Source organism: Apteryx mantelli, unplaced genomic scaffold (assembly GCF_036417845.1).
Source record: "Apteryx mantelli isolate bAptMan1 unplaced genomic scaffold, bAptMan1.hap1 HAP1_SCAFFOLD_50, whole genome shotgun sequence".
NCBI classification, from domain to species: domain Eukaryota; kingdom Metazoa; phylum Chordata; class Aves; order Apterygiformes; family Apterygidae; genus Apteryx; species Apteryx mantelli.
The window spans coordinates 1,299,767-1,370,210 of record NW_027118785.1 but is presented as its reverse complement, the minus strand read 5'-3'; positions in this window follow the sequence as shown (position 1 = coordinate 1,370,210).

Below are 70,444 nucleotides of genomic sequence, written 5' to 3'. Positions count from 1 at the left end.
CTTCGCTCTGTTGCGAGCAAGCAAGCTGCTGCATGTGTTCGCTGCCTCGCCAACTAACTAAGCGGTGCGTCTCTTCGCTGCCTCGCAGAAGAACTAACCTCTGTGCAGGTTCCCTGTCTCACAGACAAGCAGACTGCTGCGTCTGTTCACTGCCTCGCCAGCTAGCAAAGTGCCTCCTCGGTTCTCTTCCAGGCGAAAAGCCATCCGCCATGCCACTACGCCACCTGGTGCACAAGCAAAGTGCTGCATCTCTTCGCTGCCTCACAGAATGAGCAACCAGGGAGGATGTTCGCTGTCTCACAAACAAGCAGGCTGCTGAATCTCTTTGCTGCCTCGCCAACAAGAAAACCGCTGCACCTCTTCGCTGCCTCGCCAACAAGCAAACCGCTGTATCTGTTCGCTGCCTGGCGAACAAGCACACCGCTGCGCCTCTTCACTGCCTGGCGAAAAAAGTACATCGTCACGTCTCTTCGCCACACGGCCAACTAACTACGCGCTGCTTTTCTTCGACGCCTCGCAAACAAGCACACCGCTGCATCTCTTGGATGCCTCTCAAAATAACTCACGCCTTGTCTCTTTGCTCCCTCGCCATGAAGCAAACCGCTGCGTCTCTTCGCTGCCTGGCGAACAAGCACACCGCTGCGCCTCTTCACTGCCTGGCGAACAAGCACACCTTCGCGTCTCTTCGCCACACGGCCAACTAACTACGCGCTGCTTTTCTTCGACGCCTCGCAAACAAGCACAGCGCTGCATCTCTTGGATGCCTCGCAGACTAAGCAACCGCCTTGTCCCTTTGCTGCCTCGCCATGAAGCAAACCGCGATAGCTCTTCAGTGCCTCGCAAACTAGACGCTGCGTCTGTTCACTTCCTCGCAAAAAAGCAGACCGCTGCGTCTCTTCGCTGCCTCGCAGAAAGCAAACCACGGCAGCTGTTCCCTGCCTGCCGAAGAAGCAAAGCGCCATAGCTGTTGGCCGCCTCGCAAACGAGCAAACCAGTGCATCTCTTCGCTGCCTTGCAAACTAACCAACGCCTGCGTCTCTTCACTGCCTCGCCAACAAGCACACCGCTCTATGTGTTTGCCGCCTGGCAAAAAAGCAAAGCACGGCCACTCTTCGCTGCCCGGCGAACACGCAGACCGCTGCGTCTCTTCGCTACCTCGCAAAGAAGCAAAGCGCTGCGTCACTTCGCTGTGTTGCGAGCAAGCAAGCTGCTGCATGTGTTCGCTGCCTCGCCAACTAACTAAGCGGTGCGTCTCTTCGCTGCCTCGCAGAAGAACTAACCTCTGTGCAGGTTCCCTGTCTCACAGACAAGCAGACTGCTGCGTCTGTTCACTGCCTCGCCAGCTAGCAAAGTGCCTCCTCGGTTCTCTTCCAGGCGAAAAGCCATCCGCGATGCCACTACGCCACCTGGTGCACAAGCAAAGTGCTGCATCTCTTCGCTGCCTCACAGAATGAGCAACCAGGGAGGATGTTCGCTGTCTCACAAACAAGCAGGCTGCTGAATCTCTTTGCTGCCTCGCCAACAAGCAAACCGGTGGACCTCTTCGCTGCCTCACGAACAAGCAAACCGCTGTATCTGTTCGCTGCCTGGCGAACAAGCACACCGCTGCGCCTCTTCACTGCCTGGCGAACAAGCACACCGTCGCGTCTGTTCGCCAAACGGCCAACTAACTACGCGCTGCTTTTCTTCGACGCCTCGCAAACAAGCACACCGCTGCATCTCTTGGATGCCTCTCAAAATAACTCACGCCTTGTCTCTTTGCTCCCTCGCCATGAAGCAAACCGCTGCGTCTCTTCGCTGCCTGGCGAACAAGCACACCGCTGCGCCTCTTCACTGCATCGCGAACAAGCACACCGTCGCGTCTCTTCGCCACACGGCCAACTAACTACGCGCTGCTTTTCTTCGACGCCTCGCAAACAAGCACACCGCTGCATCTCTTGGATGCCTCGCAAACTAACTCACGCCTTGTCTCTTTGCTCCCTCGCCATGAAGCAAACCGCTGCGTCTCTTCACTGCCTCGCCAACAAGCACACCGCTCTATGTGTTCGCCGCCTGGCAAACAAGCAAACCGCTGCGTCTCTTCGCTGCCTTGTGAACAAGCAAACCAAAGCGTCTCTTCGCTCCCTCGCCAACATACAAGCCGCTGCGTCTCTTCACTGCCTGGCGAACAAGAACACCGCTGCGTCTGTTTGCTGCCTCACGAACAAGCAAGCCGCTGCATCTGTTCGCCGCCTCGCCAACATACAAACCGCTGCGTCTCTTCGCTGCCTGGCGAACAAGCACACCGCTGCGCCTCTTCACTGCCTGGCGAACAAGCACACCTTCGCGTCTCTTCGCCACACGGCCAACTAACTACGCGCTGCTTTTCTTCGACGCCTCGCAAACAAGCACAGCGCTGCATCTCTTGGATGCCTCGCAGACTAAGCAACCGCCTTGTCCCTTTGCTGCCTCGCCATGAAGCAAACCGCGATAGCTCTTCAGTGCCTCGCAAACTAGACGCTGCGTCTGTTCACTTCCTCGCAAAAAAGCAGACCGCTGCGTCTCTTCGCTGCCTCGCAGAAAGCAAACCACGGCAGCTGTTCCCTGCCTGCCGAAGAAGCAAAGCGCCATAGCTGTTGGCCGCCTCGCAAACGAGCAAACCAGTGCATCTCTTCGCTGCCTTGCAAACTAACCAACGCCTGCGTCTCTTCACTGCCTCGCCAACAAGCACACCGCTCTATGTGTTTGCCGCCTGGCAAAAAAGCAAAGCACGGCCACTCTTCGCTGCCCGGCGAACACGCAGACCGCTGCGTCTCTTCGCTACCTCGCAAACAAGAAGACCGCTTCGTCTGTTCGCTCCCTCGCAAAGAAGCAAAGCGCTGCGTCACTTCGCTGTGTTGCGAGCAAGCAAGCTGCTGCATGTGTTCGCTGCCTCGCCAACTAACTAAGCGGTGCGTCTCTTCGCTGCCTCGCAGAAGAACTAACCTCTGTGCAGGTTCCCTGTCTCACAGACAAGCAGACTGCTGCGTCTGTTCACTGCCTCGCCAGCTAGCAAAGTGCCTCCTCGGTTCTCTTCCAGGCGAAAAGCCATCCGCGATGCCACTACGCCACCTGGTGCACAAGCAAAGTGCTGCATCTCTTCGCTGCCTCACAGAATGAGCAACCAGGGAGGATGTTCGCTGTCTCACAAACAAGCAGGCTGCTGAATCTCTTTGCTGCCTCGCCAACAAGCAAACCGCTGTATCTGTTCGCCGCCTCGCCAACATACAAACCGCTGCGTCTCTTCGCTGCCTGGCGAACAAGCACACCGCTGCGCCTCTTCACTGCATCGCGAAAAAAGTACATCGTCGCGTCTCTTCGCCACACGGCCAACTAACTACGCGCTGCTTTTCTTCGACGCCTCGCAAACAAGCACACCGCTGCATCTCTTGGATGCCTCTCAAAATAACTCACGCCTTGTCTCTTTGCTCCCTCGCCATGAAGCAAACCGCTGCGTCTCTTCGCTGCCTGGCGAACAAGCACACCGCTGCGCCTCTTCACTGCATCGCGAACAAGCACACCGTCGCGTCTCTTCGCCACACGGCCAACTAACTACGCGCTGCTTTTCTTCGACGCCTCGCAAACAAGCACACCGCTGCATCTCTTGGATGCCTCGCAAAATAACTCACGCCTTGTCTCTTTGCTCCCTCGCCATGAAGCAAACCGCTGCGTCTCTTCACTGCCTCGCCAACAAGCACACCGCTCTATGTGTTCGCCGCCTGGCAAACAAGCAAACCGCTGTGTCTCTTCGCTGCCTTGTGAACAAGCAAACCAAAGCGTCTCTTCGCTCCCTCGCCAACATACAAGCCGCTGCGTCTCTTCACTGCCTGGCGAACAAGAACACCGCTGCGTCTGTTTGCTGCCTCACGAACAAGCAAGCCGCTGCATCTGTTCGCCGCCTCGCCAACATACAAACCGCTGCGCCTCTTCACTGCCTGGCGAACAAGCACACCTTCGCGTCTCTTCGCCACACGGCCAACTAACTACGCGCTGCTTTTCTTCGACGCCTCGCAAACAAGCACAGCGCTGCATCTCTTGGATGCCTCGCAGACTAAGCAACCGCCTTGTCCCTTTGCTGCCTCGCCATGAAGCAAACCGCGATAGCTCTTCAGTGCCTCGCAAACTAGACGCTGCGTCTGTTCACTTCCTCGCAAAAAAGCAGACCGCTGCGTCTCTTCGCTGCCTCGCAGAAAGCAAACCACGGCAGCTGTTCCCTGCCTGCCGAAGAAGCAAAGCGCCATAGCTGTTGGCCGCCTCGCAAACGAGCAAACCAGTGCATCTCTTCGCTGCCTTGCAAACTAACCAACGCCTGCGTCTCTTCACTGCCTCGCCAACAAGCACACCGCTCTATGTGTTTGCCGCCTGGCAAAAAAGCAAAGCACGGCCACTCTTCGCTGCCCGGCGAACACGCAGACCGCTTCGTCTGTTCGCTCCCTCGCAAAGAAGCAAAGCGCTGCGTCACTTCGCTCTGTTGCGAGCAAGCAAGCTGCTGCATGTGTTCGCTGCCTCGCCAACTAACTAAGCGGTGCGTCTCTTCGCTGCCTCGCAGAAGAACTAACCTCTGTGCAGGTTCCCTGTCTCACAGACAAGCAGACTGCTGCGTCTGTTCACTGCCTCGCCAGCTAGCAAAGTGCCTCCTCGGTTCTCTTCCAGGCGAAAAGCCATCCGCGATGCCACTACGCCACCTGGTGCACAAGCAAAGTGCTGCATCTCTTCGCTGCCTCACAGAATGAGCAACCAGGGAGGATGTTCGCTGTCTCACAAACAAGCAGGCTGCTGAATCTCTTTGCTGCCTCGCCAACAAGCAAACCGCTGTATCTGTTCGCCGCCTCGCCAACATACAAACCGCTGCGTCTCTTCGCTGCCTGGCGAACAAGCACACCGCTGCGCCTCTTCACTGCCTGGCGAAAAAAGTACATCGTCGCGTCTCTTCGCCACACGGCCAACTAACTACGCGCTGCTTTTCTTCGACGCCTCGCAAACAAGCACACCGCTGCATCTCTTGGATGCCTCTCAAAATAACTCACGCCTTGTCTCTTTGCTCCCTCGCCATGAAGCAAACCGCTGCGTCTCTTCGCTGCCTGGCGAACAAGCACACCGCTGCGCCTCTTCACTGCATCGCGAACAAGCACACCGTCGCGTCTCTTCGCCACACGGCCAACTAACTACGCGCTGCTTTTCTTCGACGCCTCGCAAACAAGCACACCGCTGCATCTCTTGGATGCCTCGCAAACTAACTCACGCCTTGTCTCTTTGCTCCCTCGCCATGAAGCAAACCGCTGCGTCTCTTCACTGCCTCGCCAACAAGCACACCGCTCTATGTGTTCGCCGCCTGGCAAACAAGCAAACCGCTGCGTCTCTTCGCTGCCTTGTGAACAAGCAAACCAAAGCGTCTCTTCGCTCCCTCGCCAACATACAAGCCGCTGCGTCTCTTCACTGCCTGGCGAACAAGAACACCGCTGCGTCTGTTTGCTGCCTCACGAACAAGCAAGCCGCTGCATCTGTTCGCCGCCTCGCCAACATACAAACCGCTGCGTCTCTTCGCTGCCTGGCGAACAAGCACACCTTCGCGTCTCTTCGCCACACGGCCAACTAACTACGCGCTGCTTTTCTTCGACGCCTCGCAAACAAGCACAGCGCTGCATCTCTTGGATGCCTCGCAGACTAAGCAACCGCCTTGTCCCTTTGCTGCCTCGCCATGAAGCAAACCGCGATAGCTCTTCAGTGCCTCGCAAACTAGACGCTGCGTCTGTTCACTTCCTCGCAAAAAAGCAGACCGCTGCGTCTCTTCGCTGCCTCGCAGAAAGCAAACCACGGCAGCTGTTCCCTGCCTGCCGAAGAAGCAAAGCGCCATAGCTGTTGGCCGCCTCGCAAACGAGCAAACCAGTGCATCTCTTCGCTGCCTTGCAAACTAACCAACGCCTGCGTCTCTTCACTGCCTCGCCAACAAGCACACCGCTCTATGTGTTTGCCGCCTGGCAAAAAAGCAAAGCACGGCCACTCTTCGCTGCCCGGCGAACACGCAGACCGCTGCGTCTCTTCGCTACCTCGCAAACAAGAAGACCGCTTCGTCTGTTCGCTCCCTCGCAAAGAAGCAAAGCGCTGCGTCACTTCGCTCTGTTGCGAGCAAGCAAGCTGCTGCATGTGTTCGCTGCCTCGCCAACTAACTAAGCGGTGCGTCTCTTCGCTGCCTCGCAGAAGAACTAACCTCTGTGCAGGTTCCCTGTCTCACAGACAAGCAGACTGCTGCGTCTGTTCACTGCCTCGCCAGCTAGCAAAGTGCCTCCTCGGTTCTCTTCCAGGCGAAAAGCCATCCGCGATGCCACTACGCCACCTGGTGCACAAGCAAAGTGCTGCATCTCTTCGCTGCCTCACAGAATGAGCAACCAGGGAGGATGTTCGCTGTCTCACAAACAAGCAGGCTGCTGAATCTCTTTGCTGCCTCGCCAACAAGCAAACCGCTGTATCTGTTCGCCGCCTCGCCAACATACAAACCTCTGCGTCTCTTCGCTGCCTGGCGAACAAGCACACCGCTGCGCCTCTTCACTGCATCGCGAACAAGCACACCGTCGCGTCTGTTCGCCACACGGCCAACTAACTACGCGCTGCTTTTCTTCGACGCCTCGCAAACAAGCACACCGCTGCATCTCTTGGATGCCTCTCAAAATAACTCACGCCTTGTCTCTTTGCTCCCTCGCCATGAAGCAAACCGCTGCGTCTCTTCACTGCCTCGCCAACAAGCACACCGCTCTATGTGTTCGCCGCCTGGCAAACAAGCAAACCGCTGCGTCTCTTCGCTGCCTTGTGAACAAGCAAACCAAAGCGTCTCTTCGCTCCCTCGCCAACATACAAGCCGCTGCGTCTCTTCACTGCCTGGCGAACAAGAACACCGCTGCGTCTGTTTGCTGCCTCACGAACAAGCAAGCCGCTGCATCTGTTCGCCGCCTCGCCAACATACAAACCGCTGCGTCTCTTCGCTGCCTGGCGAACAAGCACACCGCTGCGCCTCTTCACTGCCTGGCGAACAAGCACACCTTCGCGTCTCTTCGCCACACGGCCAACTAACTACGCGCTGCTTTTCTTCGACGCCTCGCAAACAAGCACAGCGCTGCATCTCTTGGATGCCTCGCAGACTAAGCAACCGCCTTGTCCCTTTGCTGCCTCGCCATGAAGCAAACCGCGATAGCTCTTCAGTGCCTCGCAAACTAGACGCTGCGTCTGTTCACTTCCTCGCAAAAAAGCAGACCGCTGCGTCTCTTCGCTGCCTCGCAGAAAGCAAACCACGGCAGCTGTTCCCTGCCTGCCGAAGAAGCAAAGCGCCATAGCTGTTGGCCGCCTCGCAAACGAGCAAACCAGTGCATCTCTTCGCTGCCTTGCAAACTAACCAACGCCTGCGTCTCTTCACTGCCTCGCCAACAAGCACACCGCTCTATGTGTTTGCCGCCTGGCAAAAAAGCAAAGCACGGCCACTCTTCGCTGCCCGGCGAACACGCAGACCGCTGCGTCTCTTCGCTACCTCGCAAACAAGAAGACCGCTTCGTCTGTTCGCTCCCTCGCAAAGAAGCAAAGCGCTGCGTCACTTCGCTCTGTTGCGAGCAAGCAAGCTGCTGCATGTGTTCGCTGCCTCGCCAACTAACTAAGCGGTGCGTCTCTTCGCTGCCTCGCAGAAGAACTAACCTCTGTGCAGGTTCCCTGTCTCACAGACAAGCAGACTGCTGCGTCTGTTCACTGCCTCGCCAGCTAGCAAAGTGCCTCCTCGGTTCTCTTCCAGGCGAAAAGCCATCCGCGATGCCACTACGCCACCTGGTGCACAAGCAAAGTGCTGCATCTCTTCGCTGCCTCACAGAATGAGCAACCAGGGAGGATGTTCGCTGTCTCACAAACAAGCAGGCTGCTGAATCTCTTTGCTGCCTCGCCAACAAGCAAACCGCTGTATCTGTTCGCCGCCTCGCCAACATACAAACCTCTGCGTCTCTTCGCTGCCTGGCGAACAAGCACACCGCTGCGCCTCTTCACTGCATCGCGAAAAAAGTACATCGTCGCGTCTCTTCGCCACACGGCCAACTAACTACGCGCTGCTTTTCTTCGACGCCTCGCAAACAAGCACACCGCTGCATCTCTTGGATGCCTCTCAAAATAACTCACGCCTTGTCTCTTTGCTCCCTCGCCATGAAGCAAACCGCTGCGTCTCTTCGCTGCCTGGCGAACAAGCACACCGCTGCGCCTCTTCACTGCATCGCGAACAAGCACACCGTCGCGTCTCTTCGCCACACGGCCAACTAACTACGCGCTGCTTTTCTTCGACGCCTCGCAAACAAGCACACCGCTGCATCTCTTGGATGCCTCGCAAACTAACTCACGCCTTGTCTCTTTGCTCCCTCGCCATGAAGCAAACCGCTGCGTCTCTTCACTGCCTCGCCAACAAGCACACCGCTCTATGTGTTCGCAGCCTGGCAAACAAGCAAACCGCTGCGTCTCTTCGCTGCCTTGTGAACAAGCAAACCAAAGCGTCTCTTCGCTCCCTCGCCAACATACAAGCCGCTGCGTCTCTTCACTGCCTGGCGAACAAGAACACCGCTGCGTCTGTTTGCTGCCTCACGAACAAGCAAGCCGCTGCATCTGTTCGCCGCCTCGCCAACATACAAACCGCTGCGTCTCTTCGCTGCCTGGCGAACAAGCACACCGCTGCGCCTCTTCACTGCATCGCGAACAAGCACACCTTCGCGTCTCTTCGCCACACGGCCAACTAACTACGCGCTGCTTTTCTTCGACGCCTCGCAAACAAGCACAGCGCTGCATCTCTTGGATGCCTCGCAGACTAAGCAACCGCCTTGTCCCTTTGCTGCCTCGCCATGAAGCAAACCGCGATAGCTCTTCAGTGCCTCGCAAACTAGACGCTGCGTCTGTTCACTTCCTCGCAAAAAAGCAGACCGCTGCGTCTCTTCGCTGCCTCGCAGAAAGCAAACCACGGCAGCTGTTCCCTGCCTGCCGAAGAAGCAAAGCGCCATAGCTGTTGGCCGCCTCGCAAACGAGCAAACCAATGCATCTCTTCGCTGCCTTGCAAACTAACCAACGCCTGCGTCTCTTCACTGCCTCGCCAACAAGCACACCGCTCTATGTGTTTGCCGCCTGGCAAAAAAGCAAACCGCTGCGTCTCTTCGCTGCCTTGTGAACAAGCAAACCAAAGCGTCTCTTCGCTCCCTCGCCAACATACAAGCCGCTGCGTCTCTTCACTGCCTGGCGAACAAGCACCTCGCTGCACCTCTTCACTGCCTGGCGAAAAAAGTACATCGTCGCGTCTCTTCGCCACACGGCCAACTAACTACGCGCTGCTTTTCTTCGACGCCTCGCAAACAAGCACACCGCTGCATCTCTTGGATGCCTCTCAAAATAACTCACGCCTTGTCTCTTTGCTCCCTCGCCATGAAGCAAACCGCTGCGTCTCTTCGCTGCCTGGCGAACAAGCACACCGCTGCGCCTCTTCACTGCCTGGCGAACAAGCACACCGTCGCGTCTCTTCGCCACACGGCCAACTAACTACGCGCTGCTTTTCTTCGACGCCTCGCAAACAAGCACAGCGCTGCATCTCTTGGATGCCTCGCAGACTAAGCAACCGCCTTGTCCCTTTGCTGCCTCGCCATGAAGCAAACCGCGATAGCTCTTCAGTGCCTCGCAAACTAGACGCTGCGTCTGTTCACTTCCTCGCAAAAAAGCAGACCGCTGCGTCTCTTCGCTGCCTCGCAGAAAGCAAACCACGGCAGCTGTTCCCTGCCTGCCGAAGAAGCAAAGCGCCATAGCTGTTGGCCGCCTCGCAAACGAGCAAACCAGTGCATCTCTTCGCTGCCTTGCAAACTAACCAACGCCTGCGTCTCTTCACTGCCTCGCCAACAAGCACACCGCTCTATGTGTTTGCCGCCTGGCAAAAAAGCAAAGCACGGCCACTCTTCGCTGCCCGGCGAACACGCAGACCGCTGCGTCTCTTCGCTACCTCGCAAACAAGAAGACCGCTTCGTCTGTTCGCTCCCTCGCAAAGAAGCAAAGCGCTGCGTCACTTTGCTCTGTTGCGAGCAAGCAAGCTGCTGCATGTGTTCGCTGCCTCGCCAACTAACTAAGCGGTGCGTCTCTTCGCTGCCTCGCAGAAGAACTAACCTCTGTGCAGGTTCCCTGTCTCACAGACAAGCAGACTGCTGCGTCTGTTCACTGCCTCGCCAGCTAGCAAAGTGCCTCCTCGGTTCTCTTCCAGGCGAAAAGCCATCCGCGATGCCACTACGCCACCTGGTGCACAAGCAAAGTGCTGCATCTCTTCGCTGCCTCACAGAATGAGCAACCAGGGAGGATGTTCGCTGTCTCACAAACAAGCAGGCTGCTGAATCTCTTTGCTGCCTCGCCAACAAGCAAACCGCTGTATCTGTTCGCCGCCTCGCCAACATACAAACCGCTGCGTCTCTTCGCTGCCTGGCGAACAAGCACACCGCTGCGCCTCTTCACTGCCTGGCGAAAAAAGTACATCGTCGCGTCTCTTCGCCACACGGCCAACTAACTACGCGCTGCTTTTCTTCGACGCCTCGCAAACAAGCACACCGCTGCATCTCTTGGATGCCTCTCAAAATAACTCACGCCTTGTCTCTTTGCTCCCTCGCCATGAAGCAAACCGCTGCGTCTCTTCGCTGCCTGGCGAACAAGCACACCGCTGCGCCTCTTCACTGCATCGCGAACAAGCACACCGTCGCGTCTCTTCGCCACACGGCCAACTAACTACGCGCTGCTTTTCTTCGACGCCTCGCAAACAAGCACACCGCTGCATCTCTTGGATGCCTCGCAAACTAACTCACGCCTTGTCTCTTTGCTCCCTCGCCATGAAGCAAACCGCTGCGTCTCTTCACTGCCTCGCCAACAAGCACACCGCTCTATGTGTTCGCCGCCTGGCAAACAAGCAAACCGCTGCGTCTCTTCGCTGCCTTGTGAACAAGCAAACCAAAGCGTCTCTTCGCTCCCTCGCCAACATACAAGCCGCTGCGTCTCTTCACTGCCTGGCGAACAAGAACACCGCTGCGTCTGTTTGCTGCCTCACGAACAAGCAAGCCGCTGCATCTGTTCGCCGCCTCGCCAACATACAAACCGCTGCGTCTCTTCGCTGCCTGGCGAACAAGCACACCGCTGCGCCTCTTCACTGCCTCGCGAACAAGCACACCTTCGCGTCTCTTCGCCACACGGCCAACTAACTACGCGCTGCTTTTCTTCGACGCCTCGCAAACAAGCACAGCGCTGCATCTCTTGGATGCCTCGCAGACTAAGCAACCGCCTTGTCCCTTTGCTGCCTCGCCATGAAGCAAACCGCGATAGCTCTTCAGTGCCTCGCAAACTAGACGCTGCGTCTGTTCACTTCCTCGCAAAAAAGCAGACCGCTGCGTCTCTTCGCTGCCTCGCAGAAAGCAAACCACGGCAGCTGTTCCCTGCCTGCCGAAGAAGCAAAGCGCCATAGCTGTTGGCCGCCTCGCAAACGAGCAAACCAGTGCATCTCTTCGCTGCCTTGCAAACTAACCAACGCCTGCGTCTCTTCACTGCCTCGCCAACAAGCACACCGCTCTATGTGTTTGCCGCCTGGCAAAAAAGCAAACCGCTGCGTCTCTTCGCTGCCTTGTGAACAAGCAAACCAAAGCGTCTCTTCGCTCCCTCGCCAACATACAAACCGCTGCGTCTCTTCACTGCCTGGCGAACAAGCACCTCGCTGCACCTCTTCACTGCATCGCGAACAAGCACACCTTCGCGTCTCTTCGCCACACGGCCAACTGACTACGCGCTGCTTTTCTTCGACGCCTCGCAAACAAGCACAGCGCTGCATCTCTTGGATGCCTCGCAGACTAAGCAACCGCCTTGTCCCTTTGCTGCCTCGCCATGAAGCAAACCGCGATAGCTCTTCAGTGCCTCGCAAACTAGACGCTGCGTCTGTTCACTTCCTCGCAAAAAAGCAGACCGCTGCGTCTCTTCGCTGCCTCGCAGAAAGCAAACCAGGGCAGCTGTTCCCTGCCTGCCGAAGAAGCAAAGCGCCATAGCTGTTGGCCGCCTCGCAAACAAGCAAACCAGTGCATCTCTTCGCTGCCTTGCAAACTAACCAACGCCTGCGTCTCTTCACTGCCTCGCCAACAAGCACACCGCTCTATGTGTTTGCCGCCTGGCAAAAAAGCAAAGCACGGCCACTCTTCGCTGCCCGGCGAACACGCAGACCGCTGCGTCTCTTCGCTACCTCGCAAACAAGAAGACCGCTTCGTCTGTTCGCTCCCTCGCAAAGAAGCAAAGCGCTGCGTCACTTCGCTCTGTTGCGAGCAAGCAAGCTGCTGCATGTGTTCGCTGCCTCGCCAACTAACTAAGCGGTGCGTCTCTTCGCTGCCTCGCAGAAGAACTAACCTCTGTGCAGGTTCCCTGTCTCACAGACAAGCAGACTGCTGCGTCTGTTCACTGCCTCGCCAGCTAGCAAAGTGCCTCCTCGGTTCTCTTCCAGGCGAAAAGCCATCCGCGATGCCACTACGCCACCTGGTGCACAAGCAAAGTGCTGCATCTCTTCGCTGCCTCACAGAATGAGCAACCAGGGAGGATGTTCGCTGTCTCACAAACAAGCAGGCTGCTGAATCTCTTTGCTGCCTCGCCAACAAGCAAACCGCTGTATCTGTTCGCCGCCTCGCCAACATACAAACCGCTGCGTCTCTTCGCTGCCTGGCGAACAAGCACACCGCTGCGCCTCTTCACTGCCTGGCGAAAAAAGTACATCGTCGCGTCTCTTCGCCACACGGCCAACTAACTACGCGCTGCTTTTCTTCGACGCCTCGCAAACAAGCACACCGCTGCATCTCTTGGATGCCTCTCAAAATAACTCACGCCTTGTCTCTTTGCTCCCTCGCCATGAAGCAAACCGCTGCGTCTCTTCGCTGCCTGGCGAACAAGCACACCGCTGCGCCTCTTCACTGCATCGCGAACAAGCACACCGTCGCGTCTCTTCGCCACACGGCCAACTAACTACGCGCTGCTTTTCTTCGACGCCTCGCAAACAAGCACAGCGCTGCATCTCTTGGATGCCTCGCAGACTAAGCAACCGCCTTGTCCCTTTGCTGCCTCGCCATGAAGCAAACCGCGATAGCTCTTCAGTGCCTCGCAAACTAGACGCTGCGTCTGTTCACTTCCTCGCAAAAAAGCAGACCGCTGCGTCTCTTCGCTGCCTCGCAGAAAGCAAACCACGGCAGCTGTTCCCTGCCTGCCGAAGAAGCAAAGCGCCATAGCTGTTGGCCGCCTCGCAAACGAGCAAACCAGTGCATCTCTTCGCTGCCTTGCAAACTAACCAACGCCTGCGTCTCTTCACTGCCTCGCCAACAAGCACACCGCTCTATGTGTTTGCCGCCTGGCAAAAAAGCAAAGCACGGCCACTCTTCGCTGCCCGGCGAACACGCAGACCGCTGCGTCTCTTCGCTACCTCGCAAACAAGAAGACCGCTTCGTCTGTTCGCTCCCTCGCAAAGAAGCAAAGCGCTGCGTCACTTCGCTCTGTTGCGAGCAAGCAAGCTGCTGCATGTGTTCGCTGCCTCGCCAACTAACTAAGCGGTGCGTCTCTTCGCTGCCTCGCAGAAGAACTAACCTCTGTGCAGGTTCCCTGTCTCACAGACAAGCAGACTGCTGCGTCTGTTCACTGCCTCGCCAGCTAGCAAAGTGCCTCCTCGGTTCTCTTCCAGGCGAAAAGCCATCCGCGATGCCACTACGCCACCTGGTGCACAAGCAAAGTGCTGCATCTCTTCGCTGCCTCACAGAATGAGCAACCAGGGAGGATGTTCGCTGTCTCACAAACAAGCAGGCTGCTGAATCTCTTTGCTGCCTCGCCAACAAGCAAACCGGTGGACCTCTTCGCTGCCTCACGAACAAGCAAACCGCTGTATCTGTTCGCTGCCTGGCGAACAAGCACACCGCTGCGCCTCTTCACTGCCTGGCGAACAAGCACACCTTCGCGTCTCTTCGCCACACGGCCAACTAACTACGCGCTGCTTTTCTTCGACGCCTCGCAAACAAGCACAGCGCTGCATCTCTTGGATGCCTCGCAGACTAAGCAACCGCCTTGTCCCTTTGCTGCCTCGCCATGAAGCAAACCGCGATAGCTCTTCAGTGCCTCGCAAACTAGACGCTGCGTCTGTTCACTTCCTCGCAAAAAAGCAGACCGCTGCGTCTCTTCGCTGCCTCGCAGAAAGCAAACCACGGCAGCTGTTCCCTGCCTGCCGAAGAAGCAAAGCGCCATAGCTGTTGGCCGCCTCGCAAACGAGCAAACCAGTGCATCTCTTCGCTGCCTTGCAAACTAACCAACGCCTGCGTCTCTTCACTGCCTCGCCAACAAGCACACCGCTCTATGTGTTTGCCGCCTGGCAAAAAAGCAAAGCACGGCCACTCTTCGCTGCCCGGCGAACACGCAGACCGCTGCGTCTCTTCGCTACCTTGCCAAGAAGCAAAGCGCTGCATCACTTTGCTCTGTTGCGAGCAAGCAAGCTGCTGCATGTGTTCGCTGCCTCGCCAACTAACTAAGCGGTGCGTCTCTTCGCTGCCTCGCAGAAGAACTAACCTCTGTGCAGGTTCCCTGTCTCACAGACAAGCAGACTGCTGCGTCTGTTCACTGCCTCGCCAGCTAGCAAAGTGCCTCCTCGGTTCTCTTCCAGGCGAAAAGCCATCCACGATGCCACTACGCCACCTGGTGCACAAGCAAAGTGCTGCATCTCTTCGCTGCCTCACAGAATGAGCAACCAGGGAGGATGTTCGCTGTCTCACAAACAAGCAGGCTGCTGAATCTCTTTGCTGCCTCGCCAACAAGAAAACCGCTGCACCTCTTCGCTGCCTCACGAACAAGCAAACCGCTGTATCTGTTCGCTGCCTGGCGAACAAGCACACCGCTGCGCCTCTTCACTGCCTGGCGAACAAGCACACCTTCGCGTCTCTTCGCCACACGGCCAACTAACTACGCGCTGCTTTTCTTCGACGCCTCGCAAACAAGCACAGCGCTGCATCTCTTGGATGCCTCGCAGACTAAGCAACCGCCTTGTCCCTTTGCTGCCTCGCCATGAAGCAAACCGCGATAGCTCTTCAGTGCCTCGCAAACTAGACGCTGCGTCTGTTCACTTCCTCGCAAAAAAGCAGACCGCTGCGTCTCTTCGCTGCCTCGCAGAAAGCAAACCACGGCAGCTGTTCCCTGCCTGCCGAAGAAGCAAAGCGCCATAGCTGTTGGCCGCCTCGCAAACGAGCAAACCAGTGCATCTCTTCGCTGCCTTGCAAACTAACCAACGCCTGCGTCTCTTCACTGCCTCGCCAACAAGCACACCGCTCTATGTGTTTGCCGCCTGGCAAAAAAGCAAAGCACGGCCACTCTTCGCTGCCCGGCGAACACGCAGACCGCTGCGTCTCTTCGCTACCTCGCAAACAAGAAGACCGCTTCGTCTGTTCGCTCCCTCGCAAAGAAGCAAAGCGCTGCGTCACTTCGCTCTGTTGCGAGCAAGCAAGCTGCTGCATGTGTTCGCTGCCTCGCCAACTAACTAAGCGGTGCGTCTCTTCGCTGCCTCGCAGAAGAACTAACCTCTGTGCAGGTTCCCTGTCTCACAGACAAGCAGACTGCTGCGTCTGTTCACTGCCTCGCCAGCTAGCAAAGTGCCTCCTCGGTTCTCTTCCAGGCGAAAAGCCATCCGCGATGCCACTACGCCACCTGGTGCACAAGCAAAGTGCTGCATCTCTTCGCTGCCTCACAGAATGAGCAACCAGGGAGGATGTTCGCTGTCTCACAAACAAGCAGGCTGCTGAATCTCTTTGCTGCCTCGCCAACAAGCAAACCGCTGTATCTGTTCGCCGCCTCGCCAACATACAAACCGCTGCGTCTCTTCGCTGCCTGGCGAACAAGCACACCGCTGCGCCTCTTCACTGCCTGGCGAAAAAAGTACATCGTCGCGTCTCTTCGCCACACGGCCAACTAACTACGCGCTGCTTTTCTTCGACGCCTCGCAAACAAGCACACCGCTGCATCTCTTGGATGCCTCTCAAAATAACTCACGCCTTGTCTCTTTGCTCCCTCGCCATGAAGCAAACCGCTGCGTCTCTTCGCTGCCTGGCGAACAAGCACACCGCTGCGCCTCTTCACTGCATCGCGAACAAGCACACCGTCGCGTCTCTTCGCCACACGGCCAACTAACTACGCGCTGCTTTTCTTCGACGCCTCGCAAACAAGCACAGCGCTGCATCTCTTGGATGCCTCGCAGACTAAGCAACCGCCTTGTCCCTTTGCTGCCTCGCCATGAAGCAAACCGCGATAGCTCTTCAGTGCCTCGCAAACTAGACGCTGCGTCTGTTCACTTCCTCGCAAAAAAGCAGACCGCTGCGTCTCTTCGCTGCCTCGCAGAAAGCAAACCACGGCAGCTGTTCCCTGCCTGCCGAAGAAGCAAAGCGCCATAGCTGTTGGCCGCCTCGCAAACGAGCAAACCAGTGCATCTCTTCGCTGCCTTGCAAACTAACCAACGCCTGCGTCTCTTCACTGCCTCGCCAACAAGCACACCGCTCTATGTGTTTGCCGCCTGGCAAAAAAGCAAAGCACGGCCACTCTTCGCTGCCCGGCGAACACGCAGACCGCTGCGTCTCTTCGCTACCTTGCAAAGAAGCAAAGCGCTGCATCACTTTGCTCTGTTGCGAGCAAGCAAGCTGCTGCATGTGTTCGCTGCCTCGCCAACTAACTAAGCGGTGCGTCTCTTCGCTGCCTCGCAGAAGAACTAACCTCTGTGCAGGTTCCCTGTCTCACAGACAAGCAGACTGCTGCGTCTGTTCACTGCCTCGCCAGCTAGCAAAGTGCCTCCTCGGTTCTCTTCCAGGCGAAAAGCCATCCGCGATGCCACTACGCCACCTGGTGCACAAGCAAAGTGCTGCATCTCTTCGCTGCCTCACAGAATGAGCAACCAGGGAGGATGTTCGCTGTCTCACAAACAAGCAGGCTGCTGAATCTCTTTGCTGCCTCGCCAACAAGCAAACCGCTGTATCTGTTCGCCGCCTCGCCAAAATACAAACCGCTGCGTCTCTTCGCTGCCTGGCGAACAAGCACACCGCTGCGCCTCTTCACTGCATCGCGAACAAGCACACCGTCGCGTCTCTTCGCCACACGGCCAACTAACTACGCGCTGCTTTTCTTCGACGCCTCGCAAACAAGCACACCGCTGCATCTCTTGGATGCCTCGCAAACTAACTCACGCCTTGTCTCTTTGCTCCCTCGCCATGAAGCAAACCGCTGCGTCTCTTCACTGCCTCGCCAACAAGCACACCGCTCTATGTGTTCGCCGCCTGGCAAACAAGCAAACCGCTGCGTCTCTTCGCTGCCTTGTGAACAAGCAAACCAAAGCGTCTCTTCGCTCCCTCGCCAACATACAAGCCGCTGCGTCTCTTCACTGCCTGGCGAACAAGAACACCGCTGCGTCTGTTTGCTGCCTCACGAACAAGCAAGCCGCTGCATCTGTTCGCCGCCTCGCCAACATACAAACCGCTGCGTCTCTTCGCTGCCTGGCGAACAAGCACACCGCTGCGCCTCTTCACTGCCTCGCGAACAAGCACACCTTCGCGTCTCTTCGCCACACGGCCAACTAACTACGCGCTGCTTTTCTTCGACGCCTCGCAAACAAGCACAGCGCTGCATCTCTTGGATGCCTCGCAGACTAAGCAACCGCCTTGTCCCTTTGCTGCCTCGCCATGAAGCAAACCGCGATAGCTCTTCAGTGCCTCGCAAACTAGACGCTGCGTCTGTTCACTTCCTCGCAAAAAAGCAGACCGCTGCGTCTCTTCGCTGCCTCGCAGAAAGCAAACCACGGCAGCTGTTCCCTGCCTGCCGAAGAAGCAAAGCGCCATAGCTGTTGGCCGCCTCGCAAACGAGCAAACCAGTGCATCTCTTCGCTGCCTTGCAAACTAACCAACGCCTGCGTCTCTTCACTGCCTCGCCAACAAGCACACCGCTCTATGTGTTTGCCGCCTGGCAAAAAAGCAAACCGCTGCGTCTCTTCGCTGCCTTGTGAACAAGCAAACCAAAGCGTCTCTTCGCTCCCTCGCCAACATACAAACCGCTGCGTCTCTTCACTGCCTGGCGAACAAGCACCTCGCTGCACCTCTTCACTGCCTGGCGAACAAGCACACCTTCGCGTCTCTTCGCCACACGGCCAACTGACTACGCGCTGCTTTTCTTCGACGCCTCGCAAACAAGCACAGCGCTGCATCTCTTGGATGCCTCGCAGACTAAGCAACCGCCTTGTCCCTTTGCTGCCTCGCCATGAAGCAAACCGCGATAGCTCTTCAGTGCCTCGCAAACTAGACGCTGCGTCTGTTCACTTCCTCGCAAAAAAGCAGACCGCTGCGTCTCTTCGCTGCCTCGCAGAAAGCAAACCAGGGCAGCTGTTCCCTGCCTGCCGAAGAAGCAAAGCGCCATAGCTGTTGGCCGCCTCGCAAACAAGCAAACCAGTGCATCTCTTCGCTGCCTTGCAAACTAACCAACGCCTGCGTCTCTTCACTGCCTCGCCAACAAGCACACCGCTCTATGTGTTTGCCGCCTGGCAAAAAAGCAAAGCACGGCCACTCTTCGCTGCCCGGCGAACACGCAGACCGCTGCGTCTCTTCGCTACCTCGCAAACAAGAAGACCGCTTCGTCTGTTCGCTCCCTCGCAAAGAAGCAAAGCGCTGCGTCACTTCGCTGTGTTGCGAGCAAGCAAGCTGCTGCATGTGTTCGCTGCCTCGCCAACTAACTAAGCGGTGCGTCTCTTCGCTGCCTCGCAGAAGAACTAACCTCTGTGCAGGTTCCCTGTCTCACAGACAAGCAGACTGCTGCGTCTGTTCACTGCCTCGCCAGCTAGCAAAGTGCCTCCTCGGTTCTCTTCCAGGCGAAAAGCCATCCGCGATGCCACTACGCCACCTGGTGCACAAGCAAAGTGCTGCATCTCTTCGCTGCCTCACAGAATGAGCAACCAGGGAGGATGTTCGCTGTCTCACAAACAAGCAGGCTGCTGAATCTCTTTGCTGCCTCGCCAACAAGCAAACCGCTGTATCTGTTCGCCGCCTCGCCAACATACAAACCGCTGCGTCTCTTCGCTGCCTGGCGAACAAGCACACCGCTGCGCCTCTTCACTGCCTGGCGAAAAAAGTACATCGTCGCGTCTCTTCGCCACACGGCCAACTAACTACGCGCTGCTTTTCTTCGACGCCTCGCAAACAAGCACACCGCTGCATCTCTTGGATGCCTCTCAAAATAACTCACGCCTTGTCTCTTTGCTCCCTCGCCATGAAGCAAACCGCTGCGTCTCTTCGCTGCCTGGCGAACAAGCACACCGCTGCGCCTCTTCACTGCATCGCGAACAAGCACACCGTCGCGTCTCTTCGCCACACGGCCAACTAACTACGCGCTGCTTTTCTTCGACGCCTCGCAAACAAGCACAGCGCTGCATCTCTTGGATGCCTCGCAGACTAAGCAACCGCCTTGTCCCTTTGCTGCCTCGCCATGAAGCAAACCGCGATAGCTCTTCAGTGCCTCGCAAACTAGACGCTGCGTCTGTTCACTTCCTCGCAAAAAAGCAGACCGCTGCGTCTCTTCGCTGCCTCGCAGAAAGCAAACCACGGCAGCTGTTCCCTGCCTGCCGAAGAAGCAAAGCGCCATAGCTGTTGGCCGCCTCGCAAACGAGCAAACCAGTGCATCTCTTCGCTGCCTTGCAAACTAACCAACGCCTGCGTCTCTTCACTGCCTCGCCAACAAGCACACCGCTCTATGTGTTTGCCGCCTGGCAAAAAAGCAAAGCACGGCCACTCTTCGCTGCCCGGCGAACACGCAGACCGCTGCGTCTCTTCGCTACCTCGCAAACAAGAAGACTGCTTCGTCTGTTCGCTCCCTCGCAAAGAAGCAAAGCGCTGCGTCACTTCGCTCTGTTGCGAGCAAGCAAGCTGCTGCATGTGTTCGCTGCCTCGCCAACTAACTAAGCGGTGCGTCTCTTCGCTGCCTCGCAGAAGAACTAACCTCTGTGCAGGTTCCCTGTCTCACAGACAAGCAGACTGCTGCGTCTGTTCACTGCCTCGCCAGCTAGCAAAGTGCCTCCTCGGTTCTCTTCCAGGCGAAAAGCCATCCGCGATGCCACTACGCCACCTGGTGCACAAGCAAAGTGCTGCATCTCTTCGCTGCCTCACAGAATGAGCAACCAGGGAGGATGTTCGCTGTCTCACAAACAAGCAGGCTGCTGAATCTCTTTGCTGCCTCGCCAACAAGCAAACCGGTGGACCTCTTCGCTGCCTCACGAACAAGCAAACCGCTGTATCTGTTCGCTGCCTGGCGAACAAGCACACCGCTGCGCCTCTTCACTGCCTGGCGAACAAGCACACCTTCGCGTCTCTTCGCCACACGGCCAACTAACTACGCGCTGCTTTTCTTCGACGCCTCGCAAACAAGCACAGCGCTGCATCTCTTGGATGCCTCGCAGACTAAGCAACCGCCTTGTCCCTTTGCTGCCTCGCCATGAAGCAAACCGCGATAGCTCTTCAGTGCCTCGCAAACTAGACGCTGCGTCTGTTCACTTCCTCGCAAAAAAGCAGACCGCTGCGTCTCTTCGCTGCCTCGCAGAAAGCAAACCACGGCAGCTGTTCCCTGCCTGCCGAAGAAGCAAAGCGCCATAGCTGTTGGCCGCCTCGCAAACGAGCAAACCAGTGCATCTCTTCGCTGCCTTGCAAACTAACCAACGCCTGCGTCTCTTCACTGCCTCGCCAACAAGCACACCGCTCTATGTGTTTGCCGCCTGGCAAAAAAGCAAAGCACGGCCACTCTTCGCTGCCCGGCGAACACGCAGACCGCTGCGTCTCTTCGCTACCTTGCAAAGAAGCAAAGCGCTGCATCACTTTGCTCTGTTGCGAGCAAGCAAGCTGCTGCATGTGTTCGCTGCCTCGCCAACTAACTAAGCGGTGCGTCTCTTCGCTGCCTCGCAGAAGAACTAACCTCTGTGCAGGTTCCCTGTCTCACAGACAAGCAGACTGCTGCGTCTGTTCACTGCCTCGCCAGCTAGCAAAGTGCCTCCTCGGTTCTCTTCCAGGCGAAAAGCCATCCACGATGCCACTACGCCACCTGGTGCACAAGCAAAGTGCTGCATCTCTTCGCTGCCTCACAGAATGAGCAACCAGGGAGGATGTTCGCTGTCTCACAAACAAGCAGGCTGCTGAATCTCTTTGCTGCCTCGCCAACAAGAAAACCGCTGCACCTCTTCGCTGCCTCACGAACAAGCAAACCGCTGTATCTGTTCGCTGCCTGGCGAACAAGCACACCGCTGCGCCTCTTCACTGCCTGGCGAACAAGCACACCTTCGCGTCTCTTCGCCACACGGCCAACTAACTACGCGCTGCTTTTCTTCGACGCCTCGCAAACAAGCACAGCGCTGCATCTCTTGGATGCCTCGCAGACTAAGCAACCGCCTTGTCCCTTTGCTGCCTCGCCATGAAGCAAACCGCGATAGCTCTTCAGTGCCTCGCAAACTAGACGCTGCGTCTGTTCACTTCCTCGCAAAAAAGCAGACCGCTGCGTCTCTTCGCTGCCTCGCAGAAAGCAAACCACGGCAGCTGTTCCCTGCCTGCCGAAGAAGCAAAGCGCCATAGCTGTTGGCCGCCTCGCAAACGAGCAAACCAGTGCATCTCTTCGCTGCCTTGCAAACTAACCAACGCCTGCGTCTCTTCACTGCCTCGCCAACAAGCACACCGCTCTATGTGTTTGCCGCCTGGCAAAAAAGCAAAGCACGGCCACTCTTCGCTGCCCGGCGAACACGCAGACCGCTGCGTCTCTTCGCTACCTCGCAAACAAGAAGACCGCTTCGTCTGTTCGCTCCCTCGCAAAGAAGCAAAGCGCTGCGTCACTTCGCTCTGTTGCGAGCAAGCAAGCTGCTGCATGTGTTCGCTGCCTCGCCAACTAACTAAGCGGTGCGTCTCTTCGCTGCCTCGCAGAAGAACTAACCTCTGTGCAGGTTCCCTGTCTCACAGACAAGCAGACTGCTGCGTCTGTTCACTGCCTCGCCAGCTAGCAAAGTGCCTCCTCGGTTCTCTTCCAGGCGAAAAGCCATCCGCGATGCCACTACGCCACCTGGTGCACAAGCAAAGTGCTGCATCTCTTCGCTGCCTCACAGAATGAGCAACCAGGGAGGATGTTCGCTGTCTCACAAACAAGCAGGCTGCTGAATCTCTTTGCTGCCTCGCCAACAAGCAAACCGCTGTATCTGTTCGCCGCCTCGCCAACATACAAACCGCTGCGTCTCTTCGCTGCCTGGCGAACAAGCACACCGCTGCGCCTCTTCACTGCCTGGCGAAAAAAGTACATCGTCGCGTCTCTTCGCCACACGGCCAACTAACTACGCGCTGCTTTTCTTCGACGCCTCGCAAACAAGCACACCGCTGCATCTCTTGGATGCCTCTCAAAATAACTCACGCCTTGTCTCTTTGCTCCCTCGCCATGAAGCAAACCGCTGCGTCTCTTCGCTGCCTGGCGAACAAGCACACCGCTGCGCCTCTTCACTGCATCGCGAACAAGCACACCGTCGCGTCTCTTCGCCACACGGCCAACTAACTACGCGCTGCTTTTCTTCGACGCCTCGCAAACAAGCACAGCGCTGCATCTCTTGGATGCCTCGCAGACTAAGCAACCGCCTTGTCCCTTTGCTGCCTCGCCATGAAGCAAACCGCGATAGCTCTTCAGTGCCTCGCAAACTAGACGCTGCGTCTGTTCACTTCCTCGCAAAAAAGCAGACCGCTGCGTCTCTTCGCTGCCTCGCAGAAAGCAAACCACGGCAGCTGTTCCCTGCCTGCCGAAGAAGCAAAGCGCCATAGCTGTTGGCCGCCTCGCAAACGAGCAAACCAGTGCATCTCTTCGCTGCCTTGCAAACTAACCAACGCCTGCGTCTCTTCACTGCCTCGCCAACAAGCACACCGCTCTATGTGTTTGCCGCCTGGCAAAAAAGCAAAGCACGGCCACTCTTCGCTGCCCGGCGAACACGCAGACCGCTGCGTCTCTTCGCTACCTCGCAAACAAGAAGACCGCTTCGTCTGTTCGCTCCCTCGCAAAGAAGCAAAGCGCTGCGTCACTTCGCTCTGTTGCGAGCAAGCAAGCTGCTGCATGTGTTCGCTGCCTCGCCAACTAACTAAGCGGTGCGTCTCTTCGCTGCCTCGCAGAAGAACTAACCTCTGTGCAGGTTCCCTGTCTCACAGACAAGCAGACTGCTGCGTCTGTTCACTGCCTCGCCAGCTAGCAAAGTGCCTCCTCGGTTCTCTTCCAGGCGAAAAGCCATCCGCGATGCCACTACGCCACCTGGTGCACAAGCAAAGTGCTGCATCTCTTCGCTGCCTCACAGAATGAGCAACCAGGGAGGATGTTCGCTGTCTCACAAACAAGCAGGCTGCTGAATCTCTTTGCTGCCTCGCCAACAAGCAAACCGGTGGACCTCTTCGCTGCCTCACGAACAAGCAAACCGCTGTATCTGTTCGCTGCCTGGCGAACAAGCACACCGCTGCGCCTCTTCACTGCATCGCGAACAAGCACACCGTCGCGTCTCTTCGCCACACGGCCAACTAACTACGCGCTGCTTTTCTTCGACGCCTCGCAAACAAGCACACTGCTGCATCTCTTGGATGCCTCGCAAACTAACTCACGCCTTGTCTCTTTGCTCCCTCGCCATGAAGCAAACCGCTGCGTCTCTTCACTGCCTCGCCAACAAGCACACCGCTCTATGTGTTCGCAGCCTGGCAAACAAGCAAACCGCTGCGTCTCTTCGCTGCCTTGTGAACAAGCAAACCAAAGCGTCTCTTCGCTCCCTCGCCAACATACAAGCCGCTGCGCCTCTTCACTGCCTGGCGAACAAGCACACCTTCGCGTCTCTTCGCCACACGGCCAACTAACTACGCGCTGCTTTTCTTCGACGCCTCGCAAACAAGCACAGCGCTGCATCTCTTGGATGCCTCGCAGACTAAGCAACCGCCTTGTCCCTTTGCTGCCTCGCCATGAAGCAAACCGCGATAGCTCTTCAGTGCCTCGCAAACTAGACGCTGCGTCTGTTCACTTCCTCGCAAAAAAGCAGACCGCTGCGTCTCTTCGCTGCCTCGCAGAAAGCAAACCACGGCAGCTGTTCCCTGCCTGCCGAAGAAGCAAAGCGCCATAGCTGTTGGCCGCCTCGCAAACGAGCAAACCAGTGCATCTCTTCGCTGCCTTGCAAACTAACCAACGCCTGCGTCTCTTCACTGCCTCGCCAACAAGCACACCGCTCTATGTGTTTGCCGCCTGGCAAAAAAGCAAACCGCTGCGTCTCTTCGCTGCCTTGTGAACAAGCAAACCAAAGCGTCTCTTCGCTCCCTCGCCAACATACAAACCGCTGCGTCTCTTCACTGCCTGGCGAACAAGCACCTCGCTGCACCTCTTCACTGCCTGGCGAACAAGCACACCTTCGCGTCTCTTCGCCACACGGCCAACTGACTACGCGCTGCTTTTCTTCGACGCCTCGCAAACAAGCACAGCGCTGCATCTCTTGGATGCCTCGCAGACTAAGCAACCGCCTTGTCCCTTTGCTGCCTCGCCATGAAGCAAACCGCGATAGCTCTTCAGTGCCTCGCAAACTAGACGCTGCGTCTGTTCACTTCCTCGCAAAAAAGCAGACCGCTGCGTCTCTTCGCTGCCTCGCAGAAAGCAAACCACGGCAGCTGTTCCCTGCCTGCCGAAGAAGCAAAGCGCCATAGCTGTTGGCCGCCTCGCAAACGAGCAAACCAGTGCATCTCTTCGCTGCCTTGCAAACTAACCAACGCCTGCGTCTCTTCACTGCCTCGCCAACAAGCACACCGCTCTATGTGTTTGCCGCCTGGCAAAAAAGCAAAGCACGGCCACTCTTCGCTGCCCGGCGAACACGCAGACCGCTGCGTCTCTTCGCTACCTTGCAAAGAAGCAAAGCGCTGCATCACTTTGCTCTGTTGCGAGCAAGCAAGCTGCTGCATGTGTTCGCTGCCTCGCCAACTAACTAAGCGGTGCGTCTCTTCGCTGCCTCGCAGAAGAACTAACCTCTGTGCAGGTTCCCTGTCTCACAGACAAGCAGACTGCTGCGTCTGTTCACTGCCTCGCCAGCTAGCAAAGTGCCTCCTCGGTTCTCTTCCAGGCGAAAAGCCATCCACGATGCCACTACGCCACCTGGTGCACAAGCAAAGTGCTGCATCTCTTCGCTGCCTCACAGAATGAGCAACCAGGGAGGATGTTCGCTGTCTCACAAACAAGCAGGCTGCTGAATCTCTTTGCTGCCTCGCCAACAAGAAAACCGCTGCACCTCTTCGCTGCCTCACGAACAAGCAAACCGCTGTATCTGTTCGCTGCCTGGCGAACAAGCACACCGCTGCGCCTCTTCACTGCCTGGCGAACAAGCACACCTTCGCGTCTCTTCGCCACACGGCCAACTAACTACGCGCTGCTTTTCTTCGACGCCTCGCAAACAAGCACAGCGCTGCATCTCTTGGATGCCTCGCAGACTAAGCAACCGCCTTGTCCCTTTGCTGCCTCGCCATGAAGCAAACCGCGATAGCTCTTCAGTGCCTCGCAAACTAGACGCTGCGTCTGTTCACTTCCTCGCAAAAAAGCAGACCGCTGCGTCTCTTCGCTGCCTCGCAGAAAGCAAACCACGGCAGCTGTTCCCTGCCTGCCGAAGAAGCAAAGCGCCATAGCTGTTGGCCGCCTCGCAAACGAGCAAACCAGTGCATCTCTTCGCTGCCTTGCAAACTAACCAACGCCTGCGTCTCTTCACTGCCTCGCCAACAAGCACACCGCTCTATGTGTTTGCCGCCTGGCAAAAAAGCAAAGCACGGCCACTCTTCGCTGCCCGGCGAACACGCAGACCGCTGCGTCTCTTCGCTACCTCGCAAACAAGAAGACCGCTTCGTCTGTTCGCTCCCTCGCAAAGAAGCAAAGCGCTGCGTCACTTCGCTCTGTTGCGAGCAAGCAAGCTGCTGCATGTGTTCGCTGCCTCGCCAACTAACTAAGCGGTGCGTCTCTTCGCTGCCTCGCAGAAGAACTAACCTCTGTGCAGGTTCCCTGTCTCACAGACAAGCAGACTGCTGCGTCTGTTCACTGCCTCGCCAGCTAGCAAAGTGCCTCCTCGGTTCTCTTCCAGGCGAAAAGCCATCCGCGATGCCACTACGCCACCTGGTGCACAAGCAAAGTGCTGCATCTCTTCGCTGCCTCACAGAATGAGCAACCAGGGAGGATGTTCGCTGTCTCACAAACAAGCAGGCTGCTGAATCTCTTTGCTGCCTCGCCAACAAGCAAACCGCTGTATCTGTTCGCCGCCTCGCCAACATACAAACCGCTGCGTCTCTTCGCTGCCTGGCGAACAAGCACACCGCTGCGCCTCTTCACTGCCTGGCGAAAAAAGTACATCGTCGCGTCTCTTCGCCACACGGCCAACTAACTACGCGCTGCTTTTCTTCGACGCCTCGCAAACAAGCACACCGCTGCATCTCTTGGATGCCTCTCAAAATAACTCACGCCTTGTCTCTTTGCTCCCTCGCCATGAAGCAAACCGCTGCGTCTCTTCGCTGCCTGGCGAACAAGCACACCGCTGCGCCTCTTCACTGCATCGCGAACAAGCACACCGTCGCGTCTCTTCGCCACACGGCCAACTAACTACGCGCTGCTTTTCTTCGACGCCTCGCAAACAAGCACAGCGCTGCATCTCTTGGATGCCTCGCAGACTAAGCAACCGCCTTGTCCCTTTGCTGCCTCGCCATGAAGCAAACCGCGATAGCTCTTCAGTGCCTCGCAAACTAGACGCTGCGTCTGTTCACTTCCTCGCAAAAAAGCAGACCGCTGCGTCTCTTCGCTGCCTCGCAGAAAGCAAACCACGGCAGCTGTTCCCTGCCTGCCGAAGAAGCAAAGCGCCATAGCTGTTGGCCGCCTCGCAAACGAGCAAACCAGTGCATCTCTTCGCTGCCTTGCAAACTAACCAACGCCTGCGTCTCTTCACTGCCTCGCCAACAAGCACACCGCTCTATGTGTTTGCCGCCTGGCAAAAAAGCAAAGCACGGCCACTCTTCGCTGCCCGGCGAACACGCAGACCGCTGCGTCTCTTCGCTACCTTGCAAAGAAGCAAAGCGCTGCATCACTTTGCTCTGTTGCGAGCAAGCAAGCTGCTGCATGTGTTCGCTGCCTCGCCAACTAACTAAGCGGTGCGTCTCTTCGCTGCCTCGCAGAAGAACTAACCTCTGTGCAGGTTCCCTGTCTCACAGACAAGCAGACTGCTGCGTCTGTTCACTGCCTCGCCAGCTAGCAAAGTGCCTCCTCGGTTCTCTTCCAGGCGAAAAGCCATCCACGATGCCACTACGCCACCTGGTGCACAAGCAAAGTGCTGCATCTCTTCGCTGCCTCACAGAATGAGCAACCAGGGAGGATGTTCGCTGTCTCACAAACAAGCAGGCTGCTGAATCTCTTTGCTGCCTCGCCAACAAGCAAACCGCTGTATCTGTTCGCCGCCTCGCCAACATACAAACCGCTGCGTCTCTTCGCTGCCTGGCGAACAAGCACACCGCTGCGCCTCTTCACTGCCTGGCGAAAAAAGTACATCGTCGCGTCTCTTCGCCACACGGCCAACTAACTACGCGCTGCTTTTCTTCGACGCCTCGCAAACAAGCACACCGCTGCATCTCTTGGATGCCTCTCAAAATAACTCACGCCTTGTCTCTTTGCTCCCTCGCCATGAAGCAAACCGCTGCGTCTCTTCGCTGCCTGGCGAACAAGCACACCGCTGCGCCTCTTCACTGCATCGCGAACAAGCACACCGTCGGGTCTCTTCGCCACACGGCCAACTAACTACGCGCTGCTTTTCTTCGACGCCTCGCAAACAAGCACACCGCTGCATCTCTTGGATGCCTCGCAAACTAACTCACGCCTTGTCTCTTTGCTCCCTCGCCATGAAGCAAACCGCTGCGTCTCTTCACTGCCTCGCCAACAAGCACACCGCTCTATGTGTTCGCCGCCTGGCAAACAAGCAAACCGCTGCGTCTCTTCGCTGCCTTGTGAACAAGCAAACCAAAGCGTCTCTTCGCTCCCTCGCCAACATACAAGCCGCTGCGTCTCTTCACTGCCTGGCGAACAAGAACACCGCTGCGTCTGTTTGCTGCCTCACGAACAAGCAAGCCGCTGCATCTGTTCGCCGCCTCGCCAACATACAAACCGCTGCGTCTCTTCGCTGCCTGGCGAACAAGCACACCTTCGCGTCTCTTCGCCACACGGCCAACTAACTACGCGCTGCTTTTCTTCGACGCCTCGCAAACAAGCACAGCGCTGCATCTCTTGGATGCCTCGCAGACTAAGCAACCGCCTTGTCCCTTTGCTGCCTCGCCATGAAGCAAACCGCGATAGCTCTTCAGTGCCTCGCAAACTAGACGCTGCGTCTGTTCACTTCCTCGCAAAAAAGCAGACCGCTGCGTCTCTTCGCTGCCTCGCAGAAAGCAAACCACGGCAGCTGTTCCCTGCCTGCCGAAGAAGCAAAGCGCCATAGCTGTTGGCCGCCTCGCAAACGAGCAAACCAGTGCATCTCTTCGCTGCCTTGCAAACTAACCAACGCCTGCGTCTCTTCACTGCCTCGCCAACAAGCACACCGCTCTATGTGTTTGCCGCCTGGCAAAAAAGCAAAGCACGGCCACTCTTCGCTGCCCGGCGAACACGCAGACCGCTGCGTCTCTTCGCTACCTCGCAAACAAGAAGACCGCTTCGTCTGTTCGCTCCCTCGCAAAGAAGCAAAGCGCTGCGTCACTTCGCTCTGTTGCGAGCAAGCAAGCTGCTGCATGTGTTCGCTGCCTCGCCAACTAACTAAGCGGTGCGTCTCTTCGCTGCCTCGCAGAAGAACTAACCTCTGTGCAGGTTCCCTGTCTCACAGACAAGCAGACTGCTGCGTCTGTTCACTGCCTCGCCAGCTAGCAAAGTGCCTCCTCGGTTCTCTTCCAGGCGAAAAGCCATCCGCGATGCCACTACGCCACCTGGTGCACAAGCAAAGTGCTGCATCTCTTCGCTGCCTCACAGAATGAGCAACCAGGGAGGATGTTCGCTGTCTCACAAACAAGCAGGCTGCTGAATCTCTTTGCTGCCTCGCCAACAAGCAAACCGCTGTATCTGTTCGCCGCCTCGCCAACATACAAACCTCTGCGTCTCTTCGCTGCCTGGCGAACAAGCACACCGCTGCGCCTCTTCACTGCATCGCGAACAAGCACACCGTCGCGTCTGTTCGCCACACGGCCAACTAACTACGCGCTGCTTTTCTTCGACGCCTCGCAAACAAGCACACCGCTGCATCTCTTGGATGCCTCTCAAAATAACTCACGCCTTGTCTCTTTGCTCCCTCGCCATGAAGCAAACCGCTGCGTCTCTTCACTGCCTCGCCAACAAGCACACCGCTCTATGTGTTCGCCGCCTGGCAAACAAGCAAACCGCTGCGTCTCTTCGCTGCCTTGTGAACAAGCAAACCAAAGCGTCTCTTCGCTCCCTCGCCAACATACAAGCCGCTGCGTCTCTTCACTGCCTGGCGAACAAGAACACCGCTGCGTCTGTTTGCTGCCTCACGAACAAGCAAGCCGCTGCATCTGTTCGCCGCCTCGCCAACATACAAACCGCTGCGTCTCTTCGCTGCCTGGCGAACAAGCACACCGCTGCGCCTCTTCACTGCCTGGCGAACAAGCACACCTTCGCGTCTCTTCGCCACACGGCCAACTAACTACGCGCTGCTTTTCTTCGACGCCTCGCAAACAAGCACAGCGCTGCATCTCTTGGATGCCTCGCAGACTAAGCAACCGCCTTGTCCCTTTGCTGCCTCGCCATGAAGCAAACCGCGATAGCTCTTCAGTGCCTCGCAAACTAGACGCTGCGTCTGTTCACTTCCTCGCAAAAAAGCAGACCGCTGCGTCTCTTCGCTGCCTCGCAGAAAGCAAACCACGGCAGCTGTTCCCTGCCTGCCGAAGAAGCAAAGCGCCATAGCTGTTGGCCGCCTCGCAAACGAGCAAACCAGTGCATCTCTTCGCTGCCTTGCAAACTAACCAACGCCTGCGTCTCTTCACTGCCTCGCCAACAAGCACACCGCTCTATGTGTTTGCCGCCTGGCAAAAAAGCAAAGCACGGCCACTCTTCGCTGCCCGGCGAACACGCAGACCGCTGCGTCTCTTCGCTACCTCGCAAACAAGAAGACCGCTTCGTCTGTTCGCTCCCTCGCAAAGAAGCAAAGCGCTGCGTCACTTCGCTCTGTTGCGAGCAAGCAAGCTGCTGCATGTGTTCGCTGCCTCGCCAACTAACTAAGCGGTGCGTCTCTTCGCTGCCTCGCAGAAGAACTAACCTCTGTGCAGGTTCCCTGTCTCACAGACAAGCAGACTGCTGCGTCTGTTCACTGCCTCGCCAGCTAGCAAAGTGCCTCCTCGGTTCTCTTCCAGGCGAAAAGCCATCCGCGATGCCACTACGCCACCTGGTGCACAAGCAAAGTGCTGCATCTCTTCGCTGCCTCACAGAATGAGCAACCAGGGAGGATGTTCGCTGTCTCACAAACAAGCAGGCTGCTGAATCTCTTTGCTGCCTCGCCAACAAGCAAACCGCTGTATCTGTTCGCCGCCTCGCCAACATACAAACCTCTGCGTCTCTTCGCTGCCTGGCGAACAAGCACACCGCTGCGCCTCTTCACTGCCTGGCGAAAAAAGTACATCGTCGCGTCTCTTCGCCACACGGCCAACTAACTACGCGCTGCTTTTCTTCGACGCCTCGCAAACAAGCACACCGCTGCATCTCTTGGATGCCTCTCAAAATAACTCACGCCTTGTCTCTTTGCTCCCTCGCCATGAAGCAAACCGCTGCGTCTCTTCGCTGCCTGGCGAACAAGCACACCGCTGCGCCTCTTCACTGCATCGCGAACAAGCACACCGTCGCGTCTCTTCGCCACACGGCCAACTAACTACGCGCTGCTTTTCTTCGACGCCTCGCAAACAAGCACACCGCTGCATCTCTTGGATGCCTCGCAAACTAACTCACGCCTTGTCTCTTTGCTCCCTCGCCATGAAGCAAACCGCTGCGTCTCTTCACTGCCTCGCCAACAAGCACACCGCTCTATGTGTTCGCAGCCTGGCAAACAAGCAAACCGCTGCGTCTCTTCGCTGCCTTGTGAACAAGCAAACCAAAGCGTCTCTTCGCTCCCTCGCCAACATACAAGCCGCTGCGTCTCTTCACTGCCTGGCGAACAAGAACACCGCTGCGTCTGTTTGCTGCCTCACGAACAAGCAAGCCGCTGCATCTGTTCGCCGCCTCGCCAACATACAAACCGCTGCGTCTCTTCGCTGCCTGGCGAACAAGCACACCGCTGCGCCTCTTCACTGCATCGCGAACAAGCACACCTTCGCGTCTCTTCGCCACACGGCCAACTAACTACGCGCTGCTTTTCTTCGACGCCTCGCAAACAAGCACAGCGCTGCATCTCTTGGATGCCTCGCAGACTAAGCAACCGCCTTGTCCCTTTGCTGCCTCGCCATGAAGCAAACCGCGATAGCTCTTCAGTGCCTCGCAAACTAGACGCTGCGTCTGTTCACTTCCTCGCAAAAAAGCAGACCGCTGCGTCTCTTCGCTGCCTCGCAGAAAGCAAACCACGGCAGCTGTTCCCTGCCTGCCGAAGAAGCAAAGCGCCATAGCTGTTGGCCGCCTCGCAAACGAGCAAACCAATGCATCTCTTCGCTGCCTTGCAAACTAACCAACGCCTGCGTCTCTTCACTGCCTCGCCAACAAGCACACCGCTCTATGTGTTTGCCGCCTGGCAAAAAAGCAAACCGCTGCGTCTCTTCGCTGCCTTGTGAACAAGCAAACCAAAGCGTCTCTTCGCTCCCTCGCCAACATACAAGCCGCTGCGTCTCTTCACTGCCTGGCGAACAAGCACCTCGCTGCACCTCTTCACTGCCTGGCGAAAAAAGTACATCGTCGCGTCTCTTCGCCACACGGCCAACTAACTACGCGCTGCTTTTCTTCGACGCCTCGCAAACAAGCACACCGCTGCATCTCTTGGATGCCTCTCAAAATAACTCACGCCTTGTCTCTTTGCTCCCTCGCCATGAAGCAAACCGCTGCGTCTCTTCGCTGCCTGGCGAACAAGCACACCGCTGCGCCTCTTCACTGCCTGGCGAACAAGCACACCGTCGCGTCTCTTCGCCACACGGCCAACTAACTACGCGCTGCTTTTCTTCGACGCCTCGCAAACAAGCACAGCGCTGCATCTCTTGGATGCCTCGCAGACTAAGCAACCGCCTTGTCCCTTTGCTGCCTCGCCATGAAGCAAACCGCGATAGCTCTTCAGTGCCTCGCAAACTAGACGCTGCGTCTGTTCACTTCCTCGCAAAAAAGCAGACCGCTGCGTCTCTTCGCTGCCTCGCAGAAAGCAAACCACGGCAGCTGTTCCCTGCCTGCCGAAGAAGCAAAGCGCCATAGCTGTTGGCCGCCTCGCAAACGAGCAAACCAGTGCATCTCTTCGCTGCCTTGCAAACTAACCAACGCCTGCGTCTCTTCACTGCCTCGCCAACAAGCACACCGCTCTATGTGTTTGCCGCCTGGCAAAAAAGCAAAGCACGGCCACTCTTCGCTGCCCGGCGAACACGCAGACCGCTGCGTCTCTTCGCTACCTCGCAAACAAGAAGACCGCTTCGTCTGTTCGCTCCCTCGCAAAGAAGCAAAGCGCTGCGTCACTTTGCTCTGTTGCGAGCAAGCAAGCTGCTGCATGTGTTCGCTGCCTCGCCAACTAACTAAGCGGTGCGTCTCTTCGCTGCCTCGCAGAAGAACTAACCTCTGTGCAGGTTCCCTGTCTCACAGACAAGCAGACTGCTGCGTCTGTTCACTGCCTCGCCAGCTAGCAAAGTGCCTCCTCGGTTCTCTTCCAGGCGAAAAGCCATCCGCGATGCCACTACGCCACCTGGTGCACAAGCAAAGTGCTGCATCTCTTCGCTGCCTCACAGAATGAGCAACCAGGGAGGATGTTCGCTGTCTCACAAACAAGCAGGCTGCTGAATCTCTTTGCTGCCTCGCCAACAAGCAAACCGCTGTATCTGTTCGCCGCCTCGCCAACATACAAACCGCTGCGTCTCTTCGCTGCCTGGCGAACAAGCACACCGCTGCGCCTCTTCACTGCCTGGCGAAAAAAGTACATCGTCGCGTCTCTTCGCCACACGGCCAACTAACTACGCGCTGCTTTTCTTCGACGCCTCGCAAACAAGCACACCGCTGCATCTCTTGGATGCCTCTCAAAATAACTCACGCCTTGTCTCTTTGCTCCCTCGCCATGAAGCAAACCGCTGCGTCTCTTCGCTGCCTGGCGAACAAGCACACCGCTGCGCCTCTTCACTGCATCGCGAACAAGCACACCGTCGCGTCTCTTCGCCACACGGCCAACTAACTACGCGCTGCTTTTCTTCGACGCCTCGCAAACAAGCACACCGCTGCATCTCTTGGATGCCTCGCAAACTAACTCACGCCTTGTCTCTTTGCTCCCTCGCCATGAAGCAAACCGCTGCGTCTCTTCACTGCCTCGCCAACAAGCACACCGCTCTATGTGTTCGCCGCCTGGCAAACAAGCAAACCGCTGCGTCTCTTCGCTGCCTTGTGAACAAGCAAACCAAAGCGTCTCTTCGCTCCCTCGCCAACATACAAGCCGCTGCGTCTCTTCACTGCCTGGCGAACAAGAACACCGCTGCGTCTGTTTGCTGCCTCACGAACAAGCAAGCCGCTGCATCTGTTCGCCGCCTCGCCAACATACAAACCGCTGCGTCTCTTCGCTGCCTGGCGAACAAGCACACCGCTGCGCCTCTTCACTGCCTCGCGAACAAGCACACCTTCGCGTCTCTTCGCCACACGGCCAACTAACTACGCGCTGCTTTTCTTCGACGCCTCGCAAACAAGCACAGCGCTGCATCTCTTGGATGCCTCGCAGACTAAGCAACCGCCTTGTCCCTTTGCTGCCTCGCCATGAAGCAAACCGCGATAGCTCTTCAGTGCCTCGCAAACTAGACGCTGCGTCTGTTCACTTCCTCGCAAAAAAGCAGACCGCTGCGTCTCTTCGCTGCCTCGCAGAAAGCAAACCACGGCAGCTGTTCCCTGCCTGCCGAAGAAGCAAAGCGCCATAGCTGTTGGCCGCCTCGCAAACGAGCAAACCAGTGCATCTCTTCGCTGCCTTGCAAACTAACCAACGCCTGCGTCTCTTCACTGCCTCGCCAACAAGCACACCGCTCTATGTGTTTGCCGCCTGGCAAAAAAGCAAAGCACGGCCACTCTTCGCTGCCCGGCGAACACGCAGACCGCTGCGTCTCTTCGCTACCTCGCAAACAAGAAGACCGCTTCGTCTGTTCGCTCCCTCGCAAAGAAGCAAAGCGCTGCGTCACTTTGCTCTGTTGCGAGCAAGCAAGCTGCTGCATGTGTTCGCTGCCTCGCCAACTAACTAAGCGGTGCGTCTCTTCGCTGCCTCGCAGAAGAACTAACCTCTGTGCAGGTTCCCTGTCTCACAGACAAGCAGACTGCTGCGTCTGTTCACTGCCTCGCCAGCTAGCAAAGTGCCTCCTCGGTTCTCTTCCAGGCGAAAAGCCATCCGCGATGCCACTACGCCACCTGGTGCACAAGCAAAGTGCTGCATCTCTTCGCTGCCTCACAGAATGAGCAACCAGGGAGGATGTTCGCTGTCTCACAAACAAGCAGGCTGCTGAATCTCTTTGCTGCCTCGCCAACAAGCAAACCGCTGTATCTGTTCGCCGCCTCGCCAACATACAAACCGCTGCGTCTCTTCGCTGCCTGGCGAACAAGCACACCGCTGCGCCTCTTCACTGCCTGGCGAAAAAAGTACATCGTCGCGTCTCTTCGCCACACGGCCAACTAACTACGCGCTGCTTTTCTTCGACGCCTCGCAAACAAGCACACCGCTGCATCTCTTGGATGCCTCTCAAAATAACTCACGCCTTGTCTCTTTGCTCCCTCGCCATGAAGCAAACCGCTGCGTCTCTTCGCTGCCTGGCGAACAAGCACACCGCTGCGCCTCTTCACTGCATCGCGAACAAGCACACCGTCGCGTCTCTTCGCCACACGGCCAACTAACTACGCGCTGCTTTTCTTCGACGCCTCGCAAACAAGCACACCGCTGCATCTCTTGGATGCCTCGCAAACTAACTCACGCCTTGTCTCTTTGCTCCCTCGCCATGAAGCAAACCGCTGCGTCTCTTCACTGCCTCGCCAACAAGCACACCGCTCTATGTGTTCGCCGCCTGGCAAACAAGCAAACCGCTGCGTCTCTTCGCTGCCTTGTGAACAAGCAAACCAAAGCGTCTCTTCGCTCCCTCGCCAACATACAAGCCGCTGCGTCTCTTCACTGCCTGGCGAACAAGAACACCGCTGCGTCTGTTTGCTGCCTCACGAACAAGCAAGCCGCTGCATCTGTTCGCCGCCTCGCCAACATACAAACCGCTGCGTCTCTTCGCTGCCTGGCGAACAAGCACACCGCTGCGCCTCTTCACTGCCTCGCGAACAAGCACACCTTCGCGTCTCTTCGCCACACGGCCAACTAACTACGCGCTGCTTTTCTTCGACGCCTCGCAAACAAGCACAGCGCTGCATCTCTTGGATGCCTCGCAGACTAAGCAACCGCCTTGTCCCTTTGCTGCCTCGCCATGAAGCAAACCGCGATAGCTCTTCAGTGCCTCGCAAACTAGACGCTGCGTCTGTTCACTTCCTCGCAAAAAAGCAGACCGCTGCGTCTCTTCGCTGCCTCGCAGAAAGCAAACCACGGCAGCTGTTCCCTGCCTGCCGAAGAAGCAAAGCGCCATAGCTGTTGGCCGCCTCGCAAACGAGCAAACCAGTGCATCTCTTCGCTGCCTTGCAAACTAACCAACGCCTGCGTCTCTTCACTGCCTCGCCAACAAGCACACCGCTCTATGTGTTTGCCGCCTGGCAAAAAAGCAAAGCACGGCCACTCTTCGCTGCCCGGCGAACACGCAGACCGCTGCGTCTCTTCGCTACCTCGCAAACAAGAAGACCGCTTCGTCTGTTCGCTCCCTCGCAAAGAAGCAAAGCGCTGCGTCACTTCGCTGTGTTGCGAGCAAGCAAGCTGCTGCATGTGTTCGCTGCCTCGCCAACTAACTAAGCGGTGCGTCTCTTCGCTGCCTCGCAGAAGAACTAACCTCTGTGCAGGTTCCCTGTCTCACAGACAAGCAGACTGCTGCGTCTGTTCACTGCCTCGCCAGCTAGCAAAGTGCCTCCTCGGTTCTCTTCCAGGCGAAAAGCCATCCGCGATGCCACTACGCCACCTGGTGCACAAGCAAAGTGCTGCATCTCTTCGCTGCCTCACAGAATGAGCAACCAGGGAGGATGTTCGCTGTCTCACAAACAAGCAGGCTGCTGAATCTCTTTGCTGCCTCGCCAACAAGCAAACCGCTGTATCTGTTCGCCGCCTCGCCAACATACAAACCGCTGCGTCTCTTCGCTGCCTGGCGAACAAGCACACCGCTGCGCCTCTTCACTGCCTGGCGAAAAAAGTACATCGTCGCGTCTCTTCGCCACACGGCCAACTAACTACGCGCTGCTTTTCTTCGACGCCTCGCAAACAAGCACACCGCTGCATCTCTTGGATGCCTCTCAAAATAACTCACGCCTTGTCTCTTTGCTCCCTCGCCATGAAGCAAACCGCTGCGTCTCTTCGCTGCCTGGCGAACAAGCACACCGCTGCGCCTCTTCACTGCATCGCGAACAAGCACACCGTCGCGTCTCTTCGCCACACGGCCAACTAACTACGCGCTGCTTTTCTTCGACGCCTCGCAAACAAGCACAGCGCTGCATCTCTTGGATGCCTCGCAGACTAAGCAACCGCCTTGTCCCTTTGCTGCCTCGCCATGAAGCAAACCGCGATAGCTCTTCAGTGCCTCGCAAACTAGACGCTGCGTCTGTTCACTTCCTCGCAAAAAAGCAGACCGCTGCGTCTCTTCGCTGCCTCGCAGAAAGCAAACCACGGCAGCTGTTCCCTGCCTGCCGAAGAAGCAAAGCGCCATAGCTGTTGGCCGCCTCGCAAACGAGCAAACCAGTGCATCTCTTCGCTGCCTTGCAAACTAACCAACGCCTGCGTCTCTTCACTGCCTCGCCAACAAGCACACCGCTCTATGTGTTTGCCGCCTGGCAAAAAAGCAAAGCACGGCCACTCTTCGCTGCCCGGCGAACACGCAGACCGCTGCGTCTCTTCGCTACCTCGCAAACAAGAAGACCGCTTCGTCTGTTCGCTCCCTCGCAAAGAAGCAAAGCGCTGCGTCACTTCGCTCTGTTGCGAGCAAGCAAGCTGCTGCATGTGTTCGCTGCCTCGCCAACTAACTAAGCGGTGCGTCTCTTCGCTGCCTCGCAGAAGAACTAACCTCTGTGCAGGTTCCCTGTCTCACAGACAAGCAGACTGCTGCGTCTGTTCACTGCCTCGCCAGCTAGCAAAGTGCCTCCTCGGTTCTCTTCCAGGCGAAAAGCCATCCGCGATGCCACTACGCCACCTGGTGCACAAGCAAAGTGCTGCATCTCTTCGCTGCCTCACAGAATGAGCAACCAGGGAGGATGTTCGCTGTCTCACAAACAAGCAGGCTGCTGAATCTCTTTGCTGCCTCGCCAACAAGCAAACCGGTGGACCTCTTCGCTGCCTCACGAACAAGCAAACCGCTGTATCTGTTCGCTGCCTGGCGAACAAGCACACCGCTGCGCCTCTTCACTGCCTGGCGAACAAGCACACCTTCGCGTCTCTTCGCCACACGGCCAACTAACTACGCGCTGCTTTTCTTCGACGCCTCGCAAACAAGCACAGCGCTGCATCTCTTGGATGCCTCGCAGACTAAGCAACCGCCTTGTCCCTTTGCTGCCTCGCCATGAAGCAAACCGCGATAGCTCTTCAGTGCCTCGCAAACTAGACGCTGCGTCTGTTCACTTCCTCGCAAAAAAGCAGACCGCTGCGTCTCTTCGCTGCCTCGCAGAAAGCAAACCACGGCAGCTGTTCCCTGCCTGCCGAAGAAGCAAAGCGCCATAGCTGTTGGCCGCCTCGCAAACGAGCAAACCAGTGCATCTCTTCGCTGCCTTGCAAACTAACCAACGCCTGCGTCTCTTCACTGCCTCGCCAACAAGCACACCGCTCTATGTGTTTGCCGCCTGGCAAAAAAGCAAAGCACGGCCACTCTTCGCTGCCCGGCGAACACGCAGACCGCTGCGTCTCTTCGCTACCTTGCAAAGAAGCAAAGCGCTGCATCACTTTGCTCTGTTGCGAGCAAGCAAGCTGCTGCATGTGTTCGCTGCCTCGCCAACTAACTAAGCGGTGCGTCTCTTCGCTGCCTCGCAGAAGAACTAACCTCTGTGCAGGTTCCCTGTCTCACAGACAAGCAGACTGCTGCGTCTGTTCACTGCCTCGCCAGCTAGCAAAGTGCCTCCTCGGTTCTCTTCCAGGCGAAAAGCCATCCACGATGCCACTACGCCACCTGGTGCACAAGCAAAGTGCTGCATCTCTTCGCTGCCTCACAGAATGAGCAACCAGGGAGGATGTTCGCTGTCTCACAAACAAGCAGGCTGCTGAATCTCTTTGCTGCCTCGCCAACAAGAAAACCGCTGCACCTCTTCGCTGCCTCACGAACAAGCAAACCGCTGTATCTGTTCGCTGCCTGGCGAACAAGCACACCGCTGCGCCTCTTCACTGCCTGGCGAACAAGCACACCTTCGCGTCTCTTCGCCACACGGCCAACTAACTACGCGCTGCTTTTCTTCGACGCCTCGCAAACAAGCACACCGCTGCATCTCTTGGATGCCTCGCAAACTAACTCACGCCTTGTCTCTTTGCTCCCTCGCCATGAAGCAAACCGCTGCGTCTCTTCACTGCCTCGCCAACAAGCACACCGCTCTATGTGTTCGCCGCCTGGCAAACAAGCAAACCGCTGCGTCTCTTCGCTGCCTTGTGAACAAGCAAACCAAAGCGTCTCTTCGCTCCCTCGCCAACATACAAGCCGCTGCGTCTCTTCACTGCCTGGCGAACAAGAACACCGCTGCGTCTGTTTGCTGCCTCACGAACAAGCAAGCCGCTGCATCTGTTCGCCGCCTCGCCAACATACAAACCGCTGCGTCTCTTCGCTGCCTGGCGAACAAGCACACCGCTGCGCCTCTTCACTGCCTCGCGAACAAGCACACCTTCGCGTCTCTTCGCCACACGGCCAACTAACTACGCGCTGCTTTTCTTCGACGCCTCGCAAACAAGCACAGCGCTGCATCTCTTGGATGCCTCGCAGACTAAGCAACCGCCTTGTCCCTTTGCTGCCTCGCCATGAAGCAAACCGCGATAGCTCTTCAGTGCCTCGCAAACTAGACGCTGCGTCTGTTCACTTCCTCGCAAAAAAGCAGACCGCTGCGTCTCTTCGCTGCCTCGCAGAAAGCAAACCACGGCAGCTGTTCCCTGCCTGCCGAAGAAGCAAAGCGCCATAGCTGTTGGCCGCCTCGCAAACGAGCAAACCAGTGCATCTCTTCGCTGCCTTGCAAACTAACCAACGCCTGCGTCTCTTCACTGCCTCGCCAACAAGCACACCGCTCTATGTGTTTGCCGCCTGGCAAAAAAGCAAACCGCTGCGTCTCTTCGCTGCCTTGTGAACAAGCAAACCAAAGCGTCTCTTCGCTCCCTCGCCAACATACAAACCGCTGCGTCTCTTCACTGCCTGGCGAACAAGCACCTCGCTGCACCTCTTCACTGCCTGGCGAACAAGCACACCTTCGCGTCTCTTCGCCACACGGCCAACTGACTACGCGCTGCTTTTCTTCGACGCCTCGCAAACAAGCACAGCGCTGCATCTCTTGGATGCCTCGCAGACTAAGCAACCGCCTTGTCCCTTTGCTGCCTCGCCATGAAGCAAACCGCGATAGCTCTTCAGTGCCTCGCAAACTAGACGCTGCGTCTGTTCACTTCCTCGCAAAAAAGCAGACCGCTGCGTCTCTTCGCTGCCTCGCAGAAAGCAAACCACGGCAGCTGTTCCCTGCCTGCCGAAGAAGCAAAGCGCCATAGCTGTTGGCCGCCTCGCAAACGAGCAAACCAGTGCATCTCTTCGCTGCCTTGCAAACTAACCAACGCCTGCGTCTCTTCACTGCCTCGCCAACAAGCACACCGCTCTATGTGTTTGCCGCCTGGCAAAAAAGCAAAGCACGGCCACTCTTCGCTGCCCGGCGAACACGCAGACCGCTGCGTCTCTTCGCTACCTCGCAAACAAGAAGACCGCTTCGTCTGTTCGCTCCCTCGCAAAGAAGCAAAGCGCTGCGTCACTTCGCTGTGTTGCGAGCAAGCAAGCTGCTGCATGTGTTCGCTGCCTCGCCAACTAACTAAGCGGTGCGTCTCTTCGCTGCCTCGCAGAAGAACTAACCTCTGTGCAGGTTCCCTGTCTCACAGACAAGCAGACTGCTGCGTCTGTTCACTGCCTCGCCAGCTAGCAAAGTGCCTCCTCGGTTCTCTTCCAGGCGAAAAGCCATCCGCGATGCCACTACGCCACCTGGTGCACAAGCAAAGTGCTGCATCTCTTCGCTGCCTCACAGAATGAGCAACCAGGGAGGATGTTCGCTGTCTCACAAACAAGCAGGCTGCTGAATCTCTTTGCTGCCTCGCCAACAAGCAAACCGCTGTATCTGTTCGCCGCCTCGCCAACATACAAACCGCTGCGTCTCTTCGCTGCCTGGCGAACAAGCACACCGCTGCGCCTCTTCACTGCCTGGCGAAAAAAGTACATCGTCGCGTCTCTTCGCCACACGGCCAACTAACTACGCGCTGCTTTTCTTCGACGCCTCGCAAACAAGCACACCGCTGCATCTCTTGGATGCCTCTCAAAATAACTCACGCCTTGTCTCTTTGCTCCCTCGCCATGAAGCAAACCGCTGCGTCTCTTCGCTGCCTGGCGAACAAGCACACCGCTGCGCCTCTTCACTGCATCGCGAACAAGCACACCGTCGCGTCTCTTCGCCACACGGCCAACTAACTACGCGCTGCTTTTCTTCGACGCCTCGCAAACAAGCACAGCGCTGCATCTCTTGGATGCCTCGCAGACTAAGCAACCGCCTTGTCCCTTTGCTGCCTCGCCATGAAGCAAACCGCGATAGCTCTTCAGTGCCTCGCAAACTAGACGCTGCGTCTGTTCACTTCCTCGCAAAAAAGCAGACCGCTGCGTCTCTTCGCTGCCTCGCAGAAAGCAAACCACGGCAGCTGTTCCCTGCCTGCCGAAGAAGCAAAGCGCCATAGCTGTTGGCCGCCTCGCAAACGAGCAAACCAGTGCATCTCTTCGCTGCCTTGCAAACTAACCAACGCCTGCGTCTCTTCACTGCCTCGCCAACAAGCACACCGCTCTATGTGTTTGCCGCCTGGCAAAAAAGCAAAGCACGGCCACTCTTCGCTGCCCGGCGAACACGCAGACCGCTGCGTCTCTTCGCTACCTCGCAAACAAGAAGACCGCTTCGTCTGTTCGCTCCCTCGCAAAGAAGCAAAGCGCTGCGTCACTTCGCTCTGTTGCGAGCAAGCAAGCTGCTGCATGTGTTCGCTGCCTCGCCAACTAACTAAGCGGTGCGTCTCTTCGCTGCCTCGCAGAAGAACTAACCTCTGTGCAGGTTCCCTGTCTCACAGACAAGCAGACTGCTGCGTCTGTTCACTGCCTCGCCAGCTAGCAAAGTGCCTCCTCGGTTCTCTTCCAGGCGAAAAGCCATCCGCGATGCCACTACGCCACCTGGTGCACAAGCAAAGTGCTGCATCTCTTCGCTGCCTCACAGAATGAGCAACCAGGGAGGATGTTCGCTGTCTCACAAACAAGCAGGCTGCTGAATCTCTTTGCTGCCTCGCCAACAAGCAAACCGGTGGACCTCTTCGCTGCCTCACGAACAAGCAAACCGCTGTATCTGTTCGCTGCCTGGCGAACAAGCACACCGCTGCGCCTCTTCACTGCCTGGCGAACAAGCACACCTTCGCGTCTCTTCGCCACACGGCCAACTAACTACGCGCTGCTTTTCTTCGACGCCTCGCAAACAAGCACAGCGCTGCATCTCTTGGATGCCTCGCAGACTAAGCAACCGCCTTGTCCCTTTGCTGCCTCGCCATGAAGCAAACCGCGATAGCTCTTCAGTGCCTCGCAAACTAGACGCTGCGTCTGTTCACTTCCTCGCAAAAAAGCAGACCGCTGCGTCTCTTCGCTGCCTCGCAGAAAGCAAACCACGGCAGCTGTTCCCTGCCTGCCGAAGAAGCAAAGCGCCATAGCTGTTGGCCGCCTCGCAAACGAGCAAACCAGTGCATCTCTTCGCTGCCTTGCAAACTAACCAACGCCTGCGTCTCTTCACTGCCTCGCCAACAAGCACACCGCTCTATGTGTTTGCCGCCTGGCAAAAAAGCAAAGCACGGCCACTCTTCGCTGCCCGGCGAACACGCAGACCGCTGCGTCTCTTCGCTACCTCGCAAACAAGAAGACCGCTTCGTCTGTTCGCTCCCTCGCAAAGAAGCAAAGCGCTGCGTCACTTCGCTCTGTTGCGAGCAAGCAAGCTGCTGCATGTGTTCGCTGCCTCGCCAACTAACTAAGCGGTGCGTCTCTTCGCTGCCTCGCAGAAGAACTAACCTCTGTGCAGGTTCCCTGTCTCACAGACAAGCAGACTGCTGCGTCTGTTCACTGCCTCGCCAGCTAGCAAAGTGCCTCCTCGGTTCTCTTCCAGGCGAAAAGCCATCCGCGATGCCACTACGCCACCTGGTGCACAAGCAAAGTGCTGCATCTCTTCGCTGCCTCACAGAATGAGCAACCAGGGAGGATGTTCGCTGTCTCACAAACAAGCAGGCTGCTGAATCTCTTTGCTGCCTCGCCAACAAGCAAACCGCTGTATCTGTTCGCCGCCTCGCCAACATACAAACCGCTGCGTCTCTTCGCTGCCTGGCGAACAAGCACACCGCTGCGCCTCTTCACTGCCTGGCGAAAAAAGTACATCGTCGCGTCTCTTCGCCACACGGCCAACTAACTACGCGCTGCTTTTCTTCGACGCCTCGCAAACAAGCACACCGCTGCATCTCTTGGATGCCTCTCAAAATAACTCACGCCTTGTCTCTTTGCTCCCTCGCCATGAAGCAAACCGCTGCGTCTCTTCGCTGCCTGGCGAACAAGCACACCGCTGCGCCTCTTCACTGCATCGCGAACAAGCACACCGTCGCGTCTCTTCGCCACACGGCCAACTAACTACGCGCTGCTTTTCTTCGACGCCTCGCAAACAAGCACAGCGCTGCATCTCTTGGATGCCTCGCAGACTAAGCAACCGCCTTGTCCCTTTGCTGCCTCGCCATGAAGCAAACCGCGATAGCTCTTCAGTGCCTCGCAAACTAGACGCTGCGTCTGTTCACTTCCTCGCAAAAAAGCAGACCGCTGCGTCTCTTCGCTGCCTCGCAGAAAGCAAACCACGGCAGCTGTTCCCTGCCTGCCGAAGAAGCAAAGCGCCATAGCTGTTGGCCGCCTCGCAAACGAGCAAACCAGTGCATCTCTTCGCTGCCTTGCAAACTAACCAACGCCTGCGTCTCTTCACTGCCTCGCCAACAAGCACACCGCTCTATGTGTTTGCCGCCTGGCAAAAAAGCAAAGCACGGCCACTCTTCGCTGCCCGGCGAACACGCAGACCGCTGCGTCTCTTCGCTACCTCGCAAACAAGAAGACCGCTTCGTCTGTTCGCTCCCTCGCAAAGAAGCAAAGCGCTGCGTCACTTCGCTCTGTTGCGAGCAAGCAAGCTGCTGCATGTGTTCGCTGCCTCGCCAACTAACTAAGCGGTGCGTCTCTTCGCTGCCTCGCAGAAGAACTAACCTCTGTGCAGGTTCCCTGTCTCACAGACAAGCAGACTGCTGCGTCTGTTCACTGCCTCGCCAGCTAGCAAAGTGCCTCCTCGGTTCTCTTCCAGGCGAAAAGCCATCCGCGATGCCACTACGCCACCTGGTGCACAAGCAAAGTGCTGCATCTCTTCGCTGCCTCACAGAATGAGCAACCAGGGAGGATGTTCGCTGTCTCACAAACAAGCAGGCTGCTGAATCTCTTTGCTGCCTCGCCAACAAGCAAACCGGTGGACCTCTTCGCTGCCTCACGAACAAGCAAACCGCTGTATCTGTTCGCTGCCTGGCGAACAAGCACACCGCTGCGCCTCTTCACTGCATCGCGAACAAGCACACCGTCGCGTCTCTTCGCCACACGGCCAACTAACTACGCGCTGCTTTTCTTCGACGCCTCGCAAACAAGCACACTGCTGCATCTCTTGGATGCCTCGCAAACTAACTCACGCCTTGTCTCTTTGCTCCCTCGCCATGAAGCAAACCGCTGCGTCTCTTCACTGCCTCGCCAACAAGCACACCGCTCTATGTGTTCGCAGCCTGGCAAACAAGCAAACCGCTGCGTCTCTTCGCTGCCTTGTGAACAAGCAAACCAAAGCGTCTCTTCGCTCCCTCGCCAACATACAAGCCGCTGCGCCTCTTCACTGCCTGGCGAACAAGCACACCTTCGCGTCTCTTCGCCACACGGCCAACTAACTACGCGCTGCTTTTCTTCGACGCCTCGCAAACAAGCACAGCGCTGCATCTCTTGGATGCCTCGCAGACTAAGCAACCGCCTTGTCCCTTTGCTGCCTCGCCATGAAGCAAACCGCGATAGCTCTTCAGTGCCTCGCAAACTAGACGCTGCGTCTGTTCACTTCCTCGCAAAAAAGCAGACCGCTGCGTCTCTTCGCTGCCTCGCAGAAAGCAAACCACGGCAGCTGTTCCCTGCCTGCCGAAGAAGCAAAGCGCCATAGCTGTTGGCCGCCTCGCAAACGAGCAAACCAGTGCATCTCTTCGCTGCCTTGCAAACTAACCAACGCCTGCGTCTCTTCACTGCCTCGCCAACAAGCACACCGCTCTATGTGTTTGCCGCCTGGCAAAAAAGCAAACCGCTGCGTCTCTTCGCTGCCTTGTGAACAAGCAAACCAAAGCGTCTCTTCGCTCCCTCGCCAACATACAAACCGCTGCGTCTCTTCACTGCCTGGCGAACAAGCACCTCGCTGCACCTCTTCACTGCCTGGCGAACAAGCACACCTTCGCGTCTCTTCGCCACACGGCCAACTGACTACGCGCTGCTTTTCTTCGACGCCTCGCAAACAAGCACAGCGCTGCATCTCTTGGATGCCTCGCAGACTAAGCAACCGCCTTGTCCCTTTGCTGCCTCGCCATGAAGCAAACCGCGATAGCTCTTCAGTGCCTCGCAAACTAGACGCTGCGTCTGTTCACTTCCTCGCAAAAAAGCAGACCGCTGCGTCTCTTCGCTGCCTCGCAGAAAGCAAACCACGGCAGCTGTTCCCTGCCTGCCGAAGAAGCAAAGCGCCATAGCTGTTGGCCGCCTCGCAAACGAGCAAACCAGTGCATCTCTTCGCTGCCTTGCAAACTAACCAACGCCTGCGTCTCTTCACTGCCTCGCCAACAAGCACACCGCTCTATGTGTTTGCCGCCTGGCAAAAAAGCAAAGCACGGCCACTCTTCGCTGCCCGGCGAACACGCAGACCGCTGCGTCTCTTCGCTACCTTGCAAAGAAGCAAAGCGCTGCATCACTTTGCTCTGTTGCGAGCAAGCAAGCTGCTGCATGTGTTCGCTGCCTCGCCAACTAACTAAGCGGTGCGTCTCTTCGCTGCCTCGCAGAAGAACTAACCTCTGTGCAGGTTCCCTGTCTCACAGACAAGCAGACTGCTGCGTCTGTTCACTGCCTCGCCAGCTAGCAAAGTGCCTCCTCGGTTCTCTTCCAGGCGAAAAGCCATCCACGATGCCACTACGCCACCTGGTGCACAAGCAAAGTGCTGCATCTCTTCGCTGCCTCACAGAATGAGCAACCAGGGAGGATGTTCGCTGTCTCACAAACAAGCAGGCTGCTGAATCTCTTTGCTGCCTCGCCAACAAGCAAACCGGTGGACCTCTTCGCTGCCTCACGAACAAGCAAACCGCTGTATCTGTTCGCTGCCTGGCGAACAAGCACACCGCTGCGCCTCTTCACTGCCTGGCGAACAAGCACACCTTCGCGTCTCTTCGCCACACGGCCAACTAACTACGCGCTGCTTTTCTTCGACGCCTCGCAAACAAGCACAGCGCTGCATCTCTTGGATGCCTCGCAGACTAAGCAACCGCCTTGTCCCTTTGCTGCCTCGCCATGAAGCAAACCGCGATAGCTCTTCAGTGCCTCGCAAACTAGACGCTGCGTCTGTTCACTTCCTCGCAAAAAAGCAGACCGCTGCGTCTCTTCGCTGCCTCGCAGAAAGCAAACCACGGCAGCTGTTCCCTGCCTGCCGAAGAAGCAAAGCGCCATAGCTGTTGGCCGCCTCGCAAACGAGCAAACCAGTGCATCTCTTCGCTGCCTTGCAAACTAACCAACGCCTGCGTCTCTTCACTGCCTCGCCAACAAGCACACCGCTCTATGTGTTTGCCGCCTGGCAAAAAAGCAAAGCACGGCCACTCTTCGCTGCCCGGCGAACACGCAGACCGCTGCGTCTCTTCGCTACCTCGCAAACAAGAAGACCGCTTCGTCTGTTCGCTCCCTCGCAAAGAAGCAAAGCGCTGCGTCACTTCGCTCTGTTGCGAGCAAGCAAGCTGCTGCATGTGTTCGCTGCCTCGCCAACTAACTAAGCGGTGCGTCTCTTCGCTGCCTCGCAGAAGAACTAACCTCTGTGCAGGTTCCCTGTCTCACAGACAAGCAGACTGCTGCGTCTGTTCACTGCCTCGCCAGCTAGCAAAGTGCCTCCTCGGTTCTCTTCCAGGCGAAAAGCCATCCGCGATGCCACTACGCCACCTGGTGCACAAGCAAAGTGCTGCATCTCTTCGCTGCCTCACAGAATGAGCAACCAGGGAGGATGTTCGCTGTCTCACAAACAAGCAGGCTGCTGAATCTCTTTGCTGCCTCGCCAACAAGCAAACCGCTGTATCTGTTCGCCGCCTCGCCAACATACAAACCGCTGCGTCTCTTCGCTGCCTGGCGAACAAGCACACCGCTGCGCCTCTTCACTGCCTGGCGAAAAAAGTACATCGTCGCGTCTCTTCGCCACACGGCCAACTAACTACGCGCTGCTTTTCTTCGACGCCTCGCAAACAAGCACACCGCTGCATCTCTTGGATGCCTCTCAAAATAACTCACGCCTTGTCTCTTTGCTCCCTCGCCATGAAGCAAACCGCTGCGTCTCTTCGCTGCCTGGCGAACAAGCACACCGCTGCGCCTCTTCACTGCATCGCGAACAAGCACACCGTCGCGTCTCTTCGCCACACGGCCAACTAACTACGCGCTGCTTTTCTTCGACGCCTCGCAAACAAGCACAGCGCTGCATCTCTTGGATGCCTCGCAGACTAAGCAACCGCCTTGTCCCTTTGCTGCCTCGCCATGAAGCAAACCGCGATAGCTCTTCAGTGCCTCGCAAACTAGACGCTGCGTCTGTTCACTTCCTCGCAAAAAAGCAGACCGCTGCGTCTCTTCGCTGCCTCGCAGAAAGCAAACCACGGCAGCTGTTCCCTGCCTGCCGAAGAAGCAAAGCGCCATAGCTGTTGGCCGCCTCGCAAACGAGCAAACCAGTGCATCTCTTCGCTGCCTTGCAAACTAACCAACGCCTGCGTCTCTTCACTGCCTCGCCAACAAGCACACCGCTCTATGTGTTTGCCGCCTGGCAAAAAAGCAAAGCACGGCCACTCTTCGCTGCCCGGCGAACACGCAGACCGCTGCGTCTCTTCGCTACCTTGCAAAGAAGCAAAGCGCTGCATCACTTTGCTCTGTTGCGAGCAAGCAAGCTGCTGCATGTGTTCGCTGCCTCGCCAACTAACTAAGCGGTGCGTCTCTTCGCTGCCTCGCAGAAGAACTAACCTCTGTGCAGGTTCCCTGTCTCACAGACAAGCAGACTGCTGCGTCTGTTCACTGCCTCGCCAGCTAGCAAAGTGCCTCCTCGGTTCTCTTCCAGGCGAAAAGCCATCCGCGATGCCACTACGCCACCTGGTGCACAAGCAAAGTGCTGCATCTCTTCGCTGCCTCACAGAATGAGCAACCAGGGAGGATGTTCGCTGTCTCACAAACAAGCAGGCTGCTGAATCTCTTTGCTGCCTCGCCAACAAGCAAACCGGTGGACCTCTTCGCTGCCTCACGAACAAGCAAACCGCTGTATCTGTTCCCTGCCTGGCGAACAAGCACACCGCTGCGCCTCTTCACTGCCTGGCGAACAAGCACACCTTCGCGTCTCTTCGCCACACGGCCAACTAACTACGCGCTGCTTTTCTTCGACGCCTCGCAAACAAGCACAGCGCTGCATCTCTTGGATGCCTCGCAGACTAAGCAACCGCCTTGTCCCTTTGCTGCCTCGCCATGAAGCAAACCGCGATAGCTCTTCAGTGCCTCGCAAACTAGACGCTGCGTCTGTTCACTTCCTCGCAAAAAAGCAGACCGCTGCGTCTCTTCGCTGCCTCGCAGAAAGCAAACCACGGCAGCTGTTCCCTGCCTGCCGAAGAAGCAAAGCGCCATAGCTGTTGGCCGCCTCGCAAACGAGCAAACCAGTGCATCTCTTCGCTGCCTTGCAAACTAACCAACGCCTGCGTCTCTTCACTGCCTCGCCAACAAGCACACCGCTCTATGTGTTTGCCGCCTGGCAAAAAAGCAAAGCACGGCCACTCTTCGCTGCCCGGCGAACACGCAGACCGCTGCGTCTCTTCGCTACCTCGCAAACAAGAAGACCGCTTCGTCTGTTCGCTCCCTCGCAAAGAAGCAAAGCGCTGCGTCACTTCGCTCTGTTGCGAGCAAGCAAGCTGCTGCATGTGTTCGCTGCCTCGCCAACTAACTAAGCGGTGCGTCTCTTCGCTGCCTCGCAGAAGAACTAACCTCTGTGCAGGTTCCCTGTCTCACAGACAAGCAGACTGCTGCGTCTGTTCACTGCCTCGCCAGCTAGCAAAGTGCCTCCTCGGTTCTCTTCCAGGCGAAAAGCCATCCGCGATGCCACTACGCCACCTGGTGCACAAGCAAAGTGCTGCATCTCTTCGCTGCCTCACAGAATGAGCAACCAGGGAGGATGTTCGCTGTCTCACAAACAAGCAGGCTGCTGAATCTCTTTGCTGCCTCGCCAACAAGCAAACCGGTGGACCTCTTCGCTGCCTCACGAACAAGCAAACCGCTGTATCTGTTCGCTGCCTGGCGAACAAGCACACCGCTGCGCCTCTTCACTGCATCGCGAACAAGCACACCGTCGCGTCTCTTCGCCACACGGCCAACTAACTACGCGCTGCTTTTCTTCGACGCCTCGCAAACAAGCACACTGCTGCATCTCTTGGATGCCTCGCAAACTAACTCACGCCTTGTCTCTTTGCTCCCTCGCCATGAAGCAAACCGCTGCGTCTCTTCACTGCCTCGCCAACAAGCACACCGCTCTATGTGTTCGCAGCCTGGCAAACAAGCAAACCGCTGCGTCTCTTCGCTGCCTTGTGAACAAGCAAACCAAAGCGTCTCTTCGCTCCCTCGCCAACATACAAGCCGCTGCGCCTCTTCACTGCCTGGCGAACAAGCACACCTTCGCGTCTCTTCGCCACACGGCCAACTAACTACGCGCTGCTTTTCTTCGACGCCTCGCAAACAAGCACAGCGCTGCATCTCTTGGATGCCTCGCAGACTAAGCAACCGCCTTGTCCCTTTGCTGCCTCGCCATGAAGCAAACCGCGATAGCTCTTCAGTGCCTCGCAAACTAGACGCTGCGTCTGTTCACTTCCTCGCAAAAAAGCAGACCGCTGCGTCTCTTCGCTGCCTCGCAGAAAGCAAACCACGGCAGCTGTTCCCTGCCTGCCGAAGAAGCAAAGCGCCATAGCTGTTGGCCGCCTCGCAAACGAGCAAACCAGTGCATCTCTTCGCTGCCTTGCAAACTAACCAACGCCTGCGTCTCTTCACTGCCTCGCCAACAAGCACACCGCTCTATGTGTTTGCCGCCTGGCAAAAAAGCAAACCGCTGCGTCTCTTCGCTGCCTTGTGAACAAGCAAACCAAAGCGTCTCTTCGCTCCCTCGCCAACATACAAACCGCTGCGTCTCTTCACTGCCTGGCGAACAAGCACCTCGCTGCACCTCTTCACTGCCTGGCGAACAAGCACACCTTCGCGTCTCTTCGCCACACGGCCAACTGACTACGCGCTGCTTTTCTTCGACGCCTCGCAAACAAGCACAGCGCTGCATCTCTTGGATGCCTCGCAGACTAAGCAACCGCCTTGTCCCTTTGCTGCCTCGCCATGAAGCAAACCGCGATAGCTCTTCAGTGCCTCGCAAACTAGACGCTGCGTCTGTTCACTTCCTCGCAAAAAAGCAGACCGCTGCGTCTCTTCGCTGCCTCGCAGAAAGCAAACCACGGCAGCTGTTCCCTGCCTGCCGAAGAAGCAAAGCGCCATAGCTGTTGGCCGCCTCGCAAACGAGCAAACCAGTGCATCTCTTCGCTGCCTTGCAAACTAACCAACGCCTGCGTCTCTTCACTGCCTCGCCAACAAGCACACCGCTCTATGTGTTTGCCGCCTGGCAAAAAAGCAAAGCACGGCCACTCTTCGCTGCCCGGCGAACACGCAGACCGCTGCGTCTCTTCGCTACCTTGCAAAGAAGCAAAGCGCTGCATCACTTTGCTCTGTTGCGAGCAAGCAAGCTGCTGCATGTGTTCGCTGCCTCGCCAACTAACTAAGCGGTGCGTCTCTTCGCTGCCTCGCAGAAGAACTAACCTCTGTGCAGGTTCCCTGTCTCACAGACAAGCAGACTGCTGCGTCTGTTCACTGCCTCGCCAGCTAGCAAAGTGCCTCCTCGGTTCTCTTCCAGGCGAAAAGCCATCCACGATGCCACTACGCCACCTGGTGCACAAGCAAAGTGCTGCATCTCTTCGCTGCCTCACAGAATGAGCAACCAGGGAGGATGTTCGCTGTCTCACAAACAAGCAGGCTGCTGAATCTCTTTGCTGCCTCGCCAACAAGCAAACCGGTGGACCTCTTCGCTGCCTCACGAACAAGCAAACCGCTGTATCTGTTCCCTGCCTGGCGAACAAGCACACCGCTGCGCCTCTTCACTGCCTGGCGAACAAGCACACCTTCGCGTCTCTTCGCCACACGGCCAACTAACTACGCGCTGCTTTTCTTCGACGCCTCGCAAACAAGCACAGCGCTGCATCTCTTGGATGCCTCGCAGACTAAGCAACCGCCTTGTCCCTTTGCTGCCTCGCCATGAAGCAAACCGCGATAGCTCTTCAGTGCCTCGCAAACTAGACGCTGCGTCTGTTCACTTCCTCGCAAAAAAGCAGACCGCTGCGTCTCTTCGCTGCCTCGCAGAAAGCAAACCACGGCAGCTGTTCCCTGCCTGCCGAAGAAGCAAAGCGCCATAGCTGTTGGCCGCCTCGCAAACGAGCAAACCAGTGCATCTCTTCGCTGCCTTGCAAACTAACCAACGCCTGCGTCTCTTCACTGCCTCGCCAACAAGCACACCGCTCTATGTGTTTGCCGCCTGGCAAAAAAGCAAAGCACGGCCACTCTTCGCTGCCCGGCGAACACGCAGACCGCTGCGTCTCTTCGCTACCTCGCAAACAAGAAGACCGCTTCGTCTGTTCGCTCCCTCGCAAAGAAGCAAAGCGCTGCGTCACTTCGCTCTGTTGCGAGCAAGCAAGCTGCTGCATGTGTTCGCTGCCTCGCCAACTAACTAAGCGGTGCGTCTCTTCGCTGCCTCGCAGAAGAACTAACCTCTGTGCAGGTTCCCTGTCTCACAGACAAGCAGACTGCTGCGTCTGTTCACTGCCTCGCCAGCTAGCAAAGTGCCTCCTCGGTTCTCTTCCAGGCGAAAAGCCATCCGCGATGCCACTACGCCACCTGGTGCACAAGCAAAGTGCTGCATCTCTTCGCTGCCTCACAGAATGAGCAACCAGGGAGGATGTTCGCTGTCTCACAAACAAGCAGGCTGCTGAATCTCTTTGCTGCCTCGCCAACAAGCAAACCGGTGGACCTCTTCGCTGCCTCACGAACAAGCAAACCGCTGTATCTGTTCGCTGCCTGGCGAACAAGCACACCGCTGCGCCTCTTCACTGCATCGCGAACAAGCACACCGTCGCGTCTCTTCGCCACACGGCCAACTAACTACGCGCTGCTTTTCTTCGACGCCTCGCAAACAAGCACACTGCTGCATCTCTTGGATGCCTCGCAAACTAACTCACGCCTTGTCTCTTTGCTCCCTCGCCATGAAGCAAACCGCTGCGTCTCTTCACTGCCTCGCCAACAAGCACACCGCTCTATGTGTTCGCAGCCTGGCAAACAAGCAAACCGCTGCGTCTCTTCGCTGCCTTGTGAACAAGCAAACCAAAGCGTCTCTTCGCTCCCTCGCCAACATACAAGCCGCTGCGCCTCTTCACTGCCTGGCGAACAAGCACACCTTCGCGTCTCTTCGCCACACGGCCAACTAACTACGCGCTGCTTTTCTTCGACGCCTCGCAAACAAGCACAGCGCTGCATCTCTTGGATGCCTCGCAGACTAAGCAACCGCCTTGTCCCTTTGCTGCCTCGCCATGAAGCAAACCGCGATAGCTCTTCAGTGCCTCGCAAACTAGACGCTGCGTCTGTTCACTTCCTCGCAAAAAAGCAGACCGCTGCGTCTCTTCGCTGCCTCGCAGAAAGCAAACCACGGCAGCTGTTCCCTGCCTGCCGAAGAAGCAAAGCGCCATAGCTGTTGGCCGCCTCGCAAACGAGCAAACCAGTGCATCTCTTCGCTGCCTTGCAAACTAACCAACGCCTGCGTCTCTTCACTGCCTCGCCAACAAGCACACCGCTCTATGTGTTTGCCGCCTGGCAAAAAAGCAAACCGCTGCGTCTCTTCGCTGCCTTGTGAACAAGCAAACCAAAGCGTCTCTTCGCTCCCTCGCCAACATACAAACCGCTGCGTCTCTTCACTGCCTGGCGAACAAGCACCTCGCTGCACCTCTTCACTGCCTGGCGAACAAGCACACCTTCGCGTCTCTTCGCCACACGGCCAACTGACTACGCGCTGCTTTTCTTCGACGCCTCGCAAACAAGCACAGCGCTGCATCTCTTGGATGCCTCGCAGACTAAGCAACCGCCTTGTCCCTTTGCTGCCTCGCCATGAAGCAAACCGCGATAGCTCTTCAGTGCCTCGCAAACTAGACGCTGCGTCTGTTCACTTCCTCGCAAAAAAGCAGACCGCTGCGTCTCTTCGCTGCCTCGCAGAAAGCAAACCACGGCAGCTGTTCCCTGCCTGCCGAAGAAGCAAAGCGCCATAGCTGTTGGCCGCCTCGCAAACGAGCAAACCAGTGCATCTCTTCGCTGCCTTGCAAACTAACCAACGCCTGCGTCTCTTCACTGCCTCGCCAACAAGCACACCGCTCTATGTGTTTGCCGCCTGGCAAAAAAGCAAAGCACGGCCACTCTTCGCTGCCCGGCGAACACGCAGACCGCTGCGTCTCTTCGCTACCTTGCAAAGAAGCAAAGCGCTGCATCACTTTGCTCTGTTGCGAGCAAGCAAGCTGCTGCATGTGTTCGCTGCCTCGCCAACTAACTAAGCGGTGCGTCTCTTCGCTGCCTCGCAGAAGAACTAACCTCTGTGCAGGTTCCCTGTCTCACAGACAAGCAGACTGCTGCGTCTGTTCACTGCCTCGCCAGCTAGCAAAGTGCCTCCTCGGTTCTCTTCCAGGCGAAAAGCCATCCACGATGCCACTACGCCACCTGGTGCACAAGCAAAGTGCTGCATCTCTTCGCTGCCTCACAGAATGAGCAACCAGGGAGGATGTTCGCTGTCTCACAAACAAGCAGGCTGCTGAATCTCTTTGCTGCCTCGCCAACAAGAAAACCGCTGCACCTCTTCGCTGCCTCACGAACAAGCAAACCGCTGTATCTGTTCGCTGCCTGGCGAACAAGCACACCGCTGCGCCTCTTCACTGCCTGGCGAACAAGCACACCTTCGCGTCTCTTCGCCACACGGCCAACTAACTACGCGCTGCTTTTCTTCGACGCCTCGCAAACAAGCACAGCGCTGCATCTCTTGGATGCCTCGCAGACTAAGCAACCGCCTTGTCCCTTTGCTGCCTCGCCATGAAGCAAACCGCGATAGCTCTTCAGTGCCTCGCAAACTAGACGCTGCGTCTGTTCACTTCCTCGCAAAAAAGCAGACCGCTGCGTCTCTTCGCTGCCTCGCAGAAAGCAAACCACGGCAGCTGTTCCCTGCCTGCCGAAGAAGCAAAGCGCCATAGCTGTTGGCCGCCTCGCAAACGAGCAAACCAGTGCATCTCTTCGCTGCCTTGCAAACTAACCAACGCCTGCGTCTCTTCACTGCCTCGCCAACAAGCACACCGCTCTATGTGTTTGCCGCCTGGCAAAAAAGCAAAGCACGGCCACTCTTCGCTGCCCGGCGAACACGCAGACCGCTGCGTCTCTTCGCTACCTCGCAAACAAGAAGACCGCTTCGTCTGTTCGCTCCCTCGCAAAGAAGCAAAGCGCTGCGTCACTTCGCTCTGTTGCGAGCAAGCAAGCTGCTGCATGTGTTCGCTGCCTCGCCAACTAACTAAGCGGTGCGTCTCTTCGCTGCCTCGCAGAAGAACTAACCTCTGTGCAGGTTCCCTGTCTCACAGACAAGCAGACTGCTGCGTCTGTTCACTGCCTCGCCAGCTAGCAAAGTGCCTCCTCGGTTCTCTTCCAGGCGAAAAGCCATCCGCGATGCCACTACGCCACCTGGTGCACAAGCAAAGTGCTGCATCTCTTCGCTGCCTCACAGAATGAGCAACCAGGGAGGATGTTCGCTGTCTCACAAACAAGCAGGCTGCTGAATCTCTTTGCTGCCTCGCCAACAAGCAAACCGCTGTATCTGTTCGCCGCCTCGCCAACATACAAACCGCTGCGTCTCTTCGCTGCCTGGCGAACAAGCACACCGCTGCGCCTCTTCACTGCCTGGCGAAAAAAGTACATCGTCGCGTCTCTTCGCCACACGGCCAACTAACTACGCGCTGCTTTTCTTCGACGCCTCGCAAACAAGCACACCGCTGCATCTCTTGGATGCCTCTCAAAATAACTCACGCCTTGTCTCTTTGCTCCCTCGCCATGAAGCAAACCGCTGCGTCTCTTCGCTGCCTGGCGAACAAGCACACCGCTGCGCCTCTTCACTGCATCGCGAACAAGCACACCGTCGCGTCTCTTCGCCACACGGCCAACTAACTACGCGCTGCTTTTCTTCGACGCCTCGCAAACAAGCACAGCGCTGCATCTCTTGGATGCCTCGCAGACTAAGCAACCGCCTTGTCCCTTTGCTGCCTCGCCATGAAGCAAACCGCGATAGCTCTTCAGTGCCTCGCAAACTAGACGCTGCGTCTGTTCACTTCCTCGCAAAAAAGCAGACCGCTGCGTCTCTTCGCTGCCTCGCAGAAAGCAAACCACGGCAGCTGTTCCCTGCCTGCCGAAGAAGCAAAGCGCCATAGCTGTTGGCCGCCTCGCAAACGAGCAAACCAGTGCATCTCTTCGCTGCCTTGCAAACTAACCAACGCCTGCGTCTCTTCACTGCCTCGCCAACAAGCACACCGCTCTATGTGTTTGCCGCCTGGCAAAAAAGCAAAGCACGGCCACTCTTCGCTGCCCGGCGAACACGCAGACCGCTGCGTCTCTTCGCTACCTTGCAAAGAAGCAAAGCGCTGCATCACTTTGCTCTGTTGCGAGCAAGCAAGCTGCTGCATGTGTTCGCTGCCTCGCCAACTAACTAAGCGGTGCGTCTCTTCGCTGCCTCGCAGAAGAACTAACCTCTGTGCAGGTTCCCTGTCTCACAGACAAGCAGACTGCTGCGTCTGTTCACTGCCTCGCCAGCTAGCAAAGTGCCTCCTCGGTTCTCTTCCAGGCGAAAAGCCATCCACGATGCCACTACGCCACCTGGTGCACAAGCAAAGTGCTGCATCTCTTCGCTGCCTCACAGAATGAGCAACCAGGGAGGATGTTCGCTGTCTCACAAACAAGCAGGCTGCTGAATCTCTTTGCTGCCTCGCCAACAAGCAAACCGGTGGACCTCTTCGCTGCCTCACGAACAAGCAAACCGCTGTATCTGTTCCCTGCCTGGCGAACAAGCACACCGCTGCGCCTCTTCACTGCCTGGCGAACAAGCACACCTTCGCGTCTCTTCGCCACACGGCCAACTAACTACGCGCTGCTTTTCTTCGACGCCTCGCAAACAAGCACAGCGCTGCATCTCTTGGATGCCTCGCAGACTAAGCAACCGCCTTGTCCCTTTGCTGCCTCGCCATGAAGCAAACCGCGATAGCTCTTCAGTGCCTCGCAAACTAGACGCTGCGTCTGTTCACTTCCTCGCAAAAAAGCAGACCGCTGCGTCTCTTCGCTGCCTCGCAGAAAGCAAACCACGGCAGCTGTTCCCTGCCTGCCGAAGAAGCAAAGCGCCATAGCTGTTGGCCGCCTCGCAAACGAGCAAACCAGTGCATCTCTTCGCTGCCTTGCAAACTAACCAACGCCTGCGTCTCTTCACTGCCTCGCCAACAAGCACACCGCTCTATGTGTTTGCCGCCTGGCAAAAAAGCAAAGCACGGCCACTCTTCGCTGCCCGGCGAACACGCAGACCGCTGCGTCTCTTCGCTACCTCGCAAACAAGAAGACCGCTTCGTCTGTTCGCTCCCTCGCAAAGAAGCAAAGCGCTGCGTCACTTCGCTCTGTTGCGAGCAAGCAAGCTGCTGCATGTGTTCGCTGCCTCGCCAACTAACTAAGCGGTGCGTCTCTTCGCTGCCTCGCAGAAGAACTAACCTCTGTGCAGGTTCCCTGTCTCACAGACAAGCAGACTGCTGCGTCTGTTCACTGCCTCGCCAGCTAGCAAAGTGCCTCCTCGGTTCTCTTCCAGGCGAAAAGCCATCCGCGATGCCACTACGCCACCTGGTGCACAAGCAAAGTGCTGCATCTCTTCGCTGCCTCACAGAATGAGCAACCAGGGAGGATGTTCGCTGTCTCACAAACAAGCAGGCTGCTGAATCTCTTTGCTGCCTCGCCAACAAGCAAACCGGTGGACCTCTTCGCTGCCTCACGAACAAGCAAACCGCTGTATCTGTTCGCTGCCTGGCGAACAAGCACACCGCTGCGCCTCTTCACTGCATCGCGAACAAGCACACCGTCGCGTCTCTTCGCCACACGGCCAACTAACTACGCGCTGCTTTTCTTCGACGCCTCGCAAACAAGCACACTGCTGCATCTCTTGGATGCCTCGCAAACTAACTCACGCCTTGTCTCTTTGCTCCCTCGCCATGAAGCAAACCGCTGCGTCTCTTCACTGCCTCGCCAACAAGCACACCGCTCTATGTGTTCGCAGCCTGGCAAACAAGCAAACCGCTGCGTCTCTTCGCTGCCTTGTGAACAAGCAAACCAAAGCGTCTCTTCGCTCCCTCGCCAACATACAAGCCGCTGCGCCTCTTCACTGCCTGGCGAACAAGCACACCTTCGCGTCTCTTCGCCACACGGCCAACTAACTACGCGCTGCTTTTCTTCGACGCCTCGCAAACAAGCACAGCGCTGCATCTCTTGGATGCCTCGCAGACTAAGCAACCGCCTTGTCCCTTTGCTGCCTCGCCATGAAGCAAACCGCGATAGCTCTTCAGTGCCTCGCAAACTAGACGCTGCGTCTGTTCACTTCCTCGCAAAAAAGCAGACCGCTGCGTCTCTTCGCTGCCTCGCAGAAAGCAAACCACGGCAGCTGTTCCCTGCCTGCCGAAGAAGCAAAGCGCCATAGCTGTTGGCCGCCTCGCAAACGAGCAAACCAGTGCATCTCTTCGCTGCCTTGCAAACTAACCAACGCCTGCGTCTCTTCACTGCCTCGCCAACAAGCACACCGCTCTATGTGTTTGCCGCCTGGCAAAAAAGCAAAGCACGGCCACTCTTCGCTGCCCGGCGAACACGCAGACCGCTGCGTCTCTTCGCTACCTCGCAAACAAGAAGACCGCTTCGTCTGTTCGCTCCCTCGCAAAGAAGCAAAGCGCTGCGTCACTTCGCTCTGTTGCGAGCAAGCAAGCTGCTGCATGTGTTCGCTGCCTCGCCAACTAACTAAGCGGTGCGTCTCTTCGCTGCCTCGCAGAAGAACTAACCTCTGTGCAGGTTCCCTGTCTCACAGACAAGCAGACTGCTGCGTCTGTTCACTGCCTCGCCAGCTAGCAAAGTGCCTCCTCGGTTCTCTTCCAGGCGAAAAGCCATCCGCGATGCCACTACGCCACCTGGTGCACAAGCAAAGTGCTGCATCTCTTCGCTGCCTCACAGAATGAGCAACCAGGGAGGATGTTCGCTGTCTCACAAACAAGCAGGCTGCTGAATCTCTTTGCTGCCTCGCCAACAAGCAAACCGCTGTATCTGTTCGCCGCCTCGCCAACATACAAACCGCTGCGTCTCTTCGCTGCCTGGCGAACAAGCACACCGCTGCGCCTCTTCACTGCCTGGCGAAAAAAGTACATCGTCGCGTCTCTTCGCCACACGGCCAACTAACTACGCGCTGCTTTTCTTCGACGCCTCGCAAACAAGCACACCGCTGCATCTCTTGGATGCCTCTCAAAATAACTCACGCCTTGTCTCTTTGCTCCCTCGCCATGAAGCAAACCGCTGCGTCTCTTCGCTGCCTGGCGAACAAGCACACCGCTGCGCCTCTTCACTGCATCGCGAACAAGCACACCGTCGCGTCTCTTCGCCACACGGCCAACTAACTACGCGCTGCTTTTCTTCGACGCCTCGCAAACAAGCACAGCGCTGCATCTCTTGGATGCCTCGCAGACTAAGCAACCGCCTTGTCCCTTTGCTGCCTCGCCATGAAGCAAACCGCGATAGCTCTTCAGTGCCTCGCAAACTAGACGCTGCGTCTGTTCACTTCCTCGCAAAAAAGCAGACCGCTGCGTCTCTTCGCTGCCTCGCAGAAAGCAAACCACGGCAGCTGTTCCCTGCCTGCCGAAGAAGCAAAGCGCCATAGCTGTTGGCCGCCTCGCAAACGAGCAAACCAGTGCATCTCTTCGCTGCCTTGCAAACTAACCAACGCCTGCGTCTCTTCACTGCCTCGCCAACAAGCACACCGCTCTATGTGTTTGCCGCCTGGCAAAAAAGCAAAGCACGGCCACTCTTCGCTGCCCGGCGAACACGCAGACCGCTGCGTCTCTTCGCTACCTTGCAAAGAAGCAAAGCGCTGCATCACTTTGCTCTGTTGCGAGCAAGCAAGCTGCTGCATGTGTTCGCTGCCTCGCCAACTAACTAAGCGGTGCGTCTCTTCGCTGCCTCGCAGAAGAACTAACCTCTGTGCAGGTTCCCTGTCTCACAGACAAGCAGACTGCTGCGTCTGTTCACTGCCTCGCCAGCTAGCAAAGTGCCTCCTCGGTTCTCTTCCAGGCGAAAAGCCATCCACGATGCCACTACGCCACCTGGTGCACAAGCAAAGTGCTGCATCTCTTCGCTGCCTCACAGAATGAGCAACCAGGGAGGATGTTCGCTGTCTCACAAACAAGCAGGCTGCTGAATCTCTTTGCTGCCTCGCCAACAAGCAAACCGGTGGACCTCTTCGCTGCCTCACGAACAAGCAAACCGCTGTATCTGTTCCCTGCCTGGCGAACAAGCACACCGCTGCGCCTCTTCACTGCCTGGCGAACAAGCACACCTTCGCGTCTCTTCGCCACACGGCCAACTAACTACGCGCTGCTTTTCTTCGACGCCTCGCAAACAAGCACAGCGCTGCATCTCTTGGATGCCTCGCAGACTAAGCAACCGCCTTGTCCCTTTGCTGCCTCGCCATGAAGCAAACCGCGATAGCTCTTCAGTGCCTCGCAAACTAGACGCTGCGTCTGTTCACTTCCTCGCAAAAAAGCAGACCGCTGCGTCTCTTCGCTGCCTCGCAGAAAGCAAACCACGGCAGCTGTTCCCTGCCTGCCGAAGAAGCAAAGCGCCATAGCTGTTGGCCGCCTCGCAAACGAGCAAACCAGTGCATCTCTTCGCTGCCTTGCAAACTAACCAACGCCTGCGTCTCTTCACTGCCTCGCCAACAAGCACACCGCTCTATGTGTTTGCCGCCTGGCAAAAAAGCAAAGCACGGCCACTCTTCGCTGCCCGGCGAACACGCAGACCGCTGCGTCTCTTCGCTACCTCGCAAACAAGAAGACCGCTTCGTCTGTTCGCTCCCTCGCAAAGAAGCAAAGCGCTGCGTCACTTCGCTCTGTTGCGAGCAAGCAAGCTGCTGCATGTGTTCGCTGCCTCGCCAACTAACTAAGCGGTGCGTCTCTTCGCTGCCTCGCAGAAGAACTAACCTCTGTGCAGGTTCCCTGTCTCACAGACAAGCAGACTGCTGCGTCTGTTCACTGCCTCGCCAGCTAGCAAAGTGCCTCCTCGGTTCTCTTCCAGGCGAAAAGCCATCCGCGATGCCACTACGCCACCTGGTGCACAAGCAAAGTGCTGCATCTCTTCGCTGCCTCACAGAATGAGCAACCAGGGAGGATGTTCGCTGTCTCACAAACAAGCAGGCTGCTGAATCTCTTTGCTGCCTCGCCAACAAGCAAACCGGTGGACCTCTTCGCTGCCTCACGAACAAGCAAACCGCTGTATCTGTTCGCTGCCTGGCGAACAAGCACACCGCTGCGCCTCTTCACTGCATCGCGAACAAGCACACCGTCGCGTCTCTTCGCCACACGGCCAACTAACTACGCGCTGCTTTTCTTCGACGCCTCGCAAACAAGCACACTGCTGCATCTCTTGGATGCCTCGCAAACTAACTCACGCCTTGTCTCTTTGCTCCCTCGCCATGAAGCAAACCGCTGCGTCTCTTCACTGCCTCGCCAACAAGCACACCGCTCTATGTGTTCGCAGCCTGGCAAACAAGCAAACCGCTGCGTCTCTTCGCTGCCTTGTGAACAAGCAAACCAAAGCGTCTCTTCGCTCCCTCGCCAACATACAAGCCGCTGCGCCTCTTCACTGCCTGGCGAACAAGCACACCTTCGCGTCTCTTCGCCACACGGCCAACTAACTACGCGCTGCTTTTCTTCGACGCCTCGCAAACAAGCACAGCGCTGCATCTCTTGGATGCCTCGCAGACTAAGCAACCGCCTTGTCCCTTTGCTGCCTCGCCATGAAGCAAACCGCGATAGCTCTTCAGTGCCTCGCAAACTAGACGCTGCGTCTGTTCACTTCCTCGCAAAAAAGCAGACCGCTGCGTCTCTTCGCTGCCTCGCAGAAAGCAAACCACGGCAGCTGTTCCCTGCCTGCCGAAGAAGCAAAGCGCCATAGCTGTTGGCCGCCTCGCAAACGAGCAAACCAGTGCATCTCTTCGCTGCCTTGCAAACTAACCAACGCCTGCGTCTCTTCACTGCCTCGCCAACAAGCACACCGCTCTATGTGTTTGCCGCCTGGCAAAAAAGCAAACCGCTGCGTCTCTTCGCTGCCTTGTGAACAAGCAAACCAAAGCGTCTCTTCGCTCCCTCGCCAACATACAAACCGCTGCGTCTCTTCACTGCCTGGCGAACAAGCACCTCGCTGCACCTCTTCACTGCCTGGCGAACAAGCACACCTTCGCGTCTCTTCGCCACACGGCCAACTGACTACGCGCTGCTTTTCTTCGACGCCTCGCAAACAAGCACAGCGCTGCATCTCTTGGATGCCTCGCAGACTAAGCAACCGCCTTGTCCCTTTGCTGCCTCGCCATGAAGCAAACCGCGATAGCTCTTCAGTGCCTCGCAAACTAGACGCTGCGTCTGTTCACTTCCTCGCAAAAAAGCAGACCGCTGCGTCTCTTCGCTGCCTCGCAGAAAGCAAACCACGGCAGCTGTTCCCTGCCTGCCGAAGAAGCAAAGCGCCATAGCTGTTGGCCGCCTCGCAAACGAACAAACCAGTGCATCTCTTCGCTGCCTTGCAAACTAACCAACGCCTGCGTCTCTTCACTGCCTCGCCAACAAGCACACCGCTCTATGTGTTTGCCGCCTGGCAAAAAAGCAAAGCACGGCCACTCTTCGCTGCCCGGCGAACACGCAGACCGCTGCGTCTCTTCGCTACCTCGCAAACAAGAAGACCGCTTCGTCTGTTCGCTCCCTCGCAAAGAAGCAAAGCGCTGCGTCACTTCGCTCTGTTGCGAGCAAGCAAGCTGCTGCATGTGTTCGCTGCCTCGCCATCTAACTAAGCGGTGCGTCTCTTCGCTGCCTCGCAGAAGAACTAACCTCTGTGCAGGTTCCCTGTCTCACAGACAAGCAGACTGCTGCGTCTGTTCACTGCCTCGCCAGCTAGCAAAGTGCCTCCTCGGTTCTCTTCCAGGCGAAAAGCCATCCGCGATGCCACTACGCCACCTGGTGCACAAGCAAAGTGCTGCATCTCTTCGCTGCCTCACAGAATGAGCAACCAGGGAGGATGTTCGCTGTCTCACAAACAAGCAGGCTGCTGAATCTCTTTGCTGCCTCGCCAACAAGAAAACCGCTGCACCTCTTCGCTGCCTCACGAACAAGCAAACCGCTGTATCTGTTCGCTGCCTGGCGAACAAGCACACCGCTGCGCCTCTTCACTGCCTGGCGAAAAAAGTACATCGTCGCGTCTCTTCGCCACACGGCCAACTAACTACGCGCTGCTTTTCTTCGACGCCTCGCAAACAAGCACAGCGCTGCATCTCTTGGATGCCTCTCAAAATAACTCACGCCTTGTCTCTTTGCTCCCTCGCCATGAAGCAAACCGCTGCGTCTCTTCGCTGCCTGGCGAACAAGCACACCGCTGCGCCTCTTCACTGCATCGCGAACAAGCACACCGTCGCGTCTCTTCGCCACACGGCCAACTAACTACGCGCTGCTTTTCTTCGACGCCTCGCAAACAAGCACAGCGCTGCATCTCTTGGATGCCTCGCAGACTAAGCAACCGCCTTGTCCCTTTGCTGCCTCGCCATGAAGCAAACCGCGATAGCTCTTCAGTGCCTCGCAAACTAGACGCTGCGTCTGTTCACTTCCTCGCAAAAAAGCAGACCGCTGCGTCTCTTCGCTGCCTCGCAGAAAGCAAACCACGGCAGCTGTTCCCTGCCTGCCGAAGAAGCAAAGCGCCATAGCTGTTGGCCGCCTCGCAAACGAGCAAACCAGTGCATCTCTTCGCTGCCTTGCAAACTAACCAACGCCTGCGTCTCTTCACTGCCTCGCCAACAAGCACACCGCTCTATGTGTTTGCCGCCTGGCAAAAAAGCAAAGCACGGCCACTCTTCGCTGCCCGGCGAACACGCAGACCGCTGCGTCTCTTCGCTACCTCGCAAACAAGAAGACCGCTTCGTCTGTTCGCTCCCTCGCAAAGAAGCAAAGCGCTGCGTCACTTTGCTCTGTTGCGAGCAAGCAAGCTGCTGCATGTGTTCGCTGCCTCGCCAACTAACTAAGCGGTGCGTCTCTTCGCTGCCTCGCAGAAGAACTAACCTCTGTGCAGGTTCCCTGTCTCACAGACAAGCAGACTGCTGCGTCTGTTCACTGCCTCGCCAGCTAGCAAAGTGCCTCCTCGGTTCTCTTCCAGGCGAAAAGCCATCCGCGATGCCACTACGCCACCTGGTGCACAAGCAAAGTGCTGCATCTCTTCGCTGCCTCACAGAATGAGCAACCAGGGAGGATGTTCGCTGTCTCACAAACAAGCAGGCTGCTGAATCTCTTTGCTGCCTCGCCAACAAGCAAACCGGTGGACCTCTTCGCTGCCTCACGAACAAGCAAACCGCTGTATCTGTTCGCTGCCTGGCGAACAAGCACACCGCTGCGCCTCTTCACTGCCTGGCGAAAAAAGTACATCGTCGCGTCTCTTCGCCACACGGCCAACTAACTACGCGCTGCTTTTCTTCGACGCCTCGCAAACAAGCACACCGCTGCATCTCTTGGATGCCTCTCAAAATAACTCACGCCTTGTCTCTTTGCTCCCTCGCCATGAAGCAAACCGCTGCGTCTCTTCGCTGCCTGGCGAACAAGCACACCGCTGCGCCTCTTCACTGCATCGCGAACAAGCACACCGTCGCGTCTCTTCGCCACACGGCCAACTAACTACGCGCTGCTTTTCTTCGACGCCTCGCAAACAAGCACAGCGCTGCATCTCTTGGATGCCTCGCAGACTAAGCAACCGCCTTGTCCCTTTGCTGCCTCGCCATGAAGCAAACCGCGATAGCTCTTCAGTGCCTCGCAAACTAGACGCTGCGTCTGTTCACTTCCTCGCCAAAAAGCAGACCGCTGCGTCTCTTCGCTGCCTCGCAGAAAGCAAACCACGGCAGCTGTTCCCTGCCTGCCGAAGAAGCAAAGCGCCATAGCTGTTGGCCGCCTCGCAAACGAGCAAACCAGTGCATCTCTTCGCTGCCTTGCAAACTAACCAACGCCTGCGTCTCTTCACTGCCTCGCCAACAAGCACACCGCTCTATGTGTTTGCCGCCTGGCAAAAAAGCAAAGCACGGCCACTCTTCGCTGCCCGGCGAACACGCAGACCGCTGCGTCTCTTCGCTACCTTGCAAAGAAGCAAAGCGCTGCATCACTTTGCTCTGTTGCGAGCAAGCAAGCTGCTGCATGTGTTCGCTGCCTCGCCAACTAACTAAGCGGTGCGTCTCTTCGCTGCCTCGCAGAAGAACTAACCTCTGTGCAGGTTCCCTGTCTCACAGACAAGCAGACTGCTGCGTCTGTTCACTGCCTCGCCAGCTAGCAAAGTGCCTCCTCGGTTCTCTTCCAGGCGAAAAGCCATCCGCGATGCCACTACGCCACCTGGTGCACAAGCAAAGTGCTGCATCTCTTCGCTGCCTCACAGAATGAGCAACCAGGGAGGATGTTCGCTGTCTCACAAACAAGCAGGCTGCTGAATCTCTTTGCTGCCTCGCCAACAAGCAAACCGGTGGACCTCTTCGCTGCCTCACGAACAAGCAAACCGCTGTATCTGTTCGCTGCCTGGCGAACAAGCACACCGCTGCGCCTCTTCACTGCCTGGCGAAAAAAGTACATCGTCGTGTCTCTTCGCCACACGGCCAACTAACTACGCGCTGCTTTTCTTCGACGCCTCGCAAACAAGCACACCGCTGCATCTCTTGGATGCCTCGCAAACTAACTCACGCCTTGTCTCTTTGCTCCCTCGCCATGAAGCAAACCGCTGCGTCTCTTCACTGCCTCGCCAACAAGCACACCGCTCTGTGTGTTCGCAGCCTGGCAAACAAGCAAACCGCTGCGTCTCTTCGCTGCCTTGTGAACAACCAAACCAAAGCGTCTCTTCGCTCCCTCGCCAACATACAGGCCGCTGCGCCTCTTCACTGCCTGGCGAACAAGCACACCTTCGCGTCTCTTCGCCACACGGCCAACTAACTACGCGCTGCTTTTCTTCGACGCCTCGCAAACAAGCACAGCGCTGCATCTCTTGGATGCCTCGCAGACTAAGCAACCGCCTTGTCCCTTTGCTGCCTCGCCATGAAGCAAACCGCGATAGCTCTTCAGTGCCTCGCAAACTAGACGCTGCGTCTGTTCACTTCCTCGCAAAAAAGCAGACCGCTGCGTCTCTTCGCTGCCTCGCCGAAAGCAAACCACGGCAGCTGTTCCCTGCCTGCCGAAGAAGCAAAGCGCCATAGCTGTTGGCCGCCTCGCAAACGAGCAAACCAGTGCATCTCTTCGCTGCCTTGCAAACTAACCAACGCCTGCGTCTCTTCACTGCCTCGCCAACAAGCACACCGCTCTATGTGTTTGCCGCCTGGCAAAAAAGCAAAGCACGGCCACTCTTCGCTGCCCGGCGAACACGCAGACCGCTGCGTCTCTTCGCTACCTTGCAAAGAAGCAAAGCGCTGCATCACTTTGCTCTGTTGCGAGCAAGCAAGCTGCTGCATGTGTTCGCTGCCTCGCCAACTAACTAAGCGGTGCGTCTCTTCGCTGCCTCGCAGAAGAACTAACCTCTGTGCAGGTTCCCTGTCTCACAGACAAGCAGACTGCTGCGTCTGTTCACTGCCTCGCCAGCTAGCAAAGTGCCTCCTCGGTTCTCTTCCAGGCGAAAAGCCATCCGCGATGCCACTACGCCACCTGGTGCACAAGCAAAGTGCTGCATCTCTTCGCTGCCTCACAGAATGAGCAACCAGGGAGGATGTTCGCTGTCTCACAAACAAGCAGGCTGCTGAATCTCTTTGCTGCCTCGCCAACAAGAAAACCGCTGCACCTCTTCGCTGCCTCACGAACAAGCAAACCGCTGTATCTGTTCGCTGCCTGGCGAACAAGCACACCGCTGCGCCTCTTCACTGCCTGGCGAAAAAAGTACATCGTCGCGTCTCTTCGCCACACGGCCAACTAACTACGCGCTGCTTTTCTTCGACGCCTCGCAAACAAGCACACCGCTGCATCTCTTGGATGCCTCTCAAAATAACTCACGCCTTGTCTCTTTGCTCCCTCGCCATGAAGCAAACCGCTGCGTCTCTTCGCTGCCTGGCGAACAAGCACACCGCTGCGCCTCTTCACTGCCTGGCGAACAAGCACACCGTCGCGTCTCTTCGCCACACGGCCAACTAACTACGCGCTGCTTTTCTTCGACGCCTCGCAAACAAGCACAGCGCTGCATCTCTTGGATGCCTCGCAGACTAAGCAACCGCCTTGTCCCTTTGCTGCCTCGCCATGAAGCAAACCGCGATAGCTCTTCAGTGCCTCGCAAACTAGACGCTGCGTCTGTTCACTTCCTCGCAAAAAAGCAGACCGCTGCGTCTCTTCGCTGCCTCGCAGAAAGCAAACCACGGCAGCTGTTCCCTGCCTGCCGAAGAAGCAAAGCGCCATAGCTGTTGGCCGCCTCGCAAACGAGCAAACCAGTGCATCTCTTCGCTGCCTTGCAAACTAACCAACGCCTGCGTCTCTTCACTGCCTCGCCAACAAGCACACCGCTCTATGTGTTTGCCGCCTGGCAAAAAAGCAAAGCACGGCCACTCTTCGCTGCCCGGCGAACACGCAGACCGCTGCGTCTCTTCGCTACCTTGCAAAGAAGCAAAGCGCTGCATCACTTTGCTCTGTTGCGAGCAAGCAAGCTGCTGCATGTGTTCGCTGCCTCGCCAACTAACTAAGCGGTGCGTCTCTTCGCTGCCTCGCAGAAGAACTAACCTCTGTGCAGGTTCCCTGTCTCACAGACAAGCAGACTGCTGCGTCTGTTCACTGCCTCGCCAGCTAGCAAAGTGCCTCCTCGGTTCTCTTCCAGGCGAAAAGCCATCCGCGATGCCACTACGCCACCTGGTGCACAAGCAAAGTGCTGCATCTCTTCGCTGCCTCACAGAATGAGCAACCAGGGAGGATGTTCGCTGTCTCACAAACAAGCAGGCTGCTGAATCTCTTTGCTGCCTCGCCAACAAGAAAACCGCTGCACCTCTTCGCTGCCTCACGAACAAGCAAACCGCTGTATCTGTTCGCTGCCTGGCGAACAAGCACACCGCTGCGCCTCTTCACTGCATCGCGAACAAGCGCACCGTCGCGTCTCTTCGCCACACGGCCAACTAACTACGCGCTGCTTTTCTTCGACGCCTCGCAAACAAGCACACTGCTGCATCTCTTGGATGCCTCGCAAACTAACTCACGCCTTGTCTCTTTGCTCCCTCGCCATGAAGCAAACCGCTGCGTCTCTTCACTGCCTCGCCAACAAGCACACCGCTCTGTGTGTTCGCAGCCTGGCAAACAAGCAAACCGCTGCGTCTCTTCGCTGCCTTGTGAACAAGCAAACCAAAGCGTCTCTTCGCTCCCTCGCCAACATACAGGCCGCTGCGCCTCTTCACTGCCTGGCGAACAAGCACACCTTCGCGTCTCTTCGCCACACGGCCAACTAACTACGCGCTGCTTTTCTTCGACGCCTCGCAAACAAGCACAGCGCTGCATCTCTTGGATGCCTCGCAGACTAAGCAACCGCCTTGTCCCTTTGCTGCCTCGCCATGAAGCAAACCGCGATAGCTCTTCAGTGCCTCGCAAACTAGACGCTGCGTCTGTTCACTTCCTCGCAAAAAAGCAGACCGCTGCGTCTCTTCGCTGCCTCGCAGAAAGCAAACCACGGCAGCTGTTCCCTGCCTGCCGAAGAAGCAAAGCGCCATAGCTGTTGGCCGCCTCGCAAACGAGCAAACCAGTGCATCTCTTCGCTGCCTTGCAAACTAACCAACGCCTGCGTCTCTTCACTGCCTCGCCAACAAGCACACCGCTCTATGTGTTTGCCGCCTGGCAAAAAAGCAAAGCACGGCCACTCTTCGCTGCCCGGCGAACACGCAGACCGCTGCGTCTCTTCGCTACCTCGCAAACAAGAAGACCGCTTCGTCTGTTCGCTCCCTCGCAAAGAAGCAAAGCGCTGCGTCACTTCGCTGTGTTGCGAGCAAGCAAGCTGCTGCATGTGTTCGCTGCCTCGCCAACTAACTAAGCGGTGCGTCTCTTCGCTGCCTCGCAGAAGAACTAACCTCTGTGCAGCTTCCCTGTCTCACAGACAAGCAGACTGCTGCGTCTGTTCACTGCCTCGCCAGCTAGCAAAGTGCCTCCTCGGTTCTCTTCCAGGCGAAAAGCCATCCGCGATGCCACTACGCCACCTGGTGCACAAGCAAAGTGCTGCATCTCTTCGCTGCCTCACAGAATGAGCAACCAGGGAGGATGTTCGCTGTCTCACAAACAAGCAGGCTGCTGAATCTCTTTGCTGCCTCGCCAACAAGAAAACCGCTGCACCTCTTCGCTGCCTCACGAACAAGCAAACCGCTGTATCTGTTCGCTGCCTGGCGAACAAGCACACCGCTGCGCCTCTTCACTGCCTGGCGAACAAGCACACCGTCGCGTCTCTTCGCCACACGGCCAACTAACTACGCGCTGCTTTTCTTCGACGCCTCGCAAACAAGCACACTGCTGCATCTCTTGGATGCCTCTCAAAATAACTCACGCCTTGTCTCTTTGCTCCCTCGCCATGAAGCAAACCGCTGCGTCTCTTCACTGCCTCGCCAACAAGCACACCGCTCTGTGTGTTCGCAGCCTGGCAAACAAGCAAACCGCTGCGTCTCTTCGCTGCCTTGTGAACAAGCAAACCAAAGCGTCTCTTCGCTCCCTCGCCAACATACAGGCCGCTGCGCCTCTTCACTGCCTGGCGAAAAAAGTACATCGTCGCGTCTGTTCGCCACACGGCCAACTAACTACGCGCTGCTTTTCTTCGACGCCTCGCAAACAAGCACACCGCTGCATCTCTTGGATGCCTCTCAAAATAACTCACGCCTTGTCTCTTTGCTCCCTCGCCATGAAGCAAACCGCTGCGTCTCTTCGCTGCCTGGCGAACAAGCACACCGCTGCGCCTCTTCACTGCATCGCGAACAAGCACACCGTCGCGTCTCTTCGCCACACGGCCAACTAACTACGCGCTGCTTTTCTTCGACGCCTCGCAAACAAGCACAGCGCTGCATCTCTTGGATGCCTCGCAGACTAAGCAACCGCCTTGTCCCTTTGCTGCCTCGCCATGAAGCAAACCGCGATAGCTCTTCAGTGCCTCGCAAACTAGACGCTGCGTCTGTTCACTTCCTCGCAAAAAAGCAGACCGCTGCGTCTCTTCGCTGCCTCGCAGAAAGCAAACCACGGCAGCTGTTCCCTGCCTGCCGAAGAAGCAAAGCGCCATAGCTGTTGGCCGCCTCGCAAACGAGCAAACCAGTGCATCTCTTCGCTGCCTTGCAAACTAACCAACGCCTGCGTCTCTTCACTGCCTCGCCAACAAGCACACCGCTCTATGTGTTTGCCGCCTGGCAAAAAAGCAAAGCACGGCCACTCTTCGCTGCCCGGCGAACACGCAGACCGCTGCGTCTCTTCGCTACCTTGCAAAGAAGCAAAGCGCTGCATCACTTTGCTCTGTTGCGAGCAAGCAAGCTGCTGCATGTGTTCGCTGCCTCGCCAACTAACTAAGCGGTGCGTCTCTTCGCTGCCTCGCAGAAGAACTAACCTCTGTGCAGGTTCCCTGTCTCACAGACAAGCAGACTGCTGCGTCTGTTCACTGCCTCGCCAGCTAGCAAAGTGCCTCCTCGGTTCTCTTCCAGGCGAAAAGCCATCCGCGATGCCACTACGCCACCTGGTGCACAAGCAAAGTGCTGCATCTCTTCGCTGCCTCACAGAATGAGCAACCAGGGAGGATGTTCGCTGTCTCACAAACAAGCAGGCTGCTGAATCTCTTTGCTGCCTCGCCAACAAGCAAACCGGTGGACCTCTTTGCTGCCTCGCCAACAAGCAAACCGGTGGACCTCTTCGCTGCCTCACGAACAAGCAAACCGCTGTATCTGTTCGCTGCCTGGCGAACAAGCACACCGCTGCGCCTCTTCACTGCATCGCGAACAAGCACACCGTCGCGTCTCTTCGCCACACGGCCAACTAACTACGCGCTGCTTTTCTTCGACGCCTCGCAAACAAGCACACTGCTGCATCTCTTGG